Consider the following 72,089-nt stretch of genomic DNA (forward strand, 5'->3'; position numbering starts at 1 on the left):
GCAGACTGAAACATGCACTTTGAATACCAGCAGCAGACGTCCCTGGTGAGCAGTAGCTTTACTACAGTGATCTAATGTGCAACTAGAGTGCTAACATTCAGAATTTATGGCAAATGTGTGACACATCTGAATGCCTTCTTGATGGAACCAAAGTAAACAAGCATTGAAAATGCAATAGATCTCGCCCTCGTTTAAGTTAAAGCCATTCTGTTTGTAATGAGGTGGCTTTTTAGCTTTGCTTTTATTAGTGTTTTTTCAACTTTCATGTAAATAACGCACCGTTTTCACCAAATCGACTTTGCCCAAGCACACCCTTCCCTTCGGCCAACAAATCCCAAAAATTCGGCACACCTGCCGATCCACTCTCCCTACAGCTCACCCAAGCCCCGTCCCTCTAGCGCAACTGGAACACCCCAAATTCACCTTCTCCATGCGCACCAAAAACTCCCATTGAATAACATGACAATTCGCTACTCCGCACAAAAATTGCTCTTTAAAGCACTTCCACTGCTCCGATCCGCTTCAAACTTGGCTGGACACTAGTTCCAGCGATTCCCTAACATCTCACCAAAAATCAGCCCAATCCATCCACTGGAACGGGGACGAATTTCAACCCGAATACGCGCCACCCGCAAACACAAAAAAAGCCATAAAACGGCCAAATCTCGACCAAAAACCGCCAAAATCCCTCAAAACCTTGCCAACACCAATACGCACGAAACTGAACCGGCCCCTCAGCCCTAGGCTCCGAGAACCCTACTTAATTGACCCAAAAGCCCTAAAAAAGCAACATAATACACACGAAAACGCCCTAACAACCCTAAAATGCATATAAGTATATGTATGCATGCATTTATGTTTGTATTTATATAGATATACAGATGATATATGTTTATATATGTATGTATATATATATATTCACTGAAAAAACCATAGGCTATAGACCATATATAGTTAGGAATTAGCATTTACAAAACCTTGAAAATTCACTGAAAAAACCATAGGTTATAGACCATATATAGTTAGGAATTAGCATTTACAAAACCTTGAAAATTCACTGAAAAAACCATAGGTTATAGACCATATATAGTTAGGAATTCGCATTTACAAAACCTTATTTTACTCACACAAAACCATTGAAATTCCATATATAGTTAGTTGCACTAACTATATATCGCGCACCCGCAATCCACTGCTGATGATGTCACATATTACATCATTCATGACATGGTCAGTGACATCACTGATGACATCACTGATGACATCTCAAATGACATCACTGATGACATCACTGATGACAACATCCAGTGACTGTATGTTTCTGTAAAATTAAAATATGTCTTACATATTGAAGAATGAGTGGATGTATAAGTGTCTGGATGAAGGATTTAGTAGGTGCATGACTGACTGTATGAGTGAGTGATTAAATGTGTCTCACTGAGTGCATGGGTTAGTGACTAAACTGTCTTAATTTGTGCATCATTATGTCTGTTGTTCTGTAAACTGTTGCATGTGTTGATAAGTAGCTATATGAGTAACTATATGGGTTATTGATTGGTTGCCCAAGTATTTGTATGGGAGACTGAGTGTGTGTGTGGGTGGCTGGGAGGTGTATGACTCTGTGCATAGATGTGTGAGCAGTTGATTCACTAGATGTATGGTTTCAAAAGTGCATGTGGAAACAGCTGTATGGGCGGTTGACTGTGTGCATGAGTGTATTGGTGAGTGAATGGATATCTCAGTGCTACATGTCAAAGTAAGTACATATGTAAAACACAGTACATGTGAGAGTTGACATATATAAATAACTGTGCATAAGAGCCAGTGAATGTGTGAGTGGCTGTATGGATCATTGTGAACTTGTATCAGGGATTGTATAAGAGAGTAAATATATGTTAGTATCTGTTTGAATAAGTAAAGTTTGTATAATTGTATAGTTGAGGAAATGGAGGTGTGATTGATTCTTTGCATGACTGACTAGGTGTGTGAGTAACTCCATGGATGAGTGACAGTCTGTGAGTGTCTGTTTACACTGATTGTATCTAAGGTTATATTAGAGTCTGAAGAGGTTCATCGTATTATCACATGAATGATATCATCAGTGATGTGATCAGTAATGTCAAATGAGATGTCATCAGTGATGTCATTTGAGATGTCATCAGTGATGTCATTTGAGATGTCATCAGTGATGTCATCAGTGATGTCACTGACCATGTCATGAATGATGTAATATGTGACATCATCAGCAGTGGATTGCGGGTGCGCGATATATAGTTAGTGCAACTAACTATATATGGAATTTCAATGGTTTTGTGTGAGTAAAATAAGGTTTTGTAAATGCGAATTCCTAACTATATATGGTCTATAACCTATGGTTTTTTCAGTGAATATATATATATATATATGTATATTCACTGAAAAAACCATAGGTTTCAGGCATGTTATAGATAGGAACTAGCATTAAAAAAACCTTAGAAATTCTCTGAAAAAACCATAGGTTTCACACATGTTATAGTTAGCTTGGCATTTCACTCATACAAAACCTTTGAAATTCCCCCGTTATAGTTACTTCAGCTAACTATAACTTGTGCGCCTGCAATGCACTGCTGATGACGTCACATATTACATCACTCATGACATGGTCAGTGACATCACTCATGACATCACTGATGATATCTCAAATGACATCATTGATGACATCACTGATGACATCATCCAGTCAATCAATCAATCAATCAAGATATTTGTATAGCGTGCTACTCACCCGGAGGGTCTCAAGGCGCTTGGGTGAGGGGAGTCCGCTATTGCTCGAACAGCCAGGTCATGAGTTGCTTCCTGAAGGAGAGGTGGTCTTGGGTCAGATGGAGGTGGATGGGGAGGGAGTTCCAAGTCTTGGCTGCCAGGTAGGAGAAGGATCTTCCTCCCATGGTGGCTCTTCGGATGCGTGGAACGGTGGCGAGGGCGTGGCTGGTTGATCGTAGCTGGCGGGTGGGAGTGTAGAAGGTCAGGCGGTTGTTGAGGTACCTGGGGCCCAGGTCATGGAGGGCCTTGTGTACGTGGGTGAATGTGTGTCTTTCTGAAAAATAAATATTTTTTTATATATGTATATCTAAAGGTCGATGGAAGAATAAATGGGTAAATAAGTGTGTAAATGGATGTTTTTTTCTCCAAAATTGATTGTATAACTGACTTATTAAGTGCATCTTAGTGAATTCCTGTATTAGCAAGTAATGTTTAACAATGTAAATATCTGTATCACTGTCTCACTTTGTGTATAAGTGGCTGCATGGGTTGGTGAGTAGCTACATGAGTGTGTATATGGGTTATTAGTTGTTTTTTTGAGTATCAGTAGCAGTGTCTGTATGATTTGATGGGGGGTATTACTTAGCGCATAGAAGCATGAATGAGTGACTCACTGTTTGGATGTATTTTCAAGACAGCATGTGTACAGGACTGTATGGGTGGATGAGTGTGTGCCTCAATAGTGTATTTATGAGTAAGTACATATGTTTTAAACTAGTATATGTGAGTATTGATGTATCTAAGTAAGGATATATGGCAGTGACAGATTGGAAGAGTTCCTGTATAAATAAGTATGTGTTTCTATAACTGATTGTTTAAGAGAGTAAGTATGTGTACGTTTCTGTAGAAATAAGTGTAGTGGTGTGTGTAGAGCTGTATATGCAAGTAAATGGATGTTTGATAGTTTATTTGCATGTGTGAGTATGTGTGTGAATAACTCTATGTATAAGTGTAGGTGTGTAATAGGATGTATAGGTGTATGAGTACCTATGATGAGTGAGTACATGTATGAGTGACTATATAGATCTATTGGCGAATGAGTGGATGTGTATGTAGATTTTGGAATTACTGAATAGGTTGTTCTAACTGGTATTGGTATCTCCATTTTTTTGAAAATTTTAGGTGCTATTTTTGAATGTGTGTATCAAAAGTTCTATTAGGATGAGAGGTCTGCCACTCTTTCAGAAGGATGATGTCATCAGTGATGTCATCAGTGATGTCATGAGTGATGTCACTGACCATGTCATGAGTGATGTAATATGTGACGTTATCAGCAGTGCATTGCGGCGCGTGAGTTATAGTTAGCTGAACTAACTATAACGGGGGAATTTCAAAGGTTTTGTATGAGTGAAATGCCCAGCTAACTATAACATGTGTGAAACCTATGGTTTTTTCAGTGAATTTCTATGGTTTTTTTAATGCTAATTCCTAACTATAACGTGCCTGAAACCTATGGTTCTTTCAGTGAATTTCAAAGGTTTTTTAAATGGTAATTCCTAACTATAACATGTGTGAAACTTATGTTTTTTTTCTGTGAATTTCTAAGGTTTTTTAAATGCTAATTCCTAACTATAACGAGGCTAAAACCTTTGTTTTTTTCAGTGAATATATATATATATATATTTGGGGGCGGAGCGGGCTGTGTCACATCACAGTTAAGGAGGCAGGACTTACCTTCAGCTTGCAACGAAACCACCTGGATACTTGGGCGCTGAAGAAGGCTGTAGTAAAGCCGAAATGCATTCACCATTTCCACGAATAAAACACTTCCAAAGGTTTCCCCTGGGGTCTCTGCTTCTTTCTTGTGGAGAAGTTCCTGCTCATATTTCATTGCGCCAGCCAGAGACGCACTACAGAGTACCCCCGCCTCGTTTGGGCTCTGGACATCACTGGCTTAGAACTGCTGCAGTTCTTTTTGTCTTCTAATGCTGTTGGATGGTCTGGAGCACGCCGTGGACATTGGGAGGAAAAATTGAGGTAGTGCTGTTATCTACTGCACGACTGGGCTAGGTGCATTGTCACAATCGTCCCCTTCGAAAATTTTCCAGACGTCTGTGGCTGAGGCGGTAAAGGGGACCGGAGGAGGCGCTTTTATTTGGACAATCAAGCAGGAAAAATAACTTTGGTTCCTGTTTCACACGCTGTTCCCTGCTCCCCTGCACTACCACTTGGTTTGGATTTCTCTCCCACGCACTACTTTCCAGGATCCCCAACAGTGAACTCTGGGACATGTAGTCTCCCTTCCATTCCGGGACTCTTCATTGGTGAGCTGTTAACTATTTGGGGGCGGAGTGGGCTGTGTCACATCACAGTTAAGGAGGCAGGACTTACCTTCAGCTTGCAACAAAACCACCTGGATACTTGGGCGCTGAAGAAGGCTGAAGTAAAGCCGAAATGCATTCACCATTTTGACGAATAAAAAGTTTCCAAAGGTTTCTCCTTGGGTCTGCTTCTTTCTCGTGGAGAAGTCCCTGCTCATATATATATATATATATATATATATATATATATATATATATATATATATATATATATATATATATATTACCTACTGGCGGTCGCCAGTAGGTAGTTATAGTTAGGATTGTTTTCCATAGGAAATCCTCAACATTCTATTTGGAATAACTTTGGCCCTGGTGGATGAGTCTTTGCGAATTTCTCAAAGAAGATGGCTAGGTTCGCTGCACTCCTTCCCTGAAAGTTTAGGGGGGATTGGTCAAGTGGGGGCTGAGATATAAGGGGGGTCCCAAAACGTGTTTTCTCAATGTTATTTTCCATAGGACCTTTAGACTCGGCTACAGTTCGAACGGGTGAATGAATTTATAAGAAATTTGCCAAAACTGTAGAGTCTTGTTCGCAGATTACGCTTTTTTTGGAATGGTGTAAATCCGTTCAGTAGTTGTTGAGAAAATTAAAGTTAAAGTCAATTATATATCTATAGGCGCGCACACGTGCGCACACCCAAGCGGCTGCGCGCGCGAGCGGAATTTTGCTGCGTGACGTCTGTTAACGTTCGATTCGAAGGAAATCAGGAAGTTTTGTCCGCCATTTTGTCACTGCGAGTAAATATATTGTTCATTTCAAAGCGTTGAAACATGGAAAGGGGAGAAGGTAGAGATTGTCTTCCTGCGTAGGTTTTCTCGGGGTGTGCAGTAAGGCCCTTAAACGCAAAAAGATATAATTTTTCCCCGAAAAAAAAATACGGGGTGCGCGCACCCGGTCGCGCACACCTATTTACAAGAGTGTGGAAAAGGAGGTAAATCAGAAGTTTGAGTGCTTAGATATAAGGTGGCTCTGAAAAGAGCCCTTGTGTTAATTGAGTGTTTTCTGCATTTATAAGTAAGTACCGATGCAGAGCCTGATGTTGCAGAGGAAGATTCTGTTTCCCTCATTCGTGAAATGAACACCGTCTCTCCTATAGACGTCTTGCATGTGGTAGCGCAAGTTGTTGTGGTAAATAGAACCCATGCTATAATCTCTGAGGAACGCAGAAACAGATTTATTTATATGTCTCCTTGCTTTCTCAAATTGTGCACAATGGTGATTGGACCAATTCCATTTCTGTCTTTGGCATATATTGGAATATACCAAGGCAGATCGAGGAAAAAGTGTCATCAATTGTCGAAAGGTGTCTTTTAGAAGCATTTCCAGACCTACCCCAGTGATTGTGCCTAGATCGTTCCCACCACAGTGCACAATTATAAGGTCTGGTTCTGGGAGATGCATAAAAGTTTTCACCAATGGAATCAATTGGTGACATTTCAATCCTCTTTTGGAAATCCATGTTATGTGTACATTTGGTAAGCTGAGGTTGCAAATTCGTCTGCTTACTGCATATTTTTCACTCCAGTGAATATAACTGTGTCCTATTAGCCAGACCTTCATTTTCAAGGGATTTGTAGTCGTCCTCCGATCGGTTCTGGAAGTGGAATGGTAGTTAGAAGTTGAAATTTTAAATAAAGAAAAAGGAAGAGGCTGGGTGTGGTTAAAAAAACAAGCATTGGAAATGCAATAGGTCTCGCATTAGAAAAGTTGGAGCTATTGGTCTTGTAAATGACAAATGTTTTATTTATTTGTTGCTTTTTAAAATAGCTAAATTGATAGCTTTGTCATTTACAATGCCAATAGTTATAACTTTTGCGGATGTGACACCTATAGCATTTGGAATGCAACATGTTTTGTATTTACGTGACTTAGATGGCAGCTCTGGTCGTTAGGCCACATCTCTAGAGAGCAGGAGAGTGCAGCAGGGGAGAGAAGCACAGCAATGCAATAGGTCTCGCATTAGGAAAGTTTGAGCTATTGGTATTGTAAAGGACACTTTTTTATTTATGTGCTTGTTTTGAAAATAGCGAAATTAATAGCTTTGTTATTTACAATGCCAATAGTTTTATCTTTCGCAAATGTGACACCTATTGTAACACAATATGTGTTGTAGCACTGAGTGGTGTGAGGGTGTGGGGTGTGAGGGTGAGGGGTGTGAGGTTGAGGGGTGTGAGGGTGAGGGGGGTGAGGGTGAGGGGTGTGAGGGTGAGGGGGTGAGGGTGAGGGGGGTGAGGGTGAGGGGGGTGAGGGTGAGGGTGAGGGGGGTGAGGGTAAGGGGGGTGAGGGTGAGGGGGGTGAGGGTGAGGGGTGTGAGGGTGAGGGGGGTGAGGGTGAGGGTGAGGGGGGTGAGGGGGGTGAGGGTGAGTGGGGTGAGGGTGAGGGTGAGGGTGAGGGTGAGGGGGGTGAGGGTGAGGGGGTGAGGGTGAGGGTGAGGGGAGTGAGGGTGAGGGAGGGAGGGTGAGGGAGGGTGGGAGGGTGAGCGGGTGTGAGAGGGTGAGTGAGAGGGTGTGTGAGAGGGTGAGTGAGGGGGTGAGTGAGGGGGTGAGTGAGGGGGTGTGTGAGAGGGTGAGTGAGGGGGTGTGTGAGGGTGTGTGTGAGAGGGTGAGTGAGGGGGTGTGTGAGGGGGTGTGTGAGAGGGTGTGTGAGAGGGTGAGGGTGTGTGAGGGTGAATGAGGGTGAATGAGGGTGAATGAGGGGGGGTGAGGGTGGGGGGGTGAGGGGGTGAGGGTGGGGGGGTGAGGGGGTGAGGGTGAGGGGGTGAGGGTGAGGGTGAGGGGGTGAGGGGGTGAGAGTGAGGGGGTGAGGGTGAGGGGGTGAGGGGGTGAGGGTTAGGGGGTGAGGGTTAGGGGGTGAGGGTTAGGGGGTGAGGGTTAGGGGGTGAGGGTTAGGGGGTGTGAGGGTTAGGGGGTGTGAGGGTTAGGGGGTGTGAGGGTTAGGGGGTGTGAAGGTGAGGGAATGAGGGTAAGGGTGTGTGAGGGTGAAGGGGGGTGATGGTGTGAGGGTGAGTGAGGGTGTGTGAGGGTGAGGATGAGTGAGGGTGTTAGGGTGAGGGTGGGTGAGGGTGTGAGGGTGGGTGAGGGTGGGTGAGGGTTGGTGAGGGTGGGTGAGGGTTGGTGAGGGTGGGTGAGGGCGTGAGGGTGGGTGAGGGCGTGAGGGTGGATGAGGGCGTGAGGGTGGGTGAGGGCGTGAGGGTGGGTGAGGGCGTGAGGGTGGGTGAGGGCGGTTGAGGGTGTGAGGGTGGGTGAGGGTGTGAGGGTGGGTGAGGGTTTGTGAGGGTGAGAGGATGTGAGGGTGTGTGATGGTGAGGAAGTGTGAGGGTGACTAAGGGTGTGTGGGGGTGAGGCTAAGAGTGGGTGAGTGGGTGGGTGAGTGGGTGTGTGAGGGGGTGTGAAGGTGTGTGAGGGTGAGTGAGGGGTGTGAGGAGGGTGAGGGGGGTGAGGGTGTGAGGGTGACTGGGTGTGTCAGGGTGAGGGGGTGGGGGTGAGGGTGTGTGAGGGTGAGGGGTCTGAGGGTGAGGGGTCTGAGGGTGAGGGGTGTGAGGGTGAGTGAGGGTGAGAGGGTTGTGAGGGGGGTTGAGGGTGTGAGTGTGAAATTCCACCGACTGGTAGAGACACAGAAACGAACACTTCGTCATAGGGGCACGCACATCCACAAACTCACATACAGGTATCAATTGCACACAGATGTAAACACAAACACACTAAAGTCAGAGACCTGCACACAAAAGAAGGTACATGGCCCGCTCGTCGGACTAGACAAACATATGTAAACTCACATATTAGTAAACGAGCACACACAAACACACTCCGTGCACCAATAGTCACACACATGAATGCAACACTGTAAATATGTCTCCTATACCGGAATTAACCTATTTCTTGCACCTCTTAATTGATCTTTACCTTTTTATTGATTAGCCTGATTGTATTTGTTACTTGTTAGTGTGTAATTCTCCTAATGCATCGTACTTGGTTCTATTGTAATGCGCTCCTTTGCTTTGGGTAAAGTCGGCGCTATATAAAACTGCATTAAAAAAAGAAATTAAAGAAAAAAACACAGGGAGTTAAAACGCACACAAATGCACGCGACCATGCTAACGGCCACTTTCAATCAAATACAGACACCAGAGACCAATAGAAAGTCGTGGGAGCACAGTCACACACATCTCAGTAAGAGAAGACCCTCACAAGAGACACGACCAGGCGCGGACAAAAACTCGGGCACAAACACATGCACTCACTCAATATTTTTCTGCACACGCACACAGGAGCAGATACACCGCACACAGATAAAGTAATGCAAACACTTCTGCTGTTTACTGTGTGTATGTAACGCGTTCTGATACTTACGGGTCAAGATAGCGCTATATAAAAAGTTTAAAATAAAAAAAAACGCGTACGCAACCGGCACACTAACAGATACACAGGTACAAACACACCTATCTATACACACCGAATTTCAGACAAACTCAGACACGCATACACATCCTGCATTTTATTAATCTAAATAGACATCCATATACACACGTGCTCTTTCACACAGAGGCACACACATGCTTTTTACACCTACTTTCCCACAGACGTGCACGCACATGATTACCAAACATAGGCCTTTTCTCCAAAGGACACATTTCGTATTATTTAAACTGGACTTGAGATAATTTCCGGCCATTTAGGCAAAGGTTTGGGTCACACGAGAACGAGTGAGATAATGAGATTGTCGTTCACTCTGAGAGACTCCAACGAGGTCCGGGAGTCTCATGGCAGCAGTAGACTCGCAAGCTCCACCCTTCTTTCTGCCCCCGCGGGCATTTTTCAAGCCAGCCCATAGGGGCCAGTGCAGGCCCACACCTGGGCAGAAGGAGAACGTCTGTGGAGTAGGCAGACTTATTGGAGTTGAATTATTCTCAAATAATGTTTCTGGTGTATTCAAATTTGCTGCTTGTGAAGCGTTGAAATTCTGGTGGGATGGGGCTTGTAATGTTCTCATGTATCAGTTCTGTTCCTGGAAGCGCTCTGACACCTTCGGGTAAAGTCTGCACTATATAAAAACCGCATAAATAAATAAAGTTTACCGAAATTTATCAGGATGGACTTTGAAAGAAACAAGTTAAACAACTTTTAAAAGGAGACACGGCCTCCGGCCGTGAAACTGAAAGTACGGCCGGCCGGCCGTGAATAATTAGGGGGTGAGAAATGCGCTGGGAGGGCTGCCTTTGATGTGCTAATGCGAGGCAGGCAGGCAGGCGGCTGGTGGCATTGTGCACGCGCTTTTTAGGGCTTGCGCTTGCGTAATCACCTAAAAAGCACATGCACTTCATGCAATCGCCAGTGGAATCGCCAGTGGTGGTTAACCACTGGATAAGCCACATTAGAGCTTCGCCAGCTATGCGAATGTGCGCACAGCAGGTGAGCCCTAATAAAAATGATTGGTTGATTGTAACAAGTGGAGAGTGAACAGGTCAATGTTTATGTTAAACGAAAAGTACTATTGGGTGTGAAAAAACAAGACATGTAACAGAGTTGTGGATTGGCAGGTGTTTCTGGAGGGAAAATAGTCTTCTTAGTTAGCTGTAGAACGTTGAGACATGAACTTTTGACCTGTGCCTTCAGCAAGGTGCAGAATGAGGTGTAACCATGGAAACAGCCGGAGATGGCAGTTGGTGATGGGTTCACTCTTTGGTGCCTCTGCATCTGAGTCTGTTCTCTGGTGGCTGGCGGACAACTGTTTGTTATTGTGGAGATGAAAGGGTGATAAGGAGAGAAATACGACATAGTGTATGGCCTGTAGAAGCGTGGGAGCAGTGATTAACTCTGAGTGAAGCGGAACTGTGTGGGTGCTTAGTAACAGTAAAAAAAAAATGTTAACAGTGGTATAACTGTCTTTACGGTGCGCGACCTACTAAGAAAGAGTTCACGGGCCGTAATTGGTTTGCAGGTTCTAGTATCAGTAAGTGAGGTCGAGAAAAGAAAACATTCAGGACTTTATTTATGAAGGCCTTGCGCCACCGGTGCGTTACTTTTTCCCATTTTAAAAAATGAGGCACTGGCGGCGGAAGGTCTTCATAAATAAGGTCCTCAGTGACTACAGTTAAGGTTATTTGGAACCCATGAATAGTTTTTCAATATGAAATCATTTCAGTTGAGATTATGGATTAAAAGAGAAACCGTGAATATTTGAAATGTTTATATAGAAATGTACTGTTTTAAAGGCAAATCATTATGTAATATGAGTACAGAAATTGCAAAAAACACAGTAATTGGTATTGTCAGTAGTACATGGAATACAAACGCTATAGTTGAAGAAAAATGAATATAGTTGGAAAAAAACATTGTACACTCTTATAAGGAAGTATATTATATTTTAATAAATGGAAGAAGGTCTCTGGCCTTTCAGTTTGGGAACGATATATGAAAATGCAAGTGGTTATACATCATTACTTTATGAATCAGCTGTCAAACAACACGAAATTATAATGTCCACTGTTAGTAAAGCAAATAGGTCTGTTCTTCAAAAGAAAATATGGAAAAGAACGTGAAGAATATAGAAAACCAAAAGGAAATGAGGACGTCAATGGCTTGTTTGAGAGTTATTGAAGCATTGTTTAGGGAAAATAGGTAGCTTCTGCTTGTAACAGGAAATCAGTTTTATTATTTGAAAACATGTCAGCCATCCAATTGAGAAGATGAAAGGAGCATTCATGATCTGTCATTATTGGAGCGTCTTTTACCATCATAGGGCAGCTCAGTGGGTTTTCGATGTAGCTCTCTGTTAGTAAATCTTGCGCCGCTGCGAATATATTCCAATGACCCAGAACTCCTTGTATCGCTGCAAAGGCCATAAACCCTCCGGAAAGTATGTCAGCTATCCAATGGAAAAGAGTAAAGCAGTACTGATGATCTGTTATAATCGGAGCGTCTTTTACCATCAGAGGGAGCTCGGTGGGTTTTCAATGTAGCTCGCTGTTAGGAAAGAGTTAAGTGTCCATTGTGTAGGCAAAGTATGCAGCAAGTGCCTCTAACATGAAATCATTGTTATCATCTGAAAACATGTCAGCCATCCAATTGAGAAGATGAAAGGAGCATTCATGATCTGTCATTATTGGAGTGTCTTTTACCATCATTGGGCAGCTCGGTGGGTTTTCGATGTAGCTCTCTGTTAGGAAATCTTGCGCCGCTGCGAATATATTCCAATGACCCAGAACTCCTTGTATCGCTGCAAAGGCCATAAACCCTCCGTTGTAACAAAGCTGTTCATGATCAAGTAACGGATTCATGAGGTGATTGTAATTCGGTTCAGGAGGTACCAAATTGCAGAGACATAAATCCAGGGCCCACGTGAAATCACAGCTCAGGCAATGAAATACAGGCTGCACACAGGTGAAATGCCAATATCGAAATGATAATCGATATGAAGTATTCAAAGTCGAGAGTGCTAAGATGCCGTAGTAGTCAAGCATCCTCTGGCGAAATAGTTCTAAGTGGCCCGGCTCATTTGCGAAGGCAGGAGGGACATCCATTTTGAATTTCCCAAGATGGTACAGGAAACGGCGCAGCACCGCTGGTTGTATAGCAACTCCACAGAATTAGGTCGCCGGCTATGCAGTGGAGAGGAGCAGAATGACTTGATACATTTTCTAGGAGTCTAGTCACTTATATATTGCTTAGTGGTTATTAAAAAAGTAGCTTTTTTTTAACTGGAGGATGCGTTAAAAAATAAGGGAGTGATTTGAGGGAGTTGTAAAGCAAGGTCAATTTTTTTTACATCAATGCTGTTTTCTGTGAATGTTAGCTTAGTGAAAGATATGTGTGTGAGCAGATGCAACGTTCAGTTTTAAATGTGACAATGGCGCTCTTGTTCATGTCTTCCGATTCAAGGTCGGTATTCGCTGCCAAATACAAAGATTAAGAAACGCATGCGTGGGGTACATAGTGTGCATTCTTAAAGGAAAGTAAATGAAGGGTTATTTTTACCGCGTTAGCATTGTCGTTTAAAAAGTTATAGTGATTTCTATTGTATGTGAAGAAAGTGTCACTGATGAAGACTGAAAATAAATCCTTATAAATGATACGGACTGGTGTATTTTAGAAAAGGTTTGTAACATTACATGAATTGTGGAAAAAAAATAATGTAATTGAAAGTGTATGGTTTGAAAATGAAAAGTAGAGGTTTATAGTTCATGTTTTGAAAGCAGTTCTAGAGGGTCAGAAGAAAGTGTATGGTTTGAAAATGAAAAGTAGAGGTTTATAGTTCACGTTTTGAAAGCAGTTCTAGAGGGTCAGATGCATGATAGATTTATTAAAAATAGAACATGTTTTTAAATAGTATTTTGGAAAAAATATGTGTCTTTATGTACTATTTACATTATGTGCCTGTTGCGTATTCTTTGAGTTTTAGTAATCCTGTGTCTTATAAGTTTTCTAGGGGCGGTTTGAGGTTCATGGTGGGTTTGGGCAGGGAGGGTAGGTTGGGGGTTTGTAATAGGGGGTTTGGCTGGGGTGGAGTGCGGAGTTTAGTGAAAAGTGAGGGGGGCGGGGAGTTACGGTGTTTGGTAATGGAGCAGAGTCAGAGGACGCCACATTTGTGTTATGGGCTGCCACGGAAATATGTATTTATTCTCAGAGGTTTATTATATTAAGGATATATATTAGCATGGTGGCTCTTGTCGTTTTGTTGTTTTGTGTATGTTTATAATGCTGGCTCTGTAGTTTTAGGTCTCGCCTGTCGATGCGCATGCGCATCGAGCAAACAAGAGTATTGGGACTTATCCACTCTTTACCCAACTTGCAAGGAATCGTGGCGATTCCTTGCAGTGCCCGTGACTTTTAAGCTCAATGCGCATGCGCATTGAGCTTAAAAGCGCGTGCACATCAGTTCCCTCAGCCGCACTCCGCCCCCTCCCCTTCCCGCCGTGTTGCATTTCTCCTCCCCCCTCCCCTCTGTTTGTTTAATTTAACCCGCTCCGCCCCCTCCCCTTCCCGCCGTGTCGCATTTCTCCTCCCCCCTCCCCTCTCTTCCCTCCGTCTTGCATGTCAACAACGTAAGTACGGAGAGGCATTTTTTTACTCTATGCTTTAAAAACGCAATTCGTTATTTACTAAGACACCTTTCCCTTCCTAAAATGCCCCTTAATTGTGTGTCTGATGTTAGCTGCGTGCCCAATACACCTACCGTAACATTCAAGCACAACTAAACTTAAAGCCACCATTTTATACTAGTTTTCGTACAATCTGCGCCTCTGAATTACAGTTCCAATAGTTAAAATAATTATATTCAGATCGCATTGTAAATTTCATGTAGACGGCAAAACTATATGCGCGCTTGCAATTTCATGCTGAATCACTAAGACACTAATAGGAAATGTCTCTTTACATATCGTTGCTGTTCCTATTCTAAAGCGCCCTAACATCCTCAAGGTGCTAGCCTTCACGCGCGCAAACATTCTCGCTAGCCTTAACACAAGCATGCATACACGTAACCCTCACACATGGAAGTATGCATGCGCCCTTTTTCTCTACTGATATGAGCGCACAAAACACACTGTATTTTATTTGCTTGCTATTGTCGTTTTTTAGACATGCACTTTACTAAGACACTAACGGGCTTCGGCCACTTTCGTCACAATTAACTGTATGCATAAAAAAGTAAAGACTCCATTTACTCTTTGCTTTGAAAGCGCATTTCGTTACTTACTGTAACGCCTATTCCTTGCTGAAATGCTCTTTTATCGCTTTCTAGTGTTAGCTGCGTTCCCAGAACAGCTATCTGAACATTCGCGCACAACTAAACTTAATGCCGCCATTTTGTACAGCTTTCGTACAATGTGCGTCTCTGAATGAAAATTCTACTCATTATTATGCGTGCCTCTAAATTAAAGTGCAGTCAGTAACAATAATTCCATCTAGAATTGCATTTCGAGGTACAAGTACAATTCTTCACGCATAAAAGCAAACACACGCCTTTCTCCTCTGCACATACGAATGCACAGACCACACTGTATTTTTGTTGCTCGCTGTTGTCGCTTAAAATGGAACTTACCGCTTGGTCTTGTAATTTGCTCATTTTGGAATAGGAAATATTTCTTCATGTATTGTTGCTGTTCCTGTTATAAAGCGCTTTAACACTCTTAAACTGCTAGCTTTCACGCGCGCCTGCATACACATAGCCTTCACACATAGGACCAAACACGCGCCCTTTTCCTATGCATAGACCAGTGCACAGAACATACTTCCTACGCCGAAAACACACCAGCGCAATAAATCACAAACGCCCGCCTTGCCTTCAAGCAATACTCACCTCATATGTTCACATTTACACTTAAGCCGAAGCCACTGAGCTAACTCTCGACCATTAGACTTCTGTATCACGGCTGCTTCTTTAGCTTAGCATTCCGTGAACGCAAGCTTCTATTAGAGAACGGAAGTCCCGCCCTATGACAGTTTCCAGCAAAAAGCACGCGCATGCATTGATTTAAAGCACATTTGTTTAGTTGAAGGAAACAAGTATATTAGTTACTTTTTTTCTCTGTACTCGCAATCTAAATAAATGTTTTTACAGCGCTTTTACTCATCTGGCGTTTGCCGAAGTATAAGCACGTGCATGCATTGTTTTAAAACGTGTTTGTTTAGCTGAAGAAACAAGTTTATTAGTTACTTTTTCTCCTGTACTCGCAATCTAAATGGGCACTTTTACTCATGTGGTCTTTGACAAAGTGTCAGTGCAGCTTCTATTATGTGCATCTAACATTTATGAGCAAGCACACGCATCTGAAACCTTTTATGACAATGCACTTTTAAAAAATTACAAGTTTCAATAAGATATGCCAGTCAGTCAGTCAGTCAGTCATAAGCTTTTATTCGATATGCAGAGATATCTTATAAGCACATTCATAATACAATCAATACAGTATACAAAAAATTAATGCCACAGAGTCAGTGAGAAATATTAAAACGTGATAAAAGGATATAAAGTCCGTTAATAAATTAGCTAAAACGAGGATTAAACAGCTACTGACAATCTCTTACATCGAATAAGCCAAAACTGCTTTAGAAATTTAGCTATTCCACAGACTATGGGGGGGAAGTATGCGTGCTTAGGATACGCAAGGCTACTAAATGACTGCGTGTGCCCATGTTACGGCAGAGTGGTTTCAGCCAAGAGCTCCTAGGCCTAGCATAATCAGGGCATTCAAATAACACGTGCGCAATAGACTCAATCTTACTTGGGCAACATGCACAGTTGGGAGAAATACGATCCGCTGTTGACCATTTCGATACCAGAGCGCCTAGCGGGAGGGAACCAACTCTAAATTTAAAGTAAAGAGCACGGTCAAAGGGGAGAGTAATCAAGTCCAAGTAAGGTTCAATTGCCACAGTGTCTTTAATTTGTAAAAAGGTGGCAGTGGACCTGCAGTGATTGGAGCTAGAGATTAGACGCTCAGCAGTCCATTTCCAAAAAAGCGCCTTGACAACTTCTTTTGGAGGGGCTGAGCGGGATGACCAACAGTCCCCTAGTCCTATATTCTCCAACAGCTTTTTGGTGTCCTTTAACCATTTTATCTTGGCCCAACCCCCCTGGCTCATTATGTCTCTCAGGGCATCAGCATAGGATTTTAATTCTTCGCACCTCCAGATCCTTGTCCACAACAGGAGCGGGCGAAGCTGGGCCTGGTCTTTAATGTTTTTGCAACCCGTGTCCATCCTCACTGGTACTGACGGTGTGCTCAGAGGAACAGCGATGAAGGATTTTAATAGCTTGCTCTCAGCAGTAACTAGGGCATCCAGTCGGCAGTGGCCCCACAGTTCTGCCCCATACAAGGCTGATGTCGCTACTTTAGCCTTGTAGATGTCGAGTACTGGGGTAAGTGATCTCCTAGTTGAGGCCCTATATTCCCTCATGAGAGCTCCTCCTACTCTCCTGTGGTTAAGGACCATTTTTTCAATGTGGTTTGCCCAAGTCATCCTGTCCGTAATCCGAATGCCAAGGTAGTCGAATTCGGCTACTTTCTCCAGGGGAATAGAGTTGAGTGTAGGTGGGCGGCCCAATTTTTTAGGTGGGTTAACAACTAAGTATTTTGTCTTGTCCACATTTATTATTAGCCCTTTTGCAACACAGAACTCCTGGAATCGTGTTAGAAGTTTCTGTAGTCCTTGTGGGGTCTTCGAAATCAGGAGCGTGTCGTCCGCAAAAAGCAGGGTTGGAATACGGACACCTCCAAGACAGGGGGCGTCGGCTGGTTCTTGTTGAAGGTGTTTTACCACCCCATTCAGATATAACGAGAATAGGGTGGGTGCCAAGACGCAACCCTGTCTTACGCCCCTAGACACTGGTATCTTTTCTGTGAGCTGTCCGTTTTTACCCCATCGGACCTGTGCAAAAGTGTGGGCATGAAGGCTTATGAGAAGGGACAAGATGTAAGGTGGTAGTCCCAACTCACAAAGGACCCTCCAAAGCTCTTCCCGGGGAACTAGGTCAAAGGCAGTCTTCAAGTCTATAAAGGCTAGGTAAAGACTACCCTTGCCTAGTTCCACCACCTTCCACCCCAAGAGGGACAACCTGAACACCTGCTCTATAGTCCCCATACCCGCCCGGAAACCTGCCTGAAAGTCTGATAGGATTTTATTCTCCTCCACCCAATGGAGGATCCTACCAAGGATAGCTTTGCCAGCTATCTTTTGGGTGGAGTCTATCAGACTTATTGGGCGATAGTTTCCCGGGGTTTCCCTGCACCCTTTTTTATAAATGGGGACAACCACCGCCCCTTTCCAGGATTCTGGTACTACTCCTCCCCTCATAATGTCATTTAGGAGAGCTGCTATGATCCTTCCCCATTCCGCTGGGTATGCCCTCATGAGATCACCCGGAAGGCCGTCCGGGCCCGGTGCCTTGCGTGGTGCCACCCAGCCTATAACCCCCTCGATCTCTACGGGAGTGAAGAGGTCATAGGCATGAGGTTCGATTGCTAGTGTGAGATCCCTCCCCGCAGACAGTTCCCCATCTGGTGGGAGGTATAAAGACCCAAAGTGTTTTTCCCAACTTTGAGGCGGGATGTTGCAGGGTCTCACGGCCGCGTCGGATTTACTCCGTTTCCTTATGAGACTCCAAAACACCCCTGAATCCCTAGTTTTGCTAGCCTGGAGTAGGTCTTCCCAGTAATTTTCTTCCCACTCCCTTCTAGCCAAACTAAGGGTCTTTTTGTAAGCCTTCCTAGCTTCCTGGATCACACCTCGGGATTTAGATTTAACTGCCTCCACTAGCTTTGCCTTATGGGACCTGCACGCTTGGGTATACCACCCCCAACAGATTTTTTAGTTCCTGTATTGCCCAGCTTTTTAGAGTACAGGGTAAACACGTTAGTTAGGGCTTCAATCAGGGAAAGAAATATCCCACTCACTTTACCCACCCCTTCTAGCGAGCTTCCGAGAGATATTACCGCGTGGTTCAAATGGGATTGAATTTCCCCAACCTTCGCCTCGGATAGGACCAGTTTCGCCCATTTAATTCTTCTACCACATGGGGAGACTTCAGATTCATCTAGTGGTACGAGTGCCTCTTTAATGTTGGCCTTCCTTAAGGGTTGCCACCATTGTTCCATTTCTAGGGAGAGTGGGTTATGATCGCTTTCTGTCGAAGGGACCACCTGCATGTCCCTTACATAAGGCCATAAGCACACATCAATTAGGACATAATCCAGCCTAGAGGTGTGCCCTGGTCTGTTGTAGGTATGTGCACCCCCCCCTATCCAAGGAAGTCCTCCCATTCGCTGCCCTTAGATTAAATTCAAGAGTAAGGGAGTATATTTGGAGCGCCACTTCTGTCCACCTTTTAATCGGTGCGATGTCCAGAGCCGGGATCCCCCACCTGGTATCCTCCTCATCCTGGTCGAGGGAAACGTCCGAGCCCAAAGGTTCGAACGTGCAGTTCATATCACCTACAACCAGGGTGCGGGTCTTATGGGGGGTGTTGTTTAACAGGGTCTCGAGAAGAGCTATTACTGGAGACTTTCTCCCACCCTTTGTACCCCGAGCATACACATTAAAGATGTTTAGAACAATTCTTCCCCTTTGGTCTATAAGGGTAATATTTTGTATGTCCGGGGAACCTGTGGGATAGTCCACTACTCTACAGTTTAGAGAAGCCGCGACCCAAATAAGAAGGCCGCCCGCCGGACGGCCTCTCCCGGATTCCGAGACCCGCGCAGGAGAGGAGTATGAGGAAAAGCCCACCCTATGGACCGGTATCAGGCTCCAAGTTTCCTGGAAGAGGCACAAGGAGTGCTTATCAACCCATGCAGTAAAGTCTGGGAGGGCCAGTTTTCCAGCAATCCCTGCGACGTTCCAGCTGAAAACCTTAAAGACTAGGTCCGTCACAGCTGGATGGTCGCTGGGCGCCTGAAAGCCCCTATCTATAGGGCTCCCCCTATATGTCCAAGGGGAGCAGGGATCTTGTGGAAATATTATAGGGTCTCCCAGTCCACTTACAAGGTTTATTTGGGTGGGTAGTGCTTCTACTTGTTCTGCTCTGCTCGCTGATTCCAGTCAGCAGGGGCCAATTGCCCACATTTCTTTCTCCCTATTGCCTCCTACAACCCCGGCCCAGTTTTGGCCAGAATTAAGAGAACTTACACTTCCTCCATTTGGGCTAACAAGATGCCTAGGGTAAAAATATGAGAGGTCTACCAGTTTAACCCCCGGGGCCGCCATGTTTTTAATAGGAGTACAAATGGATGGCACCACTCTGTAGTCTTGGAAATTTATAATTACAAAGTTTCAATAAGATATGCACCCTTTGCTGTACTCGCAATCTAAATAAGAGTTTTTACAGCAACGTTACTCATCTAGTGTTTGGCAGAGTGTCAGTGAAGCTTATATTATGTGCCTCTAACATTCATGAGCAAGCAGGCGATGCATGCTTTACTGTACTCGCAATACAAAAAAAAAACTTTTACGTCAGCCTTACTCACAGCACCACTACACTATCCTTCAACGCCGCCACTGCACCAAGACAACACAACTGCGAATCACTACTGCAGTACTTCTGCACTAGCACAGTACTACCACAGTACAGCCACAGCACTGCCACAACATGACTCAACATCACTACAACACTACTCAATACCACCACATCACCACTCACCACAACATCACTCAGCACCACAACATCATCACTAGTTCAAATATATTGTTTCTATATTACAAGAAAGTACATTACAAATGCTTTAAGTGTCACATTTTAAATAACAAACCTATAAACTTTCCTATTTTTTAAACAAACAACTTCATTCAGCCCTTCATTCTCCCGAAGCCATTAGTTGAGCTCTATTAAATTGGTGTAATAGGTGACGCCTTTTCAGCACAGCGCTTAGGAGTTACAGTCTCTGTGCATATGAGCTGTAAGCTGAAACCTCCGACGTCACCACGCGCTTCTAGTTCCTCCCCAAAGCTAGCTTGGTTTCACGGACGCATTCTGTACTAATATTTTTTTTTAAGCGCCTCGCTCCTCACATTGCAATAAACTGTTTGCTGATGAAGTGCTGTGAACGTATTGACGTGTCCGTGTTTTCATGTATGTGCCTAGCATGGACGCGGTATGTTCCTTTGTGGTCACTGTCCTAATTCCTTAAGTGTTTCCAGCGCACCCTCACCCACACTCACCCTCACTCACCCTCAACGCCTCACCCTCACTCACCCTCAACACCTCACACTCACTCACCCTCACCCTCTCTCACCCTCTACCCTCACTCACCCTCAATACCTCACCCTCACCCTCACTCACCCTCACTCACCCTCACTCACCCTCACCCTCACTCACCCTCACCCTCACTCACTCTCACCCTCACTCACCCTCACTCTCACCCTCACTCACCCTCACTCACCCTCACTCTCCCTCACCCTCAACCCCTCACCCTCACTCACCCTCAACCCCTCACTCACCCTCACTCACCCTCACCCTCCCTCACCCTCACTCACCCTCACTCACCCTCAACCCCTCACCCTCACACAGTGCAATAGGTCTCGGAGCATTTGAGTTAGAGCTTTTAGAAATGTTTATGGCTTTTTTTTTTAATTCTTTAGCATTGGCTACAGGAAACAAAAATGCTAAAGATTTACAAAAAAACCCATAAACAATTCTAAAAGCACTAACTCTAATGCTGCGAGACCTATTGCATTTCCAATGCTTGTTTGTTTATGGACCTTATTGCGACACACAGGGGATTTACGTTGCACAGTTGGCGATCAGAGACTTAGGAAATAAAACTTTATAATTGTAAGGGCTGTAAGCGATAGAAATCGCCCGTTCTCGGTGTAAAAAATATCACCGCTATTGGTGGTATTTTCTACGGTGTTAGTACTCGAAGGAGACTAGTAACATATATGTGTAATAAAATTATGTAATAGGCTCAGCATTTTACATTATCTTGGAGAGCAAAAGTTGATTTTACATAGCAATAAGTCTCTTATAATTAAGGGACGGAGTGTATATAGTGCTATTTAGTACTCTGCTATGTGATTGATGTCGAATATTTCATAAGAGGAGGCTTTAAAAGATTTACGATAAACTGGTTTTCTAGGGAAGTGGGTGGAGTGTTCCGTGTAAATTGCAGAATAGAAACTAGTAAGAACCAATTGGAAGTGTTGTTTTAAAGTCACATGACTGCACATGCGTGTCTCGACGCCTGTACGCGATAGGTGGGTGCGCGCACCCGGTCGCGCACTATAAGAAAGCGGCAAGAAAATATCAGCTAATATGCTCTTCAAGCTTGTTTTGGTACAAAGAGTTAGTTCTGAAAATAACTTTTTTTTTGTTTTTTGGAAACAAGTGTTATGATGCTTTTTATTTCTTAAAGTTGCGACGACATTTTTCAGTATGTCATACTATCCAAATAAAGTGAAGAAATTTAACTTTTCTTGGAGCATTTATGACTCTCAATTATTTGTTTAATTAGAGTAAAGCTTTGCTCTCCGTATACAAGAAGTTCTCCACAGTTCGTGCATTTCATGTGCACGTTCGCCAGATATGGTCTCAAGTCCATCTCAGCACTCGATGGAGATACAGGTCGTCCACCGGAAGATGTGTTGATTACTTCTGATGGTAATAGCGTGGCCTCCGTTTTTCTTGTGAAAGGTGGTTGCTCATTTTCATCAGATTCGGAAGATGAATGCGGAACGGTAGCCATTGTATCGAAGTCTTCGGGAAGATGTTCGACGTTGTTGTCTCTTGAGAGTAGAAAAGAAAGTGATGGTAGTGGGTGGAGTGCTGCGTGTAAATTGCAGAATAGAAACTACCAAGAACCAATTAGAAGTGTTGTTTAGAAGTCACATGACTTCACATGGGAGTGTCAGGTCCTGTACGCGATAGAAGGGTGCGCGCACTCGGTCTCGCACTAAAATAAAGCGGCGAAAAAACATCTTATAATATGCTCTTCGAGCATGTTTTGGTGGAAAGAGTTAGTTCTGAAAAGAACTTTTTTTTTTTTTTTTTTTTTTTTGGAAACAAGTGTTTTGATGCATTTGATTTCTTAAAGTTGCTATGATATTTTTCAGTATGTCATACTATCCAAATAAAGTGAAGAAATTTAACTTTTCTTGCAGCATTTATGACTCTCAATTTTGTGTTTAATTAGAGTAAAGCTTTGCTCTCCGTATACAAGAAGTTCTCCACAGTTGTTGCATTTTATGTGCACCTTCGCCAGACATGGTTTCAAGTCCATTTTAGCACTCGATGGAGATACAGGTCGTCCACCGGAAGATGTGCTGATTACTTCTGATGGTAATAGCGTGGCCTCCGTTTTTCTTGTCAAAGGTGGTCGCTCATTTTCATCAGATTCGGAAGATGAATGCGGAACGGTAGTCATTGTACCGAAGTCTTCGGGAAGATGTTCGACGTTGTTGTCTCTTAAGAGTAGAAAAGAAAGTGATGGAAGTGGGTGGAGTGCTGCGTGTAAATTCCAGAATAGAAACTACCAAGAACCAATTAGAAGTGTTGTTTAGAAGTCACATGACTTCATATGCAAGTGTCAGGTCCTGTACGCGATAGGAGGGTGCGCGCACCCGGTCTCGCACTAAAATAAAGCGGCGAAAAAATATCTCATAATATGCTCTTGGAGCACGTTTTGGTAGAAAGAGTTAGTTCTGAAAAGAACTTTTTTTCTTTTTTTTTTTTTGGGGGGAAAGAAGTGTTATAATGCTTTCGATTTCTTAAAGTTGCTACTACATTTTTCAGTATGTAATAGTTTGAAAATGAAGTGAAGAAATGTATCTTTTCTTGGGGCATTTGTGACTGTCAATTTTGAGTTTAATAAGAACGAGGCTCTGCTCTCCATATAAAAGAATTTCTCCACACTTGTTGCATTTCATATGCACCTTCGCAAGATATGGTCTCAAGCCCATTTCAGCACTCGATGGAGATACAGGTCGTACACCAGAAGATGTGCTGGCCACCTCTGATGGTAATAGCGTGGCCAGGGCTCTTGTCGATGCTTTTGCATAATGCTCAGGATGCCTTTGTTTAACATGCCGCTGCATGGTGTGTGCAGAAAAGGAATATTTTTTATTTGGATTTCCCCTTGAGAGCTCCGAATTGCATATCGTGCAGGTTACTTTTGGCGCATTCACTTTCTTTTGATCTTCAGGATAAGTGAAAAATTGCCAAATGAAAGATTCCTTTTTTCTTCTTAACGGTGGTCGCTCATTTCCTTCAGATTCGGAAGATGAATCTGGTAGGGAAGCCATTTCAGCAAAGACTTCCGGAAGATGCTCGACGTTGTTGTCTCTTGAGAGTAGAAAAGATTGTGAGGAAAGTGGGTGGAGTGCTTCGTGTATATTCCAGAACAGAAACTACTAATAACCAATTGGAAGTTTTGTTTTCAAGTCACGTGACTTTACATGCGCTTCTCAGGACGTGTAGGCGGTGACACTATGTAGTTACGAACGTGATTACATACTTAGGAACTAGCATTCAAAAAAACTATGAAATTCACTGAAAAAACCATAGGTTTTACACACGTTATAGTTAGGATGTAGCATTTGAAAAACCTATGAAATTCACTGAAAAAACCATAGGTTTGACACCAGTTATAGTTAGCTGGAAATTTTACTGACATAAAACCAATGAAATTCCACGTTATAGTTAGTTGGACTCACTATAATTTGCGCGTGTAATGCACTGCTGATGACATTACATATTACATCACTCATGACATGGTCAGTGACATCACTTATGACACCATCCAGTGAATGTGTGTCTTTCTAAAAAATAAATATGTTTTATATATGTATATGTAAAGGTCGAGGAAAGAATAAATGTTTAAATTATTGTCTTAATGAATGTTTTTTTCAAAAAGAAATGATTGGATAACTGGCTTATTAAGTGTACCTTAGTGAATAAATATATTAGCGAGTAATGTTTAAATATTTAAATATATGTATCAGTGTTTCACTTTGTGAATAACTGGCTGCATGGGTTGATGAGTACCTACATGTGTAGGTATTTGGGTTCTTAGATGTTTTTTTAGTATCAGTATGAGTGTTTCTATGGTTTCATGGGGGTATTACTAATCACATAGATGCATGAATGACTAACTCTCTGTTTGTATGTGTTTAGAAGACACCATATGTGCAGGACTGTATGGGTGGTTGAGTGTGTATAGTTTTATATGCAAATAAATGGATGTTCAATAGTTTAGTTGCATGTGTGAGTATGTGTGTGAGTAACTTTTGGATGATTGTCGGTGTGTAACAGGATGTATAGGTGTATCACTACATATGATGAGTGAGTATATGTATGAGTGACTATATAGAACTGTTGGTGAATGAGAGAATGTGTATATAGATGGTGGAATTACTGAATTGGTTGTTGTAACTGGTATGGGTATGTCCATTTTTTTGAAAATGTTAATTTCTATTTTCCAATATGTGTTTTAAGGGTTACATTACACTTAAAGGAGGTCTGTCATCAGTGATGTCATAAGTGATGTCACTGACCATGTCATGAGTGATGTAATATGTAATGTCATCAGCAGTGCATTACACGCGCAAGTTATAGTGAGTCCAACTAACTATAACGTGGAATTTCATTGGTTTTATGTCAGTAAAATTTCCAGCTAACTATAACTGGTGTCAAACCTATGGTTTTTTCAGTGAATTTCATAGGTTTTTCAAATGCTACATCCTAACTATAACGTGTGTAAAACCTATGGTTTTTTCAGTGAATATATATATATATATATATATAACACAAAACTTCTCCTCTCACAGAAAAGAAACGAGGACCACAGCAGGGGAACATTCGGAGGCCACTTTATTTCACAGCATAGGCGAATGCATTTCGGCTTCCCTGAAGCCTTCATCAGCGCCAGGTGAGTCCAAGAGCAAATAAGCGGGTTTGTGGTTCAATGTTTGTAGAAGAACTTTCTGCTCACTCCGTATTGGTTGCTTCCTGATCCGCCCCTTGGTGAATGCAAGGGTCCACCTGCAATGCATAATAGCGGTGCAGGCAGACTACAATACCCAAAATGCAATAAGGATTCCAGGTAGGTCCAAAACGCTGTAGATGATTGATTACGAGCAGAGCCCCACACAGATGTTACCGTGCCGCTCTCTTACTGTGTGTGAACCGCGCCTCCTCCGGTCCCCATAACACAACAACCACCGGAGCCACAGAGTCCATGTCACGGGGGTAGCAGTGCAGTGCACCTCACCCAACGAGGAGCCAGATGGCGCCTACTCCGCTTCTTTCTTCGTGGCTGAGGGGTGGGAAACAGCAATCCCAGCAACCTGGAAAGTCAAATTTTCACCGAAGCAAACAACCAGCGATGCTGATTCCTCTTTGTGTTGCGGTGCCCTCAAAAGCGCGTCACTGGCATCAGCGCTTATTTGTATAACACAAAACTTCTCCTCTCACAGAAAAGAAACGAGGACCACAGCAGGGGAACATTCGGAGGCCACTTTATTTCACAGCATAGGCAAATGCATTTCGGCTTCCCTGAAACCTTCATCAGCGCCAGGTGAGTCCAAGAGCAAATAAGCGGGTTTGTGGTTCAATGTTTGTAGAAGAACTTTCTGCTCACTCCGTATTGGTTGCTTCCTGATCCGCCCCTTGGCGAATGCAAGGGTCCACCTGCAATGCATAATAGCGTCGCAGGCAGACTACAATACCCAAAATGCAATAAGGATTCCAGGTAGGTCCAAAACGCTGTAGATGATTGATTACGAGCAGAGCCCCACACAGATGTTACCGTGCCGCTCTCTTACTGTCTGTGAACCGCGCCTCCTCCGGTCCCCATAACGCAACAACCACCGGAGCCACAGAGTCCATGTCACGGGGGTAGCAGTGCAGTGCACCTCACCCAACGAAGAGCCAGATGGCGCCTACTCCGCTTCTTTCTTCGTGGCTGAGGGGTGGGAAACAGCAATCCCAGCAACCTGGAAAGTCAAATTTTCACAGAAGCAAACAACCAGCGATGCTGATTCCTCTTTGTGTTGCGGTGCCCTCAAAAGCGTGTCACTGGCATCAGCGCTTATTTGTATAACACAAAACTTCTCCTCTCACAGAAAAGAAACAAGGACCACAGCAGGGGAACATTCGGAGGCCACTTTATTTCACAGCATAGGCGAATGCATTTCGGCTTCCCTGAAGCCTTCATCAGCGCCAGGTGAGTCCAAGAGCAAATAAGCGGGTTTGTGGTTCAATGTTCCCTGCTCCCCTGCACTACCACTTGGTTTGGATTTCTCTCCCACGCACCACTTTCCAGGATCCCCAACAGTGAACTCTGGGACATGTAGTCTCCCTTCGATTCCGGGACTCTTCATTGGTGAGCTGTTAACTATTTTGGGGCGGAGTGGGCTGTGTCACATCACAGTTAAGGAGGCAGGACTTACCTTCAGCTTGCAACAAAACCACCTGGATACTTGGGCGCTGAAGAAGGCTGAAGTAAAGCCGAAATGCATTCAAGTTTCCAAAGGTTTCCCCTTGGGTCTCTGCTTCTTTCTCGTGGAGAAGTCCCTGCTCATATATATATATATATATATATATATATATATATATATATATATATATATATACGCACTGGAAAACTAAACACCCACGTCCCTTACAAAGAAATGGAAAGTTTGCATCTCTGCAGCCTTTCTTATTTTTCCCCTTATTCATTTTCCGCTCAATCAACACATCATCCACAAATACACACACCTACTTACTGCCTTTCTTGGATGGGCTTATCAATTATTCTTCTTTAATTCAAATTCAAAGGCAAGGCCCTTTATTCAGCCTTCTTCGTAACTACTACCCATCAATAGCAGTGGGTAATTTCCACACTTCTGTCCTTTCTTCCATCCTTAGTACCGCACACTATGTGTACTTTATGCACTAGCTTGCCTAGATGTGCTACTCGTTTCTCTTGCTCCCACTGCGGAATCCAACACCCTATCCATGTAATGAGCTGAAAATCAAAAGATTCTCTTCACTGACAAGTCAGTGGGTAGTTTGCCTGTCTCCAACCTTTCTTATTTTTCACCTTTTTCATCTTCCACTCAATCAACACATCATTCACATATACACACAACTACTTGCTGCATACATTAGCTGTGATTATCAACTATTCTTCTATTTCATATACCTATTCAAAGTGCAGGCCTTTATCGAACATTTTTATTGTAACAAGTCCCCCAGCCGAACACATTGTAAATTTACACACTTGCTCCCTTTCTTGGCTGGGGTTATCAATTATTCTTCAATTTCATATTCTGATTCAAACTCAAGGCCCTTTATTGAGCCTTTTTGTTGTAACTACTGTTGCAGGAATTCTGCTCCTACACAGAACTGTGCATAAAGACTTAGGACCTCAATTATTATTATTATTAAAGGGGTTTTTAAAGCGCCTGGTGACGCCTCCCGGCGTGTCCCCGCGCTGTGGAGAAAAAGTCTTAGCAGGGTGGAAACAAAAAGACAGGTGACTATAGAGTGAACAGATATGTTTTCAATAACTTCCTAAAAGATGCCTCATTTCTTTCCTGTCTGATGTTCAAAGGAAGGGTATTCCACTTCTTAGCTGCAAGAGTGTGGAAGGACCTGCCACCCATTCTTGCTTTTTTTGGGAGCAATGTTTTAAGCAGACCCATACTTTTGGATCGGAGGGATCTGGTGGGTTCATACAATAAAGCCAGATCGGACATGTAGGAGGGGGCTTTTTGGTGTATAATCCTGTGGCACCGGAGGAGTGCTTTGAATAGTATCCTCTTGCTAATTGGCAGCCAGTGGAGGGTGGCCAAGGAGGGTCTGGAAGGAGCTCTACGGGGGAGTCTTAGGATTAGGCGTGCAGCTGAGTTTTGCAAGACTTGTAGTCTTCTAATGTTTTTTTCGGAGGTGCCCAGCAGCAGCACGTTCCCATAGTCAATTCTGGAGGTGATAAGTGCTTGGGTCATGGTTCGCCTGGAGTTCAGCGGGAGCAGGTCCAGGGTACGATTAAGGGTTTTCATGACTCCAAAGCACTTACCTACTGTTTTGTTGACATGGCTGTCAAAAGAGAGCTTGTTGTCTATCCAGACACCCAAGTTCTTGGCTTCCTGACTGGGAGTAGGTAAAGGTCCCAGAGAGGTAAGCCACCAGTCTTTAGTCCACTTGGTGTCTTTTCCTCCTATTATGAGCACCTCAGTTTTTGTGCCATTTAGTTTGAGGCAGTGTTCAGTCATCCAGGTGGCTAGCTTTCTCATGCAGGATTTGAAATTGTCGGCCTCGGAGGAGGGAGCTTGAGACAGAGAGATCAGGAGTTGAGTATCATCGGCGTAGGAGACAAGCTCTACGCCGAACGATTGGACCACCTCTGCCAGCGGTGCCATGTACAGGTTGAACAGGGTGGGACTCAGGGCAGAGCCCTGAGGCACCCCCTGTTCTAGTGTCATGTTTTCTGAAAGAAAGGTCCCTCTTTGGAACTGGAAACTCCTGTTGGTAAGGAAGGCCTTCAGCCATCCCAAGGCCTCTTTGGTGACCCCCGCTCTGTTTAGACACTGTAGCAGGATGGAATGTGCTACAGTGTCAAACGCGGCACTGAGGTCCAGCATGATAAGAGCCATGGTCTTGCCCTCGTCAGCTCCTTCTCGTAGAGTTTCAGTCGCTCTCAAGAGAGCTGTCTCCGTGGAGAAGCTCGATCTGAAGCCCGACTGCGATGTATGAAAGGCATTCTGGGCTTCAAGATGGGCCATAAGTTGGACATTGGCTACTTTTTCTGCTAGTTTTGCTAGATAAGGTAGCAGGGAGATAGGGCGTAGGTTCTCTAGTATGTCCTGACTCATGTTGTTTTTTTTTTTGATGGGGAGCACTATAGCTTTTTTCCATTCTGCAGGTAGACAGGCAGTGGAGAACGATATTTGGAGCATATGTCTGAAGTGGGGCTCTAAGACCGAGATACTAGCAGCTAGTATTTTAGGTGGCGCAGGGTCTCGTGGAGAACCGGATTTGATGCTTTTGCAAATCTTTACCAGTCTGTCGGCGGGGGGAACGGAAAAAGCACATAGGCAGGATTGCGTACGTATATGGTCTTCATTCTCTATAAATTCAGTGCCAGGTTTTATGTTGCTGGAGAAGTTCGCATATATGTTTGTTATTTTGCCTGAGAAATACTTAGCAATTTTATTGCAGGTATCCACTGAGTCACTGTGGGAGGTGGAATTAGAATCAATTATTGAAATTTCCTTGTAAATCTGGAAGAGCTCCTTTGAGGAGTTTTCAGCTTCCAGGATCCGGTTGTTATAGTGAGTGGCCTTGGACATACGTATCTTTTTATTATAATCTTTTTGTGCTGCTTTATACTGGGCCTTGATTTCAGGACAAAATTTGTGACGCCATTCTCGTTCGAGCTTTTTGCAAGCAGTGTTGGCAAGCTGGAGCTCCTGACTGAACCAGGGGGCTGTTTTTTTAGTTTTCATGGCTTTAGATACAGTGCGAATAGGAGCTGTGATGTCCAGAGCTTTCGTGATGCAGTTTTGAAGGTGTTCATAAGCTGTCTCACAGTCTGATCCTCTTGGGGGCCCTGCGTCGTGGATGATTTTTATAAAAGAGTCTGTGGAATTTTTTTTCCATTTCCTTCTTTTATATCGCTGTGAGCTTTGTTTGTGATGCTCAGTGCTATCTAGTTGGAGTAGTATGGGGATAATGAAAAGATCAGACCAAGGTACTGGCTGGGGAGCAACGGTCTGAACTCCCGTCCAGTTCCCAAATACGGGGTCCAGCAAATGTCCTAGTTGGTGTGACGGATCGTTGTTTCTTAACTCTATTACGGTGTACCAAAACCCACCTTAGTACCCAAACCACCCACCAGACTAGCAATCAGTGACTCATTGGTTCTTCGTCCTATAGCAAAAACACCAATGACTATTCAACCCAGAACATGCAACTTAGATTACCTCAAGTAAGATAGATAAAAAGAGCACTCTTTCGTTATAGTCTTACACCAGTTCAAAACAAGGAGTAAATAAAAACACGTGCAAAATTGAAATCTTTATTTCTAACGCCGTAATCTCATGCACTGTGCCTTAGATATTACAAGTAAACATATTATCAGAAACAAAGTTGTCAGCATTGTTACTATTCCATAAAATAGAAAGTGAGAAAGCATCTTATATTGCTAATGGGAAACAGGTTTAAAATATACCTATATTTCACTCTCCCTACCTACCAGGTTAGTATATAACTACAGAAGGTCTCATAGGATTACATGGATGGTCCCATACCTCTGGTACTCAGCAGTAGTGGATCACATTGAGATCTGCAAAAACTGTCAGGATATCAATGTTCTACATCTGTGTCTAATTTTGCCTCCACAATACATTATTAAACGTGCCAGTATCAGACGTGGCCACAGCTGCATATGTGTTATAGGTCGAACGTGGGAGGATCATTCCGAATAACAGACACAGTATCCAAGATAACCTTGATGTTCCATGCTCTCACTATACACACTAAACTAGCGAGGCAGTCTAGAAATGTAGCATAACAAATTATTCTCATGTGAAACAAAATACTCAGCCTTCTCTAAACAATATCAAAATTGAGTGTTGTCTGCAAAGCAGAGCAGGAAAGCAAAAATGGTGTTTAAGCTTCTAATGAGCCCTTGCTAACTTAACACGGTGTGAGTGCAAGGCTCATCCCACGACACCCTCCCTCGATAGAGCCACATGATATAAACGTGGGCGAACTAGGAGCGCAGAGTCCAAGCCTGAAAAGCAGACTCAAGTTCAAATGTGCATTAAGAATCATTCGCTGTTTGATAGAAAACAAAAACTAAATGATAAAGAATAGGTAGAAAAATCAAAGAGTCCTAATCCAACAGCGTATAAGCACAGTATGTAGCAACAGCCTCCAAGAGGAAGTCATTGTTCTCATCTGAAAACATTTCAGCCATCCAATTCAATAGTGGGAATGAACATACATGTTCCTCAATGACCGGAGCCTCTATCACCATCGGAGGAAAACTCGGGCCATCTTCAATGTAACTGCGTGCTAAGAAGTCATGCGCCGCTGCAAAAACATTCCAAAATTCCATTATTCCATGTATCGCTGCTAAGGCCATAATCCTGACGCCAGAACAGAGCAAGCCATGAACCACTAAGGGGCTCATCAGCTGGTCATAATCCGCGTTGGGAGACACCGTACTACAAAGACACAAATCCAGGGCCCAGTCGAAATCGCAGCTCAGGCAATGGAAGACAGGTTGAACGAATGTGAATCAAAACGATAATCCATAAGCTGCACACAATGTAGCCAGAGGCAGCGCTCCGTAATAATTAAGCATTAATTTGTGGAGCAGCAACAGCCAAGAAATATTGTCGCGTGCTGGAGGATGTGCATCCATATTTAAGTAAACAAATGAATAGAAGCACACCGGCAACTAATGCGACTATTAAGAGGAATCCACCAAAGATGCTGGAAAAAATCGAATGAAAAAATGCCGAAAAGACACTAAGTATAGTTTCAAAAGAACTCACAAGACCACTGTTTCTAACTTTAAAAAAGTAAGTTAACCCCGTAGTCAAGGACGCATTAAAGATACTCTGAATTCACTCCCCAAAATACAAAGGCATGTCTGTGTTTAATAAATCATATACTTCTGTGCGGGTGTTTACTACATGAAGGACAAATGTTTCTCTAGCAGATGTAAGAGGGACCTCTTTTTGAGACAATAGCGCTTTTATACGGCTCACTTGGTTGACTCTTCTTTAAAGGTCGGAATCGACAGCCAGATGGAAACATCCAGCTTCCCATGCAAAGGAGTAAACACAACTTTTTTTAGAAAAACCACACGCTCAGTTACCGTAATCATGTAACCGATGCCTGTTAACATTGCACAACAATCTGCATTATTTCAAATTAAATAATTCATGTTTCCAGTAAACTGAATGATTGTATGATAGCAGGTGTTGCAGTGCCTTTCAAAACTCACACCAAATTAGGGGCATCTTGATTACAAGAGCCATGCAATTGTATGTGTCTACAAATTAAGGAGTACTGTGGTGCTATTGTGCGACTTCTTTTCCCTCCCTCAGACACCTATATGTAAATGATAATAACCAAGCTAAATGGAGATAAGCGCTGTCTAAACATCCATATCTGACTATAGCATAGTATTACATGCAAACCTCAAACTTAAACAGGCTAAAAAGTAACGTTATAATACCGTGGATAAGCCACACAGCTGAATCGGATCTCCAATGAGTGACCAATTCTAACCATTCTCATAACGCGCCCTGTGCTCTGATTTGACAGTGAGAGAGTGATCGCACCATAGTTTGTACTGCTAATCATTCTCAGCAGACGCAACAAATACGATTTCATGTTACGCGTCGCATCACAACTTCCGTGTGACGTCATGTACAGCACCCGTACGCAAAGACGCAAATGTTTTAATTGTTTATGTATTTATTGAACATACTAACATAACACATTATCTAGGATAATTATGAGAACATTTTTTTAAAGTTCCAATAATCCTACATTACTTTTAAAAGCAATTACACCAATCGCGGTGAAAAGTCATGCGTACTCGCATCCTAAGAACACCGTAATAACAGCGCAACAGTACGCAAAGCCATGTGACTTTGAAAGAAGAAATTTCATTGGTTCATAACACTTCCTATTACAACTGTTGAAACTTTCTTTCTATTTTAAAAATTCTACTTTGACTTTCTAAAAAGAAACGTCTCTTCTGAGAATCTTTTCAATTAGAACGAAGCTTACCATATTAACAGCAATGGACTCATCTTCCAGCCATTCTTCAGAAGAATATTTCATTCCTAAAGAAACTCCAAAGAAGAGGAAAGAAGATCTAATTTGGCAGTTTTTCACTTTTCCAGGAGGGCAAAAAACGGTTAATGCTCCAAAAGTAACCTGTAAAATTTTCCAAACTCTTTCAAGGGGTGATCCATCTAAAAAATACTCCTTTAGCACAGCAAATATGGAGCGACACGTAAAAAGAACTTACACCCCAACAACTTTGCTCGAGCTGCAACACAGAGGATGAAGCACAACCCACCTGCTACTGCACCAAGCACATCAACTGCTACACAAGCATTTTCAGCAAACAGTCCACGCACACAAATTCATCCTGATTTTGCTCAAGTTAAAATTCTATACATTTATTGCAATAAACTTTTGTGTTATGGGAAACAGTCTATTGACCTGATAAAATGCAGGAAGCAGGAGCATCCCTGCCCTCAACATTACTTTTTTTTCATTCTTTTCTTCCTGTTGGACACTTCCAAACCCCCCATTATAGAAAAAAACGTGCCCCCGGGATTTGGTCCCGGGAGCTAATTAGGAATAAAACGAACTTCTGATTTTCTTTTCCTTTTCCACCGTGTACGAGTACAATACATGTACAACACAGGTTTTTTATTTAAAAAAATAAATACAAATTGCTCCTAAACATCCATGTGAGACCCCATGAGCAGGCCCAGAGGGTCAACATGTTTCTACCCTACCCTCTTTCCTTATTTTTCAACTTTGTTTTACTGTTTTCTTGTCACTCGGTGCTACCGAGGAACAAGATGGCTGCCAACACTTCCTGGTTTAGAGTGTTGACAGACAGTTGACATCCGATCAGCGTGCTGCTCGTGCTCGTAATTGTACGGATTTCCGTACGCGTGCTGTACTTCGTCTCTAGATATCGCTGTGATTTTACTTTTGATTTTCTCAGGAACTACTGAACGGATTTACACTATTTAACAATAATCACAATCTGCGAACCAAACTCTACCTCTCTGCCAAATTTGGTGTAATTCCGTTCAGCCGTTCGGGCTGTAGCCCTGGCTAAAGGTCCCTGTGGAAAATTGAATTGGGAAAAGTACCTTTTGGGACCCCCCTTTTTTCTCGGCCCAGCTTGACGAATCATCCTCAAACTTTCAGGGAAGGAGCGGAGCGGAGCAGGCCGTTTTCTTGGAGATATTCGTGAAGATTTGTCCACTGGCGCCTAAGGTATTCCAAATAGAATGTTGTGGATTTCCTACGGAAACTAGGTCATAACTATAACTACCTATTTGCGACCGCCAATAGGTAATATATATATATATCAATGCTCGAAGGTGTCCACCTTTGAGTAGCACGCGAACAGCAGCTTGGTTTATGTATAGGTGAGGACGGGGATCCACTCGTAGACGCCGCTCCGTACGGGATCTGCCCGACGCGTTTCGAAGCTCACACACCCACCGATGGGAGGCTCAAATGAGACTGTGCATTCTGGGAAGTGTGGTCCGGGAAGCACACAATCAAGTCCTGTATGGACTCTACAAGTGGGCCCGTCCTCGATTCCAAGTACGACTGCTGCTTCACATTAGTGACCCCCAGGGTACCGGGGTTGTGCATACTCCGCTGCTGGACGGCCGCGTATAAATCAATGCTCCAAGGTGTCCACCTTTGAGTAGCACGCGAACAGCAGCTTGGTTTATGTATAGGTGAGGGCGGGGATCCACTCGTAGACGCCGCTCCATACGGGATCTGCTCGACGCGTTTTGAAGCTCCATCTGCTTCTCTTCAGTGGCTTTAACGGAAGCGGTGTGCGCAACCGCCGACCCACTTCCCCATTTAATGTATAACACACCCACCGATAGGAGGCTCAAATGAGACTGTGCATTCTGGGAAGTGTGGTCCGGGAAGCACACAATCAAGTCCTGTATGGACTCCACAATCAAATCCATACGTCCCTTAACGCACAGTCTCATTTGAGCCTCCCAATGGTGGGTGTGGCATATGGAAAATGGAGAAGTTAGTTGGCGGTCATGCACGCTGCTTACGTTAAAGCCCCTGAAGAGAAGCATATGGAGCTTCGAAACGTGTCGGGCAGATCCATTACGGAGCGGCATCTGCAAGCAGATTCCCGTCCTCACCTACGCATAAATTAAGCTGCTGCTCGTCTGCTACTCAATGGTGGACAACCTTGGAGCGAGAATATACATGCGGCCGTCCAGCCGCAGAGCAGGCACCACCCCCACTAGCCTTGGGGGTCACGGCAGTGAAGCAGCAGCGGTACATGGAATCGAGGACGGGCACTCTTGCGGGGTCCATACAGAACTTGATTTGTGCTTTCCACACCATACTTCCCTTAACGCACAGTCTCATTTGAGCCTCCCAATGGTGGGTGTGGCATATGGAAAATGGAGAAGTTGGTTGGCGGTCATGCACGCCGCTTACGTTAAAGCCCCTGAAGAGAAGCATATGGAGCTTCGAAACGCGTTGGGCAGATCCATTATGGAGCGGCATCTGCAAGCGGATTCCCGTCCTCACCTACGCATAAATTAAGCTGCGGCTCGTGAGCTACTCAATGGTGGACAACCTTGGAGCGAGAACATACATGCGGCCGTCCAGCCGCAGAGCAGGCACCACCCCGCTAGCCTTGGGGGTCACGGCAGTGAAGCAGCAGCCGTACATGGAATCGAGGACGGGCACTCTTGCGGGGTCCATACAGGACTTGATTTGTGCTTTCCACACCATACTTCCCTTAACACACAGCCTCATTTGAGCCTCCCAATGGTGGGTGTGGCATATGGAAAATGGAGAAGTTGGTTGGCGGTCATGCACGCTGCTTACATTAAAGCCCCTGAAGAGAAGCATATGGAGCTTCGAAACGCGTTGGGCAGATCCATTACGGAGCGGCATCTGCAAGCGGATTCCCGTCCTCACCTATGCATAAATTAAGCTGCTGCTCGTGTGCTACTCAATGGTGGACAACCTTGGAGCGAGAATATACATGCGGCCGGCCAGCCGCAGAGCAGGCACCACCCCGCTAGCCTTTGGGTCACGGCAGTGAAGCAGCAGCCGCACATGGAATCGAGGACGGGCACTCTTGCGGGGTCCATACAGGACTTGATTTGTGCTTTCCACACCATACTTGCCTTAACACAAAGCCTCATTTGAGCCTCCCAATGGTGGGTGCAGCATATGGAAAATGGAGAAGTTGGTTGGCGGTCATGCACGCCGCTTACGTTAAAGCCCCTGAAGAGAAGCAAATGGAGCTTCGAAACGCGTCGGGCAGATCCATTACGGAGCGGCATCTGCAATCAGATTCCCGTCCTCACCTACGCATAAATTAAGCTGCTGCTCGTGTGCTACTCAATGGTGGACAACCTTGGAGCGAGAATATATATATATATATATATATATATATATATATATATATATATATATATATATATATATATATATATGAGGACAATATAGTTCAGCTATCGTTTAAACCACTCAAAACCTTTATAAATTCAGCAGTTATAGTTGTTAAGAAACAATAACTTGTGGCCTAAAGTTACTTCATGGCACAAGTTTTTGTGTTTTTAAGATAAGTATACCTACAAGAGCTATATTTCTATCGTTTTGTGTGGCTAAAATGGCAAACTAACTGTGATGGTGCTGTAACCTTTGTATTTTTTCCATGAATTTCTATGGTTTTTTTTACGCAATGTCATAAATAATTACCTACATAATTAGAGCCATCGCCACGCACAGCCTTTGACAGGTGTTGCCCACAGGGCCTGTCCGCTGTGCTCAGCCTTTGGCCATAGACAGCATCGGTTTGGTGTGTGAGTGGGTGTATTTTTTGTCATTGTGCTTCGGATCCTGGATTCATTGCAAAGTTATACTGGGTGAAGCACTGAGGGCCACAGTGGATTCTCATATTTGTGGATCAGCCCCAATAAAAAAGTTTGAGCAATTTCGTGCCCATGAGAGGTCCCTCAGGGAACCCTCCATGTTTCCTATAGGGTCAGGTTACATGTATCCTGCCCTCAGATCTGTTTTAACATTTTACTTTTTCCGCACCTGGGCCAAGCAACAGTGGAAATGGTGGCCACAACCTTCCTGTCAAGTTGTGGCCAGCCAATTAGGGCCATCATTTTGCCCAGATCCTCGGATCCCCCACTAGTAGGTCCACAAAGGATTTGCATCCCGATATACAAATTTATTTTTCCTTTAATACCTCCAAAACGACTGAACAGATTTACACCAAAAACACAATCTGCTAAGCAACATCTAGCTTTCTGCTACATTTGGTGTAATTTTGTTCAGTGGTTTGGGCTGTAGTCAAGTCTAAACCTTGAAACATCCCCATGGACAAAGCATGGGGAAAAAAGTTATTTGGGATCCCCCTTTTTCTCGGCCTTTGCTTGAAAAATTTTACCAACATTTCCTGAGTGCAGCTGAACTAACTTGAGTACTTTCTTCAAAAACTTCCTCAAGATTCTCCAAACGGCATCAAAGTTAATAGCAAAACAAAAAAACACTCTATCTACAGAAATGTTGGTCATTGCTATCAGCAATATTTAATATATATATTTATATATATGTATTACCTACTGGCGGTCGCCAGTAGGTATATATAGTTAGGATTTTTTCTCTATGGGATTTTTGAAAATTCTATGTCTAATAACTTTGGCGTTTGTGGACGGAATTGGCTGAAATTTTCAGGAAAATGGAACATTTTGTTTCTGAGCAGCCCCTGACAATTTGGGGGGGTTTCATCAAGGGGGGGCCGAGAAAAAAGGGGGGGTCCCAAAACGCGTTTTTCCCATGTTAATTTCCATAGGGCGGTTGGCCTCACTTTTAGCTCGAACGGCTAAATGGATTTGCACGACACTTGGCAAAATTGTAGGGACTGTTAGCCCGATGTGCCTTTGCTAGGTCTCAATATATGTGCTCCAGTGGATTTTGAGTAATTTAGGTTCAAAAAAAGATATATATCTGGGCGGAGCCTAACCACACATCTGATCTGATTGGCTGTCAGCACTTCATCCAAGAAGTGTTGGCAGCCATCTTGGGACCAATATACATGATAGCACCTCATTAAAAAGCATTGTAGTTAATAGAGGGTTTTAGGACTTTAGTTACATTATAAATCATTTGTTGATGGTACCATACTCGTTTTAGGAATTGTGGTGGGTTCTAAGGTGATTTTACCATGTGAAAAAACCTTCTGCTGTGATATCATGAATATTGTTTGAAAGAAAACTAATATCTCATGATTTTCCCACAGTGGTTTGGAAGGGGATCTATAAGCTAAACTGAAAGCATATTTTCTGTAAATTCACATTATCTTTCTCAGTCATGTGAAAATGAAGTCTGACATTCTCAGTAAAACATGTACATCCAACAAGGACAGAGACTGTCAGTTGATTCCTTTGTGTTCTACTGCAGCCTCCTAGAGTGTTCTAAAGAACAACTAGAGCGCTAACAGTCCTACTTATTACAAAGGTATGGCACACCTGAAGCCATCTTGATTGGAATAAAGTGGTAACTCTTAAAACATTTAATTTAAAAAGAAACAACATGAGGGGGTATATTTTGCCATAGAAAGTATGATTAGTGCTGCAGAATGAAAAATTAGGGCACATTTTGAGTGACTTCTCAAATCCTTTTCTATTTCTTTAAAACATTCTGACATGCAGTCTCCCAAAATGGCCACCAGAGACAAAAGAGCCCAAATGTAGCCCAAATATCACCCAGATGTAGCCCAAGTATAGCCCAATGACAGAATGTCCCAGAGTGTTCTAAAGAACAACTAGAGCGCTAACAGTCCTACTTATTACAAAGGTATGGCACACCTGAAGCCATCTTGATTGGAATAAAGTGGTAACTCTTAAAACATTTAATTTAAAAAGAAACAACATGAGGGGTTTTATTTTGCCATAGAAAGTATGATTAGTGCTGCAGAATGAAAAATTAGGGCACATTTTGAGTGACTTCTCAAATCCTTTTCTATTTCATTAAAACATTCTGACATGCAGTCTCCCAAAATGGCCACCAGAGACAAAAGAGCCCAAATGTAGCCCAAATATCACCCAGATGTAGCCCAAGTATAGCCCAATGACAGAATGTCCCAGAGTGTTCTAAAGAACAACTAGAGCGCTAACAGTCCTACTTATTACAAAGGTATAGCACATCTGGAGCCATCGTGATGGGAATAAAGTGGTAACTCTTAAAACATTTAATTTAAAAAGGAACAAAATGAGGGGGTATATTATGCAATAGAAGGTATTATTAGTGCTGCAGAAAGAAAAATTAGGGCACATTTTGAGTGACTTTTCAAATCCTCTTCTATTTCATTAAAAAATTCTGACATGCAGTCTCCCAAAATGGCCACCAGAGACAAAAGAGCCCAAATGTAGCCCAAATATCACCCAGATGTAGCCCAAAGTATAGCCCAATGACAGAATGTCCCAGAGTGTTCTAAAGAACAACTAGAGCGCTAACAGTCCTACTTATTACAAAGGTATGGCACACCTGAAGCCATCTTGATTGGAATAAAGTGGTAACTCTTAAAACATTTAATTTAAAAAGGAACAAAATGAGGGGGTATATTTTGCCATATGAATTATGATTAGTGCTGAAGAAAGAAAAATTAGGGCACATTTTGAGTGACTTCTCAAACCCTCTTCAATTTCATTAAAAAATTCTGACATACAGTCTCCCAAGATGGCCACCAGGGACAAAAGAGCCTAAATGTAGCCCAAATATCACCCAGATGTACCCCAAGTATAGCCCAATGACAGAATGTCCCAGAGTGTTCTAAAGAACAACTAGAGCGCTAACAGTCTTACTTATGACAAAAGTATGGCACACCAGAAGCCATCTTGATTGGAATGAAGTGGTAAGTCTGAAAACACTCAATTTAAAAAGGAACAACATGAGGGGGTTAATTTTGCCATAGAAAGTATGATTAGTGCTTCAGAAAGAAAAATTAGGGATCATTTTGAGTGACTTCTCAAATCCTCTTCTATTTCATTAAAAAAATTCTGACATGCAGACTGAAACATGCACTTTGAATACCAGCAGCAGACGTCCCTGGTGAGCAGTAGCTTTACTACAGTGATCTAATGTGCAACTAGAGTGCTAACATTCAGAATTTATGGCAAATGTGTGACACATCTGAATGCCTTCTTGATGGAACCAAAGTAAACAAGCATTGAAAATGCAATAGATCTCGCCCTCGTTTAAGTTAAAGCCATTCTGTATGTAATGAGGTGGCTTTTTAGCTTTGCTTTTATTAGTGTTTTTTCAACTTTCATGTAAATAACATGCATCTGTATGCATATAAGTATATGTATGCATGCATTTATGTTTGTATTTATATAGATATACAGATGATATATGTTTATATATGTATGTATATATATATATTCACTGAAAAAACCATAGGTTATAGACCATATATAGTTAGGAATTAGCATTTACAAAACCTTGAAAATTCACTGAAAAAACCATAGGTTATAGACCATATATAGTTAGGAATTAGCATTTACAAAACCTTGAAAATTCACTGAAAAAACCATAGGTTATAGACCATATATAGCTAGGAATTCGCATTTACAAAACCTTATTTTACTCACACAAAACCATTGAAATTCCATATATAGTTAGTTGCACTAACTATATATCGCGCACCCGCAATCCACTGCTGATGATGTCACATATTACATCATTCATGACATGGTCAGTGACATCACTGATGACATCACTGATGACATCTCAAATGACATCACTGATGACATCACTGATGACAACATCCAGTGACTGTATGTTTCTGTAAAGTTAAAATATGTCTTACATATTGAAGAATGAGTGGATGTATAAGTGTCTGGATGAAGGATTTAGTAGGTGCATGACTGACTGTATGAGTGAGTGATTAAATGTGTCTCACTGAGTGCATGGGTTAGTGACTAAACTGTCTTAATTTGTGCATCATCATGTCTGTTGTTCTGTAAACTGTTGCATGTGTTGATAAGTAGCTATATGAGTAACTATATGGGTTATTGATTGGTTGCCCAAGTATTTGTATGGGAGACTGAGTGTGTGTGTGGGTGGCTGGGAGGTGTATGACTCTGTGCATAGATGTGTGAGCAGTTGATTCACTAGATGTATGGTTTCAAAAGTGCATGTGGAAACAGCTGTATGGGCGGTTGACTGTGTGCATGAGTGTATTGGTGAGTGAATGGATATCGCAGTGCTACATGTCAAAGTAAGTACATATGTAAAACACAGTACATGTGAGAGTTGACATATATAAATAACTGTGCATAAGAGCCAGTGAATGTGTGAGTGGCTGTATGGATCATTGTGAACTTGTATCAGGGATTGTATAAGAGAGTAAATATGTGTTAGTATATGTTTGAATAAGTAAAGTTTGTATAACTGTATAGTTGAGGAAATGGAGGTGTGATTGATTCTTTGCATGACTGACTAGGTGTGTGAGTAACTCCATGGATGAGTGACAGTCTGTGAGTGTCTGTTTACACTGATTGTATCTAAGGTTATATTAGAGTCTGAAGAGGTTCATCGTATTATCACATGAATGATATCATCAGTGATGTGATCAGTAATGTCAAATGAGATGTCATCAGTGATGTCATCAGTGATGTCATTTGAGATGTCATCAGTGATGTCATTTGAGATGTCATCAGTGATGTCATCAGTGATGTCACTGACCATGTCATGAATGATGTAATATGTGACATCATCAGCAGTGGATTGCAGGTGCGCGATATATAGTTAGTGCAACTAACTATACATGGAATTTCAATGGTTTTGTGTGAGTAAAATAAGGTTTTGTAAATGCGAATTCCTAACTATATATGGTCTATAACCTATGGTTTTTTCAGTGAATTTTCAAGGTTTTGTAAATGCTAATTCCTAACTATATATGGTCTATAACCTATGGTTTTTTCAGTGAATATATATATATATTCACTGAAAAAACCATAGGTTATAGACCATATATAGTTAGGAATTCGCATTTACAAAACTTTATTTTACTCACACAAAACCATTGAAATTCCATATATAGTTAGTTGCACTAACTATATATCGCGCACCCGCAATCCACTGCTGATGATGTCACATATTACATCATTCATGACATGGTCAGTGACATCACTGATGACATCACTGATGACATCTCAAATGACATCACTGATGACATCTCAAATGACATCACTGATGACATCACTGATGACATCTCATTTGACATTACTGATCACATCACTGATGATATCATTCATGTGATAATACGATGAACCTCTTCAGACTCTAATATAACCTTAGATACAATCAGTGTAAACAGACACTCACAGACTGTCACTCATCCATGGAGTTACTCACACACCTAGTCAGTCATGCAAAGAATCAATCACACCTCCATTTCCTCAACTATACAGTTATACAAACTTTACTTATTCAAACATATACTAACACATATTTACTCTCTTATACAATCCCTGATACAAGTTCACAATGATCCATACAGCCACTCACACATTCACTGGCTCTTATGCACAGTTATTTATATATGTCAACTCTCACATGTACTGTGTTTTACATATGTACTTACTTTGACATGTAGCACTGAGATATCCATTCACTCACCAATACACTCATGCACACAGTCAACCGCCCATACAGCTGTTTCCACATGCACTTTTGAAACCATACATCTAGTGAATCAACTGCTCACACATCTATGCACAGAGTCATACACCTCCCAGCCACCCACACACACACTCAGTCTCCCATACAAATACTTGGGCAACCAATCAATAACCCATATAGTTACTCATATAGCTACTTATCAACACATGCAACAATTTACAGAACAACAGACATAATGATGCACAAATTAAGACAGTTTAGTCACTAACCCATGCACTCAGTGAGACACATTTAATCACTCACTCATACAGTCAGTCATGCACCTACTAAATCCTTCATCCAGACACTTATACATCCACTCATTCTTCAATATGTAAGACATATTTTAACTTTACAGAAACATACAGTCACTGGATGTTGTCATCAGTGATGTCATCAGTGATGTCATTTGAGATGTCATCAGTGATGTCATCAGTGATGTCACTGACCATGTTATGAATGATGTAATATGTGACATCATCAGCAGTGGATTGCGGGTGCGCGATATATAGTTAGTGCAACTAACTATATATGGAATTTCAATGGTTTTGTGTGAGTAAAATAAGGTTTTGTAAATGCGAATTCCTAACTATATATGGTCTATAACCTATGGTTTTTTCAGTGAATTTTCAAGGTTTTGTAAATGCTAATTCCTAACTATATATGGTCTATAACCTATGGTTTTTTCAGTGAATTTTCAAGGTTTTGTAAATGCTAATTCCTAACTATATATGGTCTGTAACCTATGGTTTTTTCAGTGAATATATATATATATACATACATATATAAACATATATCATCTGTATATCTATATAAATACAAACATAAATGCATGCATACATATACTTATATGCATACAGATGCATGTTATTTACATGAAAGTTGAAAAAACACTAATAGAAGCTAAGCTAAAAAGCCACCTCATTACAAAAAGAATGGCTTTAACTTAAACGAGGGCGAGATCTATTGCATTTTCAATGCTTGTTTACTTTGGTTCCATCAAGAAGGCATTCAGATGTGTCACACATTTGCCATAAATTCTGAATGTTAGCACTCTAGTTGCACATTAGATCACTGTAGTAAAGCTACTGCTCACCAGGGACGTCTGCTGCTGGTATTCAAAGTGCATGTTTCAGTCTGCATGTCAGAATTTTTTTAATGAAATAGAAGAGGATTTGAGAAGTCACTCAAAATGATCCCTAATTTTTCTTTCTGAAGCACTAATCATACTTTCTATGGCAAAATTAACCCCCTCATGTTGTTCCTTTTTAAATTGAGTGTTTTCAGACTTACCACTTCATTCCAATCAAGATGGCTTCTGGTGTGCCATACTTTTGTCATAAGTAAGACTGTTAGCGCTCTAGTTGTTCTTTAGAACACTCTGGGACATTCTGTCATTGGGCTATACTTGGGGTACATCTGGGTGATATTTGGGCTACATTTAGGCTCTTTTGTCTCTGGTGGCCATCTTGGGAGACTGTATGTCAGAATTTTTTAATGAAATTGAAGAGGGTTTGAGAAGTCACTCAAAATGTGCCCTAATTTTTCTTTCTGCAGCACTAATCATAATTCATATGGCAAAATATACCCCCTCATTTTGTTCCTTTTTAAATTAAATGTTTTAAGAGTTACCACTTTATTCCAATCAAGATGGCTTCAGGTGTGCCATACCTTTGTAATAAGTAGAACTGTTAGCGCTCTAGTTGTTCTTTAGAACACTCTGGGACATTCTGTCATTGGGCTATACTTGGGCTACATCTGGGTGATATTTGGGCTACATTTGGGCTCTTTTGTCTCTGGTGGCCATTTTGGGAGACTGCATGTCAGAATGTTTTAATGAAATAGAAGAGGATTTGAAAAGTCACTCAAAATGTGCCCTAATTTTTCTTTCTGAAGCACTAATAATACCTTCTATTGCATAATATACCCCCTCATTTTGTTCCTTTTTAAATTAAATGTTTTAAGAGTTACCACTTTATTCCCATCACGATGGCTCCAGGTGTGCTATACCTTTGTAATAAGTAGGACTGTTAGCGCTCTAGTTGTTCTTTAGAACACTCTGGGACATTCTGTCATTGGGCTATACTTGGGCTACATCTGGGTGATATTTGGGCTACATTTGGGCTCTTTTGTCTCTGGTGGCCATTTTGGGAGACTGCATGTCAGAATGTTTTAATGAAATAGAAAAGGATTTGAGAAGTCACTCAAAATGTGCCCTAATTTTTCATTCTGCAGCACTAATCATACTTTCTATGGCAAAATATACCCCCTCATGTTGTTTCTTTTTAAATTAAATGTTTTAAGAGTTACCACTTTATTCCAATCAAGATGGCTTCAGGTGTGTCATACCTTTGTAATAAGTAGGACTGTTAGCGCTCTAGTTGTTCTTTAGAACACTCTGGGACATTCTGTCATTGGGCTATACTTGGGCTACATCTGGGTGATATTTGGGCTACATTTGGGCTCTTTTGTCTCTGGTGGCCATTTTGGGAGACTGCATGTCAGAATGTTTTAATGAAATAGAAAAGGATTTGAGAAGTCACTCAAAATGTGCCCTAATTTTTCATTCTGCAGCACTAATCATACTTTCTATGGCAAAATATACCCCCTCATGTTGTTTCTTTTTAAATTAAATGTTTTAAGAGTTACCACTTTATTCCAATCAAGATGGCTTCAGGTGTGCCATACCTTTGTAATAAGTAGGACTGTTAGCGCTCTAGTTGTTCTTTAGAACACTCTAGGAGGCTGCAGTAGAACACAAAGGAATCAACTGACAGTCTCTGTCCTTGTTGGATGTACATGTTTTACTGAGAATGTCAGACTTCATTTTCACATGACTGAGAAAGATAATGTGAATTTACAGAAAATATGCTTTCAGTTTAGCTTATAGATCCCCTTCCAAACCACTGTGGGAAAATCATGAGATATTAGTTTTCTTTCAAACAATATTCATGATATTACAGCAGAAGGTTTTTTCACATGGTAAAATCACCTTAGAACCCACCACAATTCCTAAAACGAGTATGGTACCATCAACAAATGATTTATAATGTAACTAAAGTCCTAAAACCCTCTATTAACTACAATGCTTTTTAATGAGGTGCTATCATGTATATTGGTCCCAAGATGGCTGCCAACACTTCTTGGATGAAGTGCTGACAGCCAATCAGATCAGATGTGTGGTTAGGCTCCGCCCAGATATATATCTTTTTTTTAACCTAAATTACTCAAAATCCACTGGAGCACATATATTGAGACCGAGCAAAGGCACATCGGGCTAACAGTCCCTACAATTTTGCCAAGTTTCGTGCAAATCCATTCAGCCGTTCGAGCTAAAAGTGAGGCCAACCGCCCTATGGAAATTAACATGGGAAAAACGCGTTTTGAGACCCCCCTTTTTTCTCGGCCCCCCCTTGATGAAACCCCCCCAAATTGTCAGGGGCTGCTCAGAAACAAAATGTTCCATTTTCCTGAAAATTTCAGCCAATTCCGTCCACAAACGCCAAAGTTATTAGACAGAGAATTTTCAAAAATCCCATAGAGAAAAAATCCTAACTATATATACCTACTGGCGACCGCCAGTAGGTAATATAATATATATATATATATATATATATATATATATATATATATATATATATATATATATATATATATATAATGGCGATAGCCAGTAGGTATATATAGTTAGGATTTTTTCTCTATGGAACTTTTGAAAATTCTATGTCTAATAACTTTGGCGTTTGTGGACGGAATCGGCTGAAATGATCAGGAAAATGGCACATTTTGTTTCTGAACAGCCCCTAAAAATTTGGGGGGGTTCCGTCAAGGGGGGGCCGAGAAAAAAGGGGGGTCCCAAAACGCGTTTTTCCCATTCATTTTTCCATAGGGCGTTTGGCCTCACTTTTAGCTCGAACAGTGAATGGATTTGCACGAAACTTGGCAAAATTGTAGGGACTGTTAGCAATATATGTGCTTCAGTGGATTTTGAGAAATTAACGTTTAAAAAAACAGATATATCTGTGACAGCGTCCCGGATAGCGAACCAGTTCGCGTACTTTTCGCGTAACGGAGCTTTGCGAAGCGAAGCGGATTGGCTCTCCGGTGTCTGTCAACATTCTAAACAGTCCGGAGCGGCCGCCATCTTGTCTCTCGGTAGGATCGAGAGACAAGAGGAGGCCAAAACGAAGGGGGAAATGAAGGAAAGGGGGCAAGGTAGACCCCTTCTGACCCCCTAGGATTGATGAGGGGGATATTAAAGTGCCCCGCGGGGCCCCAAAAAAAAAAAAAATTGCGATTTTTTGTCGTAGAGGCGCAAATCGGTACGTGAACCGGGCAGCTAACCGGGCAGCTAACCGGCAGCGTAACGGGAGTATGAGGAGATTCTGATTGGCTGTCAACATTGTAAACAGTCCGGAGCGGCCGCCATCTTGTCTCTCGGTAGGAACGAGAGACAAGAGGTGGTGAAAAATGAAGGGGGAAATGAAGGAAAGGGGGCAAGGTAGACCCCTCCTGACCCCCTAGGATTGATGAGGGGGATATTAAAGTGCCCCACGGGGCAAAAACAAAAAAGAAAAAAAAATGCGATTTTTCGCGGTAGAGGCGCTTCCCGGTACGCCAAACGGGCAGCTAAACGGTAGCGTAACGGGAGTCCGACATCTTGTGTTTTTGGAGCGTCCGGTTTGCGTACCGGGTAGCGTTCCGGTAAGCGTAACAAGGGGAAAACCAAGAGAAACAGTAAAATAAAATTTAAAGGAATAGATTTCCACCAAACTTGGCAAAATTGTAGGGACTGTTTGTTTGAGGTGCCTTTGCAAGGCCTTAAGATATGTGCACGTGTGGATTTTGTCTAATTAAGGTTTAAAAAAATATATATATATCTGTAAGCGTGCTCTGGCGCGCTTACGTTACAGGTTTTGTTTGCGCTGCAGAGACGATACGTCACGTTTATGTGACGCGTCATGAGGCATCTCACGTGGCTACGTGATACGTCACGTAATAAAGAATATATTTTACAGCTATAGATATTAGCTTTTAAAAAAACAATGAAATTCACTGAAGAAACCATAGGTTATAGACCATATATAGTTAGGAATTTGCATTTACAAAACCTTGAAAATTCACTGAAAAAACCATTAGTTATAGACCATATATAGTTAGGGATTAGCATTTTCAAAACCTTAATTTACTTGCACAAAACCATAGAAATTCGCATATATAGTTAGTTGCAATAACTATATATCGCGCACCCGCAATCCACTGCTGATGATGTCACATATTACATCATTCATGACATGGTCAGTGACATCACTGATGACATCTCAAATGACATCACTGATGACATCTCAAATGACATCACTGATGACATCACTGATGACATCTCAAATGACATCACTGATGAAATCACTGATAACATCTCATTTGACATTACTGATCACATCACTGATGATATCATTCATGTGATAATACGATGAACCTCTTCAGACTCTAATATAACCTTAGATACAATCAGTGTAAACAGACACTCACAGACTGTCACTCATCCATGGAGTTACTCACACACCTAGTCAGTCATGCAAAGAATCAATCACACCTCCATTTCCTCAACTATACAGTTATACACACCTTATTTACTCTCTTATACAATCACTGATACAAGTTCACAATGATCCATACAGCCACTCACACATTCACTGGCTCTTATGCACAGTTATTTATATATGTCAACTCTTACATGTACTGTGTTTTACGTATGTATTTACTTTGACATGTAGCACTGAGAAATCCAATCACTCACCAATAGCCTCATGCAGACAGTCAACCGCTCATACAGCTGTTTCCACATGCACTTTTGAACCCATACATCTAGTGAATCAACTGCTCACACATCTATGCACAGAGTCACACACCTCCCAGCCACCCCCACACACACACTCACTCTCCCATACAAATACTTGGGCAACCAATCAATAACCCATATAGTTACTCATATAGCTACTGATCAACACATGCAGCAGTTTACAGAACAACAGATATAATGATGCACAAATTAAGACAGTTTAGTCACTAACCCATGCACTCAGTGAGACACATTTAATCATTCTCTCATACAGTCAGTCATGCACCTACTAAATCCTTCATCCAGACACCTTTACATCCACTCATTCTTCAATATGTAAGACATATTTTAACTTTACAGAAACATACAGTCACTGGATGTTGTCAGTGATGTCATCAGTGATGTCATTTGAGATGTCATCAGTGATGTCATTTGAGATGTCATCAGTGATGTCATCAGTGATGTCACTGACCATGTCATGAATGATGTATTATGTGACATCATCAGCAGTGGATTGCGGGTGCGCGATATATAGTTATTGCAACTAACTATATATGCGAATTTCTATGGTTCTGTGCGAGTAAATTAAGGTTTTGAAAATGCTAATCCCTAAGTATATATGGTCTATAACCAATGGTTTTTTCAGTGAATATATATATATATATATATATATATATATATATATATATATATATATATATATATATATATATATATATATCGCCAGTAGGTAGTTATAGGTAGGACCTAGTTTCCATAGGAAATCCTCAACATTCTATTTGGAATAACTTTGGCCCTGGTTGAAGAATCTTAGCGAATTTCTCGAAGAAGATGGCTCGGTCCGCTGCGCTCCTTCCCTAAAAGTTTGGGGGGGATTGGTCAAGTGGGGGCTGAGATAAAAGGGGGGTCCCAAAACGTGTTTTCTCCATGTTATTTTCCATAGGACCTTTAGACTCGGCTACAGGTCGAACGGGTGAATGGATTTATAAGAAATTTGGCAAAACTGTACAGTCCGGCTCGCAGATTACGCTTTTTTTGGAATGGTGTAAATCCGTTCAGTAGTTGCTGAGGAAATTAAAGTTAAAGTCAATTATATATCTATACGCGCGCACACGTGCGCGCACCCAAACGGCTGCGCGCGCGAGCGGAATTTTGTTGCGTGACGTCTGTTAACGTTCGATTCAAAGGAAATCAGGAAGTGTTGACCGCCATTTTGTCATTGCGAGTAAATATATTGTTGATTTCAAAGCGTTGGAATATGGAAAGGGGAGAAGGTAGAGATTGTTTTGCTGCGTAGGTTTTCTCAGGGTGTGCAGTAAGGCCCTTAAAGGCGAAAATATATATATATATTTTTTTTTTAAAGTTGCGTGGTGCGCGCACTCGGTCGTGCACACCTTTTTACAAGAGTGTGAAAATGGAGATAAATCAGAAGTTTAAGTGCTTAGATATAAGGTGGCTCTGAAAAGAGCCATTGTGTTAATTGAGTGTTTTCTGCATTTATAAGTAAGTACCGATGCAGAGCCTGATGTTGCAGAGGAAGATTCTGTTTCCCTCATTCGTGAAATGAACACCGTCTCTCCTATAGACGTCTTGCATGTGGTATCGCAAGTTGTTGTGGTAAATAGAACCCATGCTATAATCTCTGAGGAACGCAGAAACAGATTTATTTACATGTCTCCTTGCTTTCTCAAATTGTGCACAATGGTGATTGGACCAATTCCATTTCTGTCTTTGGCATATATTGGAATATACCAAGGCAGATCGAGGAAAAAGTGTCATCAATTGTCGAAAGGTGTCTTTTAGAAGCATTTCCAGACCTACCCCAGTGATTGTGCCTAGATCGTTCCCACCACAGTGCACAATTATAAGGTCTGGTTCTGGGAGATGCATAAAAGTTTTCACCAATGGAATCAATTGGTGACATTTCAATCCTCATTTGGAAATCCATGTTATGTGTACATTTGGTAAGCTGAGGTTGCAAATTCGTCTGCTTACTGCATATTTTTCACTCCAGTGAATATAACTGTGTCCTATTAGCCAGACCTTCATTTTCAAGGGATTTGTAGTCGTCCTCCGATCGGTTCTGGAAGTGGAATGGTAGTTAGAAGTTGAAATTCTAAATAAAGAAAAAGGAAGAGGCTGGGTGTGGTTTAAAAAATAAAAATGATTGGTTGATTGTAAGAAGTGGAGATTGAACAGTACGTTGCATGTTAATGTTTATGTTAAACGAAAAGTACTATTGGGTGTGAAAAAAAAAGACATGTAACAGAGCTGTGGATTGGCAGGTGTTTCTGGAGGGAAAACAGTGTTGTTACTTTGCTGTAGAACGTTGAGATATGAACTTTTGACCTGTGCCTTCAGCCAGGTGCAGAATGAGGTGTTACCATGGAAACAGCCAGAGATGGCAGTGGGTGATGGGTGAGTTTTATGTGACATTGAAAATATTGTGAGGGAGAACCAACTGAAATGTAATTGCTTATGTTACGCGCTCCGCATTGCTTCCGGGAAGCTGCGCTTCGCGCCTCGCGCACCGGAGCACTTCCGGGTGCGCTAACGCGGCGCGTCATATGACGGATTACGCAAGAACGCGATACGTCGTTGGGGCTCCACCGGAACTGATCGAATTGGTAGTCTACAGTGTTTCTGGATGTTTCAGACTGAAGCTGGCGTCAGCATGAGAGCACCTCGTGGCTACGTCGTGGCCATTCCGCGAGCAATCATGGCAGTCGCTCCCCACCGGAAGTCTGCAGGAGTCGGGGGCCTCGGTGACTCTTGTAGAATCTTCAAGGCTGACGGGACGCTTTTGGGAATGGGGCTCATGCCCTAGCAGTCAAGCGTCCGAGTTCCAGGGTTGCCCAGAGCCATCCTTGCAGGCCAGGCCCAAGTCTGTGGAGCCGACCGCCATTTCCTGAGCTCCGTGGCAGCCGCCTGTCGCTGTATCGGAAGAGTGGGTGCAATTCAGCCGGATGGCGGGTGAGACAGTGTAAATGTGATGGTTGGACCAGGGCACCGCAGGACGTGTCTTCAGGTCAAACGGATTGTGGGACAAGGTCCAGAATGGAAGAGGCATCAAAAGGCAAGAAGTTCCGCCTGACCCCGGGAGCCGGCCGCCTATGTCGTGGGCGATCTCAGGCCATACCAGGGGAACAAGACTTGGGGAGAGGGCAGGAGCCAAGCGCCCCCTCCGAGTCCGCGTTTCTTGGACCCTGAAGTATGGCACTCAACATTCAGAACTTATGACATTTGTGCAAGGCAGGGACATCGAAGCCTCTCAGGGACCAAGTATATCCAGAGTCCTTCCTACAGAAGGTGGTGGGGGTGGCGGCATTAGCAAGGCATCCCCCCACACAACTTGTCGGACCCTGAAGTATGGCTCTCAACATCCAGAACTTATGACATTTGTGCAAGGCAGGGATATGCAGAGTCCTTCCTACAGAAGGTGGTGGGGGTGGCGGCATTAGCAAGGTATCCCCCCACACAACTTGTCGGACATGACCTCTGGATGTACTGGGTGTTCAATTTCAAAATTGAAACTACTAAGAAGCAATTAGAAGTGTTGTTTTCATGTTGCAGTAGGTTCCATGTAAATAGTTATTTAATACAACGTTTTATCCTGTTACTTTGCTGGTGTGTTGTATATATTTATAATATTTGCATAGTGTTTATCGTTATTTTGAGCGGGGTGGGTGGCGGAGCCGAGGTTTCTTGCAGCCATCATGGCGTCGAGCTCGGTTCCTCTCTCTATATTCATGTTTTTTCTAACGATTTATATGTTATAGTTTGCTAGCACGATACAGCGGATAGTCCGCATTTTATATATATGTCCTTTTTATTAGGGGGGTCCTCCGGTGGAGTCGGACGATCTACCTCTAATAAACGGTCCGGGTTGAACCAACTAGCAACAAACGGGGCAGAGATAGGCATGACGGGTTTCAAAGGGGACAAAAGTGTGCACTACCTATCCTTCACTATCTGCAAAAACTAAATAGAGTATTGCGACTTTATGCTTATTTGTGAACAGAGAATGACCCAAAGAGAACCAATTTTGAACAATCATAGGCTATTGGCAGTGGGCAGAGAGGCCATGACACAGAAAATGGCTGTTACTTACGTGCATGATGGGGCCTAAAAGGGACTAGATGGCGTGGCCACTGTTTCGCGACTTTCACTTTACTTTTAACAATGGCTGTGGTGAACATAAATGAACGCCGCTTATGTATACCTAATTGTAGTCATTTTCCACAAAAAAGCTTTTGATATTTGCTATTAAAAAACAAAGAAAAACACTGAAAAAACCATAGGTTATAGACCATATATAGTTAAATATCTGAAGTCCATCTCTGCACTGCATGGAGATACAGGTCGTTGATCAGAAGATGTGCTGGCCACCTCTAATGGTAATAGCGTGGCCAGGGCTCTTGTCGTTGCCTCTGCAAACTGCAGAGGGTGCACTTGTTTGACATGCCGCACCATGGTATGTATGGAAAAGAAATATTTTTTTGCTGGATTTCTTCTTAAGAGAACCAAGTCACATATCGTGCAGGTTACTTTTGGTGCATTCACTTTCTTTTGATCTTCAGGATAAGTGAAAAATTGCCAGATGAAAGATTTATTTTTTCTTATTAAAGGTAGTCGATCATTTTGGTCAGATTCGGAAGATGAATGAGATACGGTAGCCATTTCACCAAAGTCTTCCAAAAGATGTAGGACGTTGTTGTCTCCTGAGAGTAGAAAAGATAGTGAGGGAAGTGGGTGGAGTGCTGCGTGTAAATTCCAGAATTGAAACTATTAAGAACCAATTGAAAGTGTTGTTTTCATGTTGCAGTAGGCTGCCATGTAAATAGTTATTTAATAAAACGTTTTACCCTGTTACTTTGCTGGTGTGTTGTGTATCTTTATAATATTTGTCGTTATTTTGGGTGGGGTGGACGGCGGAGCCGAGCTGTCTTGCAGCCATAATGGCGTCGAGCTCGGTTTCTCTCACTAGTTTCATATTTCTCATGAGGGGTTGTTCCTAATTTTTCTATTTTAGCGAGGTCAAAAAAAGATCTCATCAGTGGCCTACTGATTTTGCTCGATTCCTTTTGTTTTTTCTAACGATTTATATGTTATAGTTTGCTAGCACGATACAGCGGCTAGTCCGCATTTTATATATATGTCCTTTTTATTAGGGGTGTCTTCCGGTGGAGTCGGACGATCTACCTCTAATAAACGGTCCGGGTTGAACCAACTACCATCATGATTTTGTATATCTTCTGAGCTGGATTTAAGCGCACAATTGTTAAAGTATGAAACGTTTTATATTTCTAAAAAAAATACCAAGGTGTGTACATCCGGTAACGCACGAAAGTTTAAAAAGACATTCGGCTCCATTTACTGAAAAGTTTCATAAGAATAAAAAAGAAGTCTAGGTAAAGTCTCTTTGACGTACTATAAGTTCTTTGAGGGGTGTATGAAGAATTTCAATAAGTTCAAATCGCAACGTTTTCACAAAATATATAGGCCTGTGCGTGCACTCGGTTGCGCACGAAAGCCAGGAAATGCGATATCCATTTTATTGACAACTGTTGCCGAGAGTACGCACACCTGGTCGCGCACGAAAGTTTAGTAAGGCTATTTTAATTTACAGACAAATTTTAATGTGTTTAAAAAAAGGCAAGATACAGACTTTCGAATTCTGTATTGCTTTACAAGGAGTCTCTATGGAACTTGAACAGTGAAGAAAACGGCTTGTTTTCGAAAAAAATATTGCCAGAACTTTATTGCCAAAAGTATAGGTTGCATACACGACATTTTTCTGAATTAGCATTTTAAAAACCAATGAAATTCACAGAAAAAACCATAGGTTTTACACACGGTATAGTTAGGAAGTAGCATTTAAAAAACCTATGAAATTCACTGAAAAAACCATAGGTTTGACACATGTTATAGTTAGCTGGAAATTTTACTGACATAAAACCAATGAAATTCCACGTTATAGTTAGTTGGACTCACTATAACTTGCGCGTGCAATGCACTGCTGATGACGTCACATATTACATCACTCATGACATGGTCAGTGACATCACTCATGACATCACTGATGACACCATCCAGTGAATATGTGTCTTTCTGAAAAATAAATATTAGTGAGTAATGTTTAAATATTTAAATATATATATTAGTGTTTCACTTTGTGTATAAGTGGCTACATGTGTTGGTAAGTAGCTACATGCGTATGTATATGGGTTATTAGATGTTTCTCTTAGTATCAGTATGAGTGTCTATATGGTTTGGTGGGGGTATTACTTAGCACATAGATGCATGAGTGACTGACTCTCTGTTTGTATGTGTTTTGAAGACAGCATATGTGCAGGACTGTATGGGTGGATGAGTGTGTATATGTGTTTGTTAGTGAGTGAATGACTGTCTCACTAGTGTCTTTATCAGTAACGACATATGTTTTAATCTAGTATATGTGAATATTGATGTATATAAGTGAGTATATGTGAGAGTAAGAGATTGAAAGAGTTCCTGTTTAAATAAGTATGTGTTTCTATAAGTGATTGTTTAAGAGAATAAATATGTGTAATTTTCAATAGAAGTAAGGTGGAAGTGTGTGTATAACTCTATATTCAAATAAATGGATGTTCAATAGTTTATTTGCACGTGTGAGTATGTCTGTGAGTAACTTTTCGATGATTGTCGGTGTGTAACAGGATGTATAGGTGTATCATTTCATATGATGAGTGAGTATATGTATGAGTGGATGTGTATATAGATGGTGGAATTACTTGTTGTAACTGATATGGGTATCTGCATTTTTTTTTAAATTTCAGTTTCTATTTTTGAATATGTGTTTCAAGGATTACATTACAGTGAAAGGAGGTCTGTCACTATGTCACAAGGATGGTGTCATCAGTGATGTCATGAGTGATGTCACTGACCATGTCATGAGTGATGTAATATGTGACGTCATCAGCAGTGCATTGCACGCGCAAGTTATAGTGAGTCCAACTAACTATAACGTGGAATTTCATTGGTTTTATGTCAGTAAAATTTCCAGCTAACTATAACATGTGTCAAACCTATGGTTTTTTCAGTGAATTTCATAGGTTTTTTAAATGCTACTTCCTAACTATAACGTGTGTAAAACCTAAGGTTTTTTCTGTGAATATATATATATATATATATATATATATATATATATATATATATATATATATATATATATATATATATTACCTACTGGCTATCGCCAGTAGGTATATATAGTTAGGATTTTTTCTCTATGGGACTTTTGAAAATTCTATGTCTAATAACTTTGGCGTTTGTGGACGGAATCGGCTGAAATTTTCAGGAAAATGGCACATTTTGTTTATGATCAGCCCCTGAAAATATGGGGGGGTTTCGTTAGGGGGGGGCCGAGAAAAAAGGGGGGTCCCAAAACGCGTTTTTCCCATGTTAATTTCCATAGGGCGTTTGGCCTCACTTTTAGCTCGAACGGCTGAATGGATTTGCACGAAACTTGGCAAAATTGTAGGGACTGTTAGCCCGATGTGCCTTTGCTGGGTCTCAATATATGTGCTCCAGTGGATTTTGAGAAATTATCGTTTTAAAAAATTTATATATCTGTGACAGCGTCCCAGATAGCGCTCCAGATCGCGTACTTTTCGCGTCACGGAGCTTTGCGTAGCGAAGCTGATTGGCTCTCCGGCGTCCGTCAACATTCTAAACAGTCCGGTGCGGCCGCCATCTTGTCTCTCGGTAGGATCGAGAGACAAGAAGAGGTGAAAAACGAAGGGGGAATTTAATGAAAGGGGGCAAGGTAGACCCCTCTTGACCCCCTAGGAATGATGTCGGGGTTATTAAAGGGTCCCGTGGGGAAAATAAAAAAAATTTGATTTTTCACGGTAGAAGCGCTTCCCGGGCCGCAAACTGGGCCGCAAACTGGTAGCGAAACGGGAATTCGCCTTTTTGTGTTTCGTTTTAATTAAATTACAGGGTATAAGGGGGGACGGGAGACGTATCCTGACCCCTTATGTTTTCTGAGGGTGGCTGAGGAGGCTCATATATGTTGATACATGTCTTCCAGCGGCTGTGCGTGAGCGTTTTTTTTTTTTGCTGCGTGATGTCTGTTAACGTTCGATTCGATGGAAATCAGGAATTGTTGACCGCCATTTTGTCACTGCGATAAAATATTTTGTTATAAATTAATCCTTATTGATAAACATTGTCTGCGCTATCTTGCCTTTTTTCCAATGCCACAATTTTATCGTGCACGGCAGCCATTTTAGATGCCTTGACCAGACCCACTCTCTGCACGCCGTCGATCCTCAGCACGGCTCCCCACCCTCGCAAGCATCTCCCCCACGCACTGGTTACCCCCGCTCTCTCTCTCATGCATGGGCCAGAAACCTCCTCCCATCTGCGCTGTTCTTCTCTGAGAATCACACCCCGTGCCCGCCCGACACCTCCCTTTCACCCTATTCACTACCGCACTCTCTGACACTCCTCTTCCTCTGTGTCTGATTGTGCAGGCCGGTCTCAGTCTATCACTTAGCCCTGCCGATGTAGTTTATGGCTCCAGCTGTAGAGAATCACCCCTGTTCAAAGGAGTTACAGTAGAACAAGGCCCCCACCCGATGAGATCCGTCACACCATACGGGTTCCTACTATCTGATAACCATCCTGTATTGTGCTTGGGGAGGGGATTCTCACTGTGAGGGTGTGTGGGACCGAGCCTGAAGGGGAAGATTCCAGGGATGCCTCTTTGTACATCAAAGTTTTTACAATTATGTGTCACATTAAAAATATACTCCAACAAAGTAGTAGGATTATAACACTTTAATAACTTATAAATATATAGAACGCAACAAAAACAGTAAATACATTTAAACATTTTTTTGAAAAAAGAAGCAACAATGGTCAGTAGCTGTGTTTTGTGCGAATAGTCCCAAGGCAGCACAACGTGCTGAGTTCTGGACGGCACCCAGGTGATGTTACCTGGGTGCCGCACTGGTTTTTGGTATCCTACAATGCAGCTCCGAAAAACGGCGTGGGGTGTCCCGGGGGGTGTGCGGGGAGGCCTCGTCAGTAGCGGTCTGTTGTGCGAATAGTCCCAAGGCAGCAGAACGCGCTGAGATGTGGATGGCACCCAGGTGATGTCCAGTAAGTTGTCGCACTGGTTTTGGCATCCTACAAAGCTGCTCTGAAAAACGGCGTGGGGCGCCCCGGGGGGGGGGGGGGGGGGGGAGGCGGCGTGAACGGGCCTCCCCAGGTGGCGGATCGTGTGCTGTAGTGGGGCGCCCCTTTACCGTTTCAGTTGCCATTCCGCCCGCTTTTGGTACACTGTGCCAAAATCCGCCATTCAGCTGAGTTGCGCCTACTCTTGCGGTTCAGTGATAGGCGGCTGCCACAGGACTCTCAAAATGGTGGCAGGCTCTTTCCTTTTTGGGCCTGGTCCACTAAAATGGCCCTGGGACACCTTGGAACTCGGACGCTTGTCTGCTAGGTCTTGGACCCCATTCTCGAAAGCGTCCCCTCAGCCGTGAAGATTCTACAAAAGTCTTGGGGGCCCTCGACTCCTGCAGGCTTCCGGTGGGGAGCGGCTGCCATGATTGCTCGCGGAATGACCACGACGGAGCCACGAGATGGTGGTGCTTTCATGCTGACGCCAGCTTCAGTCTGAAACATCCAGAAACAAGGTGGGGCTTTCATCGTTTGGGAAAAAAAAATGTTTTAATCCAATGAAAAGTGTTATTTTTAGGTCATATGATCAAGCTTTCCATCATTAGGAAACCAAAAGTAAAATGAACCAATGACAAGTTTTATAAACAAGTCACATGACCTGTTATGCGGCATAGGGCTATAAAAAGCGTAGAAAATCCGTTGGCACGTGAGGCGGCGTCAGTAGCGGACCGATGTGCGAATAGGCCGAAGGCAGCACAACGCGCCGAGATCCGGATGGCACCGAGGTGGTGTCCAGCAAGTTGCTGCACTGGTATGGCTATCCTACAATGCTGCGCCGAAAGACGGCGTGTCCAGCTGAGTTGCAGTCACTCTTGCGGTACAGGGACTCGAACGCGCCGAGATCCGGATGGCACCGAGGTGGTGTTCAGCAAGTTGCCGCACTGGTGTGGCCATCCTACAATGCTGCACCGAAAGTCGTCGTGGGGCGCCCCGTTGGCCTGTGAGGTCGCGTCAGTCAGTGGGGGCTGTTTGAGGATCTGACTGCCTTGGTGATGCTGTGCGTCACCCCCAAGATGGAGGCTCCTCGGCTGCAGTGGGGCGCCCCTTGGTGTTTCACTCGCTATCCAGTTGAGTTGCGTCCACACTTGCCGCTACAGTAGGCCGAAGGCAGCACAACGCGCCGAGATCTGGATGGCACCGAGGTGGTGTTTAGCAACTTGCTGCTCTGGTGTGGCCATCCTACAATGCTGCGCCGAAAGTTGGCGTGGGGTGCCCCGTTGGCCTGTGAGGTGGTGTCAGTAGCGGACCGATGTGTGAATAGGCCGGAACCAGCACAAGGCGCCAAGATCCGGATGGCACCGAGGTGGTGTCATAGTTGAGAGTTCTGAGCAGTGCTTGTAACACTGTCTGAAGCTTATTTGCACCTGCTGCAGCTTCACTATCGCCCTGGTGTGGCCAAAGATCGCCCATGACATAGGCGGCCGGCTCCCGGGGTCCGGCGGAACTTTTTTCCTTTTCCTTTCTGCATCTTGTCCCACAATCCGTTTGACCTGAAGACACGACCAGGTCCCTGAATGTGTGCAGGGGGACGTTATTGATTGAATCAAAATGGCGGCTTCACACAAAGCTGAGTCAAGTGTTGCTGTTGATGCTATACAGACAAAAATTGGTTTTCAGTTTGTACATTCTTCAGGATTTTTTTTTCCATCCAAGGCTGGTTGAGAGTTTGTAGAACAATGGCTTCAGATTTTCAACATACTACTCTTCAACATTCTTCCTAAATGTAACAATGTGAGACTCACTAGGAGAACGGCTGTTTATCTTTCCTTTCAAAATGCTGCCAACAATATTTTCTGAATGGAAGACACCATCTTGTAGCATAAAGGGCCGAAAGGGGTTCTGGTCTGGCCGATGGTTGGTGGAGACATTTTGACTATATCCTGGACCTGCCCGGCCTTGCCCAAAATGGCGCCGGTATAAATGGGACTCGTAACTCCTTGTTGTGTACTGGTTGAACAACTTTGATATCACGAGATATGAATGCAGTTTTGATGCTCATGGCGGGCGGGGACGAGAATTGATTGAATATTTCGACATCCCTATTGATATTAAGTTCTGATGTGTTATTGATTACTGTATATTGAAAGTTCGAATTAACGTCACCCATGGTACTTGCCCGCAAATGTATATCTAGATAATTTTATTGAAAGTGGCCCTGTCGTATTTTAATTACAAAATGTACGTCCACCGATTCCGCAACTGTTAGACACCTTAGTTCTTGCAACCTAATGGCCCGCTCGTTACGTTCTTCTACAATGTAAATGTCTCCTCATCATATACGATTTCAGTTTGCTCCGTGGCCGGCCCACGTGGTTATAGGCCCGTATTTGTATACTGACATTTTCACAATAAAGGTTTTTAAAACAAAACATGGTAGTAGTATTTACATTGGTAAAGTTTTTAATTTTAGTCACTGTTTTCGAATCAGTAAAAGGCAAGTGAAATAAAGCAGTCCAATTACATGACGGATAAAAGGTATAATACGCAGGAACGCAGTAAAGATAAATGGTCAAGGGCAGTTGTGTTTTCCACTCCTGCAACATAAAATGATCGATAAGAATCTGATAATCAGGCGTATCGGCGACTAAGACAGCAGGCCGAGCCTCTTTTACTCAACGGCTCCGTCATGGGACGAAGAAACGCCCTTTTTCTCGAAAAAGGAATATATTTTACTTGCAGGACAGTTGTAAATTTTCCGGGAAAGTACATTAGCCTGGAACATTATAACATATATGTTTAAGAAAAAATAATGTTCGAAACCAATAAAAAGCGTAATTTTTAGGTCATATGACCAAGCTTTTCATCATTAAAATAACAAAAGTAAAATGAACCAATGAAAAGTTTTATTAACAAGTCACATGACCTGTTATGCTTACGTTACGCGCTGCGAGCCGCGCCCCGGATCGCTTCCGGGAAGCTGCGCTTCGCGCACCTGAGCACTTCCGGGTGCGCTAACGCGGCGTGTCATATAACGCATTACGCGACAACGTAGGTCCAGAATATAGTCAAAATGTCTCCACCAACCAGCGTTCGGAACACAACCCCTTTCAGCAGTCTAAAAAGTTCTGTTAAATGACAACAGAAGGGACAGGCAACAAGAACCATCAGTCAAAGAGGGGAGGGCAAGTTCTTCTCTACCGGGTCATGTTGGGGCGCTACCGGAACTGATCGAATTGGTAGTCTACAGTGTTTCTGGATGTTTCAGACTGAAGCTGGCGTCAGCATGAGAGCACCACCATCTCGTAGCTCAGTCGTGGCCATTCCACGAGCAATCATGGCAGCCGCTCCCCACCAGAAGCCTGCGGGAGTCGGGGGCCCCCAAGACTTTTGTTGAATCTTCAAGTCTGAGGGGACGCTTTCGAGAATGAGACCCAAGCCCTATCAGGCAAGCGTCCGAGTTCCAAGGTGTCCCAGGGCCATTTTAGTGGACCACGCCCAAATCTGAAGAGCCGGCCGCCATTTTGAGAGTCCTGTGGCAGCCGCCTATTGTTGCATCGCAAGAGCGGGAGCAACTCAACTACATGGTGAGCGAGACGCTGTAGTCGCAAGAGCGGGCGGTAAACAGCTGAATGGCGGAAGAGGCACAGTGTAGCAAAAGCGGGCGGAATGGCAACTGAAACGGTAAAGGGGCGCCCCACTACAGCGTGTCTTCAGGTCAAACGGATTGTGGGACAAGGTCCAGAATGGAAGAGTCATCAAAAGGCAAAAAGTTCCGCCGGACCCCGGGAGCCGGCCGCCTATGTCGGGGGCGATCTCAGGCCACACCAGGGCAACACGACTTGGGGAGGGGGCAGGAGCTAAGTGCCATCTCACCGCCCCTCGGGGGCCTCCGTCAAGCGGTTCAGGGAGGCACCGCATCACATTGTTTAACAATGCAGTCAGGTCCACAAACGGCCCCCACTTACTTTGAGAATAGTGAAGCTGCAGTAGGTGCAAATAAGCTTCAGACAGTGTTACAAGCGCTGCTCAGAACTCTGAACTATGGCACCCAACATCCAGGACTTATGCCATTTGAGCATGGCAGTGACATCGAAGCAACTCAGGGACCAAAACCATGAATGTACACTCACGTATGAAAATCTTACTTGGGGAGGGGGCAGGAGCCAAGCGCCCCCTCCCAGTCCGCGCCAACACACCGTATGTTCTGAAGCCATTGTTCTACAAACTCAACCAGCCTTGGATGGAAAAATCTAGAAGAATGTGCAAACTGAAAACCAGTTTTGGTCTGCATAGCATCAGCAGCAACGCTTGCTATCAGAGTGCATGAGTTTCATGCTCGATCGATTGAGCTAGCCGGATCGGGCAACAAAAAGTATAAAATAGTTAAGTAAATAGTTATTTAATAAAATGTTTTACCCTGTTACTTTGCTGGTGTGTTGTATATATTTATAATATTTGCATAGGGTTTGTCGTTATTTTGGGTGGGGTGGGGTGGGCGGCAGAGCCGAGCTGTCTTGCAGCCATCCTGGTGTCGAGCTCAGTTCCTCTCACTAGTTTCGTATTTCTCATGAGGGGTTGTTCATAATGTTTCTATTTTAGCGAGGTCAAAAAGAGATCCCATTAGTGGCCTACTGATTTTGCTCGATTCCTTTTGTTTTTTTAAACTATTTTTCACTATGTGCAAAGACTAAACAGTGTATTGCGACTCTGTGCTTGTTTGTAAATACAGAATGAACCAAAGAGAACCAATTCTAAAACAGTAAATGCTTGGATAACAATCAATCAAATAGAGAGAGAAGCAGGCACGACGGATTACAACGGGGGCAAAGGCCTGCGTTAACTACCCTTCACTATCTGCAAAGAGAGAGTACTGCTAAGAGAAAAGAGGGGGGGGAGGGGGGGCAGCGTTCAAAGCACATCAGCGTGCATAAACACGAAAATGTTTTTACCTATCATGTACTTGACATTTGACAGCATTTGATATTTGCTATTAAAAAACCAATGAAATTCACAGAAAAAACCATAGGTTTTAGGCCATATATAGTTAGGGATTTGCATTTACAAAACCTTATTTTACTCGCATAAAACCATTGAAATTCGCATATATAGTTAGATGCGCTAACTATATATCGCGCACCCGCAATCCACTGCTGATGATGTCACATATTACATCATTCATGACATGGTCAGTGACATCACTGATGACATCACTGATGACAACTCAAATGACATCACTGATGACAACTCAAATGACATCACTGACAACATCACTGATGACATCAATCATGTGATAATACGATCAACCTCTTCAGACTCTAATATAACCTTAGATACACTCAGAATAAACAGACACTCACAGACTGTCACTCATCCATGGAGTTACTCACACACCTAGTCAGTCATGCACTGAATCAATCACACCTCCATATCCTCAACTATACAGTAATACACACCTTACTTATTCAAACATATACTAACACATATTTACTCTTTTATACAATCCCTGATACAAGTTCACAATGATTCATACAGCCACTCACACATTCACTGGCTCTTATACACAGTAATTTATATATGTGAACTTTCACATGTACTGTGTTTTGCATATGTACTTACTTTGACATGTAGCACTGAGATATCCATTCACTCACCAATACACTCGTACACAGTCAACCACCCATACAGCTGTTTCCAAATGCAGTTTTGAACCCATAGATCTAGTAAATAAACTGTTCACACATGTATGCACAGTCACACACCTCCCAGCCACCCCCACACACACACTCACTCTTCCATACAAATACTTGGGCAACCAATCAATAACCCATACAGTTACTCATATAGCTACTGATCAACACATGCAGCAGTTCATAGAACAACAGATATAATGATGCACAAATTAAGATAGGTTAGTCACTAACCCATGCACTCAGTGAGACACATTTAATCACTCTCTCATACAGTCAGTCATGTACCTACTAAATCCTTCATCCAGACACTTATACATCCACTCATTCTTCAATATGTAAGACATATTTTAACTTTACAGAAACATACAGTCACTGGATGATGTCATCAGTGATGTCATCAGTGATGTCACTGACCATGTCATGAATGATGTAATATGTGACATCATCAGCAGTGGATTGCGGGTGCGCGATATACAGTTAGCGCATCTAACTATATATGCGAATTTCAATGGTTTTATGCGAGTAAAATAAGGTTTTGTAAATGCAAATCCCTAACTATATATGGCCTAAAACCTATGGTTTTTTCTGTGAATATCTATATCTATATATATATATATATATATTCACAGAAAAAACCATAGGTTATACTCCATATATAGTTAGGAATTTGCATTTACAAAACCTTGAAAATTCAATGAAAAAACCATTGGTTTTAGGCCATATATAGTTAGGGATTTGCATTTAGAAAACCTTATTTTACTCGCATAAAACCATTGAAATTCCATATATAGTTATAAGCGCTAACTATATATCGCGCACCCGCAATCCACTGCTGATGATGTCACATATTACATCATTCATGACATGGTTAGTGACATCACTGATGACATCACTGATGACATCTCAAATGACATCACTGATGACATCACTGATAACATCTCATTTGACATGACTGATCACATCACTGATGATATCATTCATGTGATAATACCATGAACCTCTTCAGACTCTAATATAACCTTAGATACAATCAGTGTAAACAGACAGTCACTCATCCATGGAGTTACTCACACACCTAGTCAGTTATGCCAAAAATCAATCACACCTCCATTTTCTCAACTATACAGTTATACACACCTTACTTATTCAAACATATACTAACACATATTTACTTTACTCTCTTATACAATCTCTGATACATGTTCACAATGATCCATACAGCCACTCACACATTCACTAGCTCTTATGCACAGTTATTTATAGATGTCAACTCTCACATGTACTGTGTTTTACATATGTACTTAATTTGACATGTAGCACTGAGATATCCATTCACTCACTAATACACTCATGCACAGTCAACCGCCCATACAGCTGTTTCCACATGCAGTTTTGAATCTATACATATAGTGAATCAACTACTCACACATCTATGTACAGAGTCACACACCTTCCAGCCACCCATACACACACACTCAGTTTCCCATACAAATACTTGGACAACCAATCAACCCATACAGTTACTCATATAGCTACTGATCAACATATGCAGCAGTTTGTAGAACAACAGATATAATGATGCACAAATTAAAACAGTTTAGTCACTAACCCATGCACTCAGTGAGACACATTTAATCACTCACTCAATCAGTCAGTCATGCACCTAGTAAATCCTTCATCCAGACACTTATATATCCACACATTCATCAATATGTAAAACATATTTTAACTTTACAGAAACATACAGTCACTGGATGTTGTAATCAGTGATGTCATCAGTGATGTCATTTGAGATGTCATCAGTGATGTCATCAGTGATGTCACTAACCATGTCATGAATGATGTAATATGTGACATCATCAGCAGTGGATTGCGGGTGCGCGATATATAGTTAGCGCTTATAACTATATATGGAATTTCAATGGTTTTATGCGAGTAAAATAAGGTTTTCTAAATGCAAATCCCTAACTATATATGGCCTAAAACCAATGGTTTTTTCATTGAATTTTCAAGGTTTTGTAAATGCAAATTCCTAACTATATATGGAGTATAACCTATGGTTTTTTCTGTGAATTTCAATGGTTTTTTAATAGCAAACATCAAAAGCTGTCAAATGTCAAGTACGTGATAGGTAAAAACGTTTTCGTGTTTATGCACGCTGATGTGCTTTGAACGCTGCCCCCCCCCCCACTCCCCTCTTTTCTCTTAGTAGTACTCTCTCTTTGCAGATAGTGAACGGTAGTTAACGCAGACCTTTACCCCTGTTGTAATCCGTCGTACCTGCTTGTCTCTCCATTTGATTGATTATTATCCAAGCATTTACTGTTTTACAATTGGTTCTCTTTGGATCATTCTCTATTTACAAACAAGCACAAAGTCGCAATACTCTGTTTAGTCTTTGCAGATAGTGAAAAATCGTGTAAAAAAATAAAAGTAATCGAGCAAAATCAGTAGACCACTAATTCGATCTCTTTTTAACCTCGGTAAAATACAAACATTAGGAATAACCCTTCATGAGAAATACGAAAATAGTGAAATGAATTGAGCTCCACACCATGAGGGCTGCAAAACAGCTCGACTCCGCCACCCACACCGCCCAAAATAACGGCAAACCCTATGCAAATATTATAAATATACACAACACACCACCAAAGAAACAGAATAAAACATTTTATTAAATAACTATTTACATAACTATTTTATACTTTTTATTGCCCGATCCGGCTAGCTCAATCGATCGAGCATGAAAGTCATGCACTGATAACAAGCGTTGAGAGTTTGTAGAATGATGGCTTCAGATTTTCCACATACAGTGTAGTGGCGCGAACTGGCAGGGGGCGTTTGGATTCTACCCCTTCTCCAAATAAGATTTTCATACGTGAATGTTCGTTCATGCTTTTTGTCCCTGAGTTGCTTCCATGTCACTGCCTTACATAAATGGCATAAGTCCTGGTTATTGAGTGCCATACTTCAGAGTTCTAAGCAGTTCTTGTAACACTGTTTAAACCTTATTTGCACCTGCTGCAGCTTCACTATTCAAAGTAGTGGGGTCCATTTGTGGACCTGACTGCATTGGAAAACAATGTGATACGGTGCCTCCCTAAACCGCTTGACGGAGGCTCCCGAGGGGCGGTGAGATGGCGCGGACTGAGAGGGGGCGCTTGGCTCCTGCCCCCTCCCCAAGTTGTGTTGCCCTGGTGAGGCCTGAGATCGCCCCCGGCATAGGTGGCCGGCTCCCGGGGTCCGGCGGAATTTTTTCCCTTTTGAAGAATCTTTCATTCTGGACCTTGTCCCACAATCCGTTTCACCTGAAGACACGCTGTCGTAGGGCGCCCCTTTACCGTTTTAGTTGCCATTCCGCCCGCTTTTGGTACTCTGTGCCTCTTCCGCCATTCAGCTGTTTACCGCTCGCTCTTGCGACTACAACGTCTCGCTCACCATGTAGTTGAGTTGCTCCCGCTCTTAAGATTTGACCGAACTTTTTGGACTGCTGAAAGCGGTGGAATTCCGACCGCTGGTTGGTGGAGACATTTTGACTATATTCTGCACCTGCATTGTCGCGTAATGCGTCATATGACGCGACGCGTTAGCGCACCCGGATGTGCTCCGGTGCGCAAGGCGCAGCTTCCCGGAAACGATCCAGAGCGCGCCGCGCAGCGCGTAACGTAAGCATAACAGGTCATGTGACTTGTTAATAAAACTTTTCATTGGTTCATTTTACTTTTCTTTTCCTAATTATGTAAGACTAGGTCATGTGACCTAAAAATAACACTTTTCATTGGATTAAAACATTTTTTTTCCCCAAACGATGAAAGCCCCACCTTGTTTCTGGATGTTTCAGACTGAAGCTGGCGTCACCATGAGAGCACCACCATCTCGTAGCTCCGTCATGGCCATTCCGCAAGCAATCATGGCAGCCGCTCCCCACCGGAAGCCTGCGGGAGTCGAGGGCCCCCAAGACTTTTGTACAATCTTCAAGGCTGAGGGGACGCTTTCGAGAATGGAACCCAAGCCCTGGCAGACAAGCGTCCGAGTTCCAAGGTGTCCCAGGGCCATTTTACTGGACCAGGCCCAAATCCGAAGAGCCGGCCGCCATTTTAAGAGTCCTGTGGAAGCCGCCTACCGCTGCACCGCAAGAGTGGGAGCAACTCAACTACATGGTGAGCGAGACGCTGTAGCCGTAAGAGCGGGCGGTAAACAGCTGAATGGCGGATGAGGCACAGTGTAGCAAAAGCGGGCGGAATGGCGACTGAAACGATAAAGGGGCGCCCCACTACAGCAGACAAGCCTCCGCCATGTGCTTCAAAACTGCATATGTATCTCGTGATATCAAGGTTGGGCAACCAGTACAGAACAAGCAGTTACGAGTCCCATTTACACCGGCGCCATTTTGGGCGCGGCCGGGCAGGTCCAGGATCTACTGAAACATAAAAAATGAGGCTGACGTCTCTGAAGCAGTTCACGAACAGCAGGACATAGCAAATAAACATGAACTCTCTAAAGCTGTTAACTCACTGCAGAACAAAACAAGTGAACCTGAAACCTCTGGAATAATTGTCGCTCAAAAGAACAACACACAAAACTCTGTAGAGCCTGAAGAAAAAAAAACAGAAGGGCACTGTAGTTTCAGACACACTTAACACTAATGACGAAACAAAGATATCGTCTGTTTATAAAGCAGTTATCATCTTGACAGAATTGACAAAGAAGTGTACAGACACCAATGCATCAGCATTCTCGGAGATAACATCTTAAGGAACAAAGAAAGACCTGTTCACTCTTGACACCCCAGGTGCTGTGTATATTGCACTATAGTGCTGCATCGACAAAACGGGCAACCCTATTGATGTGGATTTTTCATTATTGATTATTGTAAAGAAATGGCGACTCCCCCCTTTAGCAGATTAGCTAAATGTTTGCGTAATTTAGGCATAAAAGTTATATTATTGTTGTTGTTGTTGTTATCGTTATAGTTCTGGTTAATTTCAAAAAATGGTTAAATATATTTACAGTTTTTGTTGCGTTCGTTATATTTAAATATTAATAAAGTTTTAAAATGTAACTATCTTGGAGTACTATATTTTTTTAAAAAATCGGGTGAATGGGGCCTTGAATCGGGTTATTGTCATGTGTGGGCTTTGCAAGTGTACTGCTACAAGATCGGACATTTCAAACTCAAATGCACGTTCTTTTTCTTACCTTTCCGAAGCATGGAGCGCAATAGCAGGCAGAGAAAGGGTGATGCACGTGTTGAACACTGCCTGGCCTGCAAATTGCTGCCAGTGCCCCCCCCGCCCCGAGTACTTCACAAATCTTTAAAAGACCATGCGCTTGTTCAATGGGAAGTGGATAACATGGCTAAGAGCATTTGCTGACTAATGCATGAATATCGCTGACTTTTCAGCGATATTCATGCATTGCGGCCGTTTTTTATCGCATTTGCGATAAACCTTGCTAATAGCAAGGTTTATGTGCGATAAAATTCGCCGAAGTGCGGCGATAATTATTGTCTCTAAACAAGTTAGAGACAAAAATTACCGCTAGTTGTTGGAAATATGCCCCCGGGTTTTTCCTTGCAGGAATCGGGAAACGAAAGACTAGCACTGAAATCAGTAGTCTCACACCTGAATCGGGAGGGTTGGCATGTCTGGATACTCTACAGCTGGAGCCATACACTACATCCGCAGGGCTAGGTGATAGCCTAGGTCCGGCCTGGACAATCGGACACAGAGGAAGAGAAGTGTCAGAGGGTGCGGTAGTGAATAGGGTGAAAGGGAGGTGTCGAACGGGCACAGGGTGTGATTCTCAGAGAAGAGCAGCGCAGATGGGGGAAGTATATGGCCCATGCATGAGAGAGAGAGCGGGGGTGACCATTGCGTGGGGGAGATGCGTGCGAGGGTGGGGAGCCATGCTGAGAATCGACGGCGTGCAGAGAGTGGCCCTGGTCAAGGCATCTAAAATGGCTGCCGTGCACGACAAAATTGTGGCATTGGACAAAAACGCAAGATGGCGCAGACAATGTTTATCAATAAGGATTCATTTATAACAAAATATTTACTCGCAGTGACAAAATGGTGTTCAACACTTCCTGATTTCCATCGAATCGAACGTTAACAAACGTCACGCAGCAAAAAAAAAAAAAAAAAAGCTCACGCACAGAGCGGTTTTTAGCCATGTTATCCAATGGAAGGTGGATAACATGGCTAAGAGCATTTGCTGGATAATGCATGAATATCGCTGACTTTTCAGCGATATTCATGCATTGTGGCCGATGTGCGGCGATAATTTTTGTCTCTAAACAATTAAAACGAAGCACAAAATGGCGAATTCCCGTTTCGCTACCAGTTTGCGGCCCAGTTCGCGGCCCGTGAAGCGCTTCTACCGTGAAAAATAATTTTTTTTTTATTTTCCCCACGGGACCCTTTAATAACCCCAACAACATTCCTAGGGGGTCAAGAGGGGTATACCTTGCCCCCTTTCAATAAATTCCCCCTTCGTTTTTCACCTCTTCTTCTCTCTCGATCCTACCGAGAGATAAGATGGCGGCCGCTCCGGACTATTTAGAATGTTGACAGACACCGGAGAGCCAATCAGCTTTCTGTTATCCAATTGAAGGTGGATAACATGGCTAAGAGCATTTGCTGGATAATGCATGAATATCGCTGACTTTTCAACGATATTCATGCATTGTGGCCGATGTGCGGCGATAATTTTTGTCTCTAAACAATTAAAACGAAGCACAAAATGGCGAATTCCCGTTTCGCTACCAGTTTGCGGCCCAGTTCGCGGCCCGGGAAACGCTTCTACCGTGAAAAATCATTTTTTTTTATTTTCCCCACGGGACCCTTTAATAACCCCAACAACAATCCTAGGGGGTCAAGAGGGGTATACCTTGCACCCTTTCAATAAATTCCCCCTTCGTTTTTCACCTCTTCTCTCTCGATCCTACCGAGAGATAAGATGGCGGCCGCTCCGGACTGTTTAGAATGTTGACAGACACCGGAGAGCCAATCAGCTTTCTGCGCGCAGAGTTCCGTTTCGCGAAAAGTAAGCGGACCGGATCGCTGCCCAGAGCGCTGTTACAGATATATATCTTGGTTTGAACGTTAATTTCTCAAAAACTACTGGAGCACATATATTGAGACCTAGCAAAGGCACATCGGGCTAACAGTCCCTACAATTTTGCCAAGTTTCGTGCAAATACATTCAGCCGTTCGAGCTAAAAGTCAGTCCAACCGCCCTATGGAAAAATGAATGGAAAAAACGCGTTTTGGGACCCCCCTTTTTTCTCAGCCCCCCCTTGACGAAACTCCACCAAATTTTCAGGGGCCGCTCAGAAACAAAATGTGCCATTTTCCTGAAAATTTCAGCCGATTCCGTCCTCAAACGCCAAAGTTATTAGACATAGAATTTTCAGAAATCCCATAGGGAAAAAATCCTAACTATATATACCTACTGGCTATCGCCAGTAGGTAATATATATATATATATATATATATATATATATATATATATATATATATATATATATATATATATATTCCACAGGGCTCCTCAAGGGCTCCTAATGCACTGGCTGGAGTATTCAGTCATGTTCAGGTGCTGTCTTCTCTTTTGTTCGATTTACATTATCAAAGATTTCCAGATGAAGGCACACGAGGAACAATCACATTGCCGAAACGTACACAAGGTCACTGGACACATTTCCTCATGGTCCAATATGCATCTGCAGTCTAGATTACATACTAGACATTTACCCAAGGAAGTAACACTTACTTTTACCCTGTAGAAAGTACTCCAGTTGGGTAAATATTTTGTGCAAAATTGTGGACTCTTGATGGATAAAGAGACAGATAATGTTCTGTTCTGGCCCAGCCACTCCATGCCCCAGAGCCCGGCCTTGAAACACTGGGTGCCCTGGAGACCACCCAGGGCTCCCAATCCACACTGTTGCTGACCGTGGAGAGAGCCTGAATACCTTTGTGGTCCCTGCCAGTTCCCTTTCTCTAGCAGGAGCCGGCATTCCTCTCAGCCATGAGAATTCTCGCTGCAGAGTTTCCGCCTCAAGTGCGGGGCCTCTGCCACAAGTGTTTAGCCCTTTTGTAAATCAGGCCCTTTATTTGTATACAACAATAGTTTGTATATATATATATATATATATATATATATATATATATATATATATATATATATATATATATATATATATATATATATATATATATATATATATACATACACACACCAGGTTGCCCTTGTGGAGCCGCCACTCAAGGAAGGGTTACCACACTCGACGCCACAAGCAGTAGGCTGTTAAAATGACACAGTTC

The sequence above is a fragment of the Lissotriton vulgaris genome, unplaced genomic scaffold, assembly GCF_964263255.1.
Source record: "Lissotriton vulgaris unplaced genomic scaffold, aLisVul1.2 SCAFFOLD_1907, whole genome shotgun sequence".
Taxonomy (NCBI): Eukaryota; Metazoa; Chordata; class Amphibia; order Caudata; family Salamandridae; genus Lissotriton; species Lissotriton vulgaris.